The sequence below is a fragment of the Ziziphus jujuba genome, chromosome 10 (assembly GCF_031755915.1).
Source record: "Ziziphus jujuba cultivar Dongzao chromosome 10, ASM3175591v1".
Lineage (NCBI taxonomy): Eukaryota > Viridiplantae > Streptophyta > Magnoliopsida > Rosales > Rhamnaceae > Ziziphus > Ziziphus jujuba.
This window is the reverse complement of record NC_083388.1, coordinates 9,084,402-9,145,349: the sequence shown is the minus strand read 5'-3', so window position 1 is coordinate 9,145,349 and position 60,948 is coordinate 9,084,402. Positions and strand designations below refer to the sequence as shown.

The 60,948-nt window shown below is 34.1% G+C and overlaps 4 protein-coding genes and 1 long non-coding RNA gene across 7 annotated transcripts; all 5 read left to right on the top strand.

Moving 5' to 3' along the window:
* Window positions 1-3,552: 3,552 nt before the first annotated feature.
* LOC107411023 (telomere repeat-binding protein 5) lies at window positions 3,553-9,735 on the top strand. 3 transcript variants are annotated; one of them, XM_016018529.4, is made up of 11 exons: window positions 3,554-3,921; window positions 5,364-5,497; window positions 5,610-5,959; window positions 6,143-6,444; window positions 6,575-6,781; window positions 6,887-6,949; window positions 7,053-7,132; window positions 7,414-7,655; window positions 7,831-8,148; window positions 8,419-8,482; window positions 9,231-9,735. In XM_016018529.4, exons 2-11 carry the CDS (start codon window positions 5,417-5,419, stop codon window positions 9,399-9,401), a joined length of 1,878 nt encoding a protein of 625 aa, XP_015874015.2. In that variant the 5' UTR covers window positions 3,554-3,921; window positions 5,364-5,416; the 3' UTR covers window positions 9,402-9,735. The 3 variants fall into 3 exon arrangements, with proteins under 3 accessions (XP_015874014.2, XP_015874015.2, XP_015874013.2); XM_016018528.4 differs by having other exon boundaries at window positions 3,553-3,921; window positions 5,610-6,444; window positions 9,213-9,351; XM_016018527.4 differs by having other exon boundaries at window positions 5,610-6,444.
* Window positions 9,736-21,963: 12,228 nt separating this feature from the next.
* On the top strand, window positions 21,964-25,133 carry LOC107411021 (scarecrow-like protein 14). Its single transcript, XM_016018525.4, has one exon. The coding sequence runs from the start codon at window positions 22,445-22,447 to the stop codon at window positions 24,680-24,682; it is 2,238 nt and encodes a 745-aa protein (XP_015874011.2). The 5' UTR covers window positions 21,964-22,444; the 3' UTR covers window positions 24,683-25,133.
* Window positions 25,134-28,777: 3,644 nt separating this feature from the next.
* On the top strand, window positions 28,778-32,078 carry LOC107409602 (scarecrow-like protein 33). Its single transcript, XM_048468595.2, has 2 exons — window positions 28,778-31,555; window positions 31,735-32,078. Exon 1 carries the CDS (start codon window positions 29,079-29,081, stop codon window positions 31,476-31,478), a length of 2,400 nt encoding a protein of 799 aa, XP_048324552.2. The 5' UTR covers window positions 28,778-29,078; the 3' UTR covers window positions 31,479-31,555; window positions 31,735-32,078.
* A 3,367-nt stretch (window positions 32,079-35,445) lies between these two features.
* Window positions 35,446-37,335, top strand: LOC107410973 (scarecrow-like protein 33). The gene has a single exon (XM_016018474.3). It carries the CDS (start codon window positions 35,446-35,448, stop codon window positions 37,333-37,335), a length of 1,890 nt encoding a protein of 629 aa, XP_015873960.3.
* A 12,909-nt stretch (window positions 37,336-50,244) lies between these two features.
* LOC132799746 (uncharacterized) lies at window positions 50,245-51,319 on the top strand. Its single transcript, XR_009634530.1, has 3 exons — window positions 50,245-50,645; window positions 50,805-50,862; window positions 50,993-51,319. It is a non-coding gene; the product is annotated as an uncharacterized LOC132799746 (long non-coding RNA).
* The last annotated feature ends 9,629 nt before the right edge of the window (window positions 51,320-60,948 follow it).

Genomic DNA, 60,948 nt, shown 5'->3' with positions numbered 1-60,948 from the left:
CCAAAAAGTGAAAATAGAAACCTATAAGTTTGTCATTTGAAGTCAATGGAAGCCAATTTTAGCAGCACCATTTTGTTACCCTCCTAATTAATTGAAAAGTTTCTAGGTCATTCTTGCCATGTTGAACTACCTAGTTTATTAGGTTTCCTCTATGATTAAATATAGATTCTAACTTGAGAATTAAGGTTCTTAAAATAATCCATTCACACTGTTTTAACCCACCCTTTTTTCTGATAATTTATATATGAAAATGAATATACAATATTTAATTTGCTAAGGGTTTTACTTTCTCCTCAACCAAACACCAACCAAAACTTTGTAATGTTTGTAGTTCATTACATCAAACTGTTGTGTGGAAATTGGTTTTAATCGGATGGATATTACCCTATTCTTCATTTCATTAGTTTATTGCTTTATTATTTCCACCCAATGATCAAACCCCCATCAAATTCCATTTCCCTCACCTAAGATTCGCAATGGGCGGCTCATCTTTTTCTATTCCTATCCTTTGGGATTTATACTTTTCCCCCATTTGCCCTTCTTTGAATGTTCTCAACAATTTATATTATTTTCATTATGCATATCTAACACGTTTAGCACTCATCAATTGAAAAAAATTTAATTTAAAAACATTAGATTTCTTTCGTCTGAACATTAGAAAACACTAGATTTAATATTAGTAAAATGATTTCAGTTTTTTATACTATCTCATTTAATGAAAATATAAACAATTATTTCTCAGACTATTTTTCTCAAAAAAATCACTATCCTTTTATTTTATAGTGGTATAGGTACTAAATGGCTTTATCAATTATCTAGTCAATTGACAAATAAATATAGCTTAAATACAAATGAATGTATTCTTAAAGAGTTAAATATATCTCAAAACAAATTATAAGATAGTATTATATTATTTGGTAGACTATTTTGTGTCCTTAATATTAATTTATTTTATTTTAGTTATAATAAGGATGTCAATCTTAAATTTAAATCATCATCCCTAATATTATTGTCCTTTATTTTATTAATCCTTTACTATAATGCCAAAGATATTAACTTGTTTATCAATAAAATTTGATGTAATAGCGTTTATTTTACAAGTAATATTAGAAATACCAATCAGATGAGATAACATTATTTTATTAAATTTAAATTTAACTATATTTATTTCTTTAAATGTTTATTTATTTATTTTTATATTATATTTATTTTTAAACTAATAATATAAAAGCACATCATTTTAGCATGTTATTAGGATAAACATACTTACAAAGTTTTTGAAACCTCTATCATTATTTATATTTAATTGACTTCTATCCAATTTTTCTTATCCTTCTATATATCATCCATAAATTGGTATATCAATTAGTACAGGCAGTATTATCTAATTCTTTATTTACTTTATTATCCGTACATTTGTAATTATTATCAATTTTCTATCTAATTTTGATTAATTTATCTTCTAAATCAATACATTATCATATCAAAATAATTATATAATTTTATCCATACACACAGACATACACGTGTGAAGCGTGCTGAGCTTCCAGTTTCTATCCAAATCTAGGCAATAAATACTTCTGACCAGTAACCAACAGAAAGGGCTCTTCACCTAGTGTACGTAACAAACACCTGCTAAACAAACGGCGACGGAAAAGAAAACCTTGTGTAAGTGAGAATGATCCTAGCCATTCCCTAAGCGCCACGTGTTATGATAGTGCCCCGAATACCCCCACTCGTTGTTTTAGTATTTGGCAAGCCGCTCTTCTCGATGGACACGTGTCACACTTCGCACTTAGACGCCCACTTTGACACAAACCCCCACTTCCCCACTTTAACCGTCAAACTCCTCGCCTCTGGTCTGGTTTTCAATTTTGACAACTTCTTCTTCATTTTATTTTATTTTATTCAATTTTTGGTATATATTTATTTGTATTTTGTTTTTAAAGAAATATTTAATAGTAATCCACAACCTTAAATGGGGTCCACCACTCCCTTCGGTCCCACCACGAACCACATGCCTCTTATCCCCGAACTTAACGGCGTTTGTTATCATGGTTTCTCAACCAGACACGTTACCCACAGCGCACGTTATATTCTCTTTCAGATTCCCACTCACGTCGTCAACTTTAACGGTGCTTTCCTCCCTCCCACTCATTTTAAATTTTCATTTATCTTTTTTTTTTAAATTTTTTTTCCTTCAGGGATAATACGGACCAAAAAGCAACCAATAGGGACCTCCCCTTTTTCCACGTAGTATCGATATTCCACGTGGCATACCCTTCGAGACAATGAGAGACTAATTAACTGTTTCGTGTGGGCCAAAAACTCTCACAAAAATAAATTTTTGAAAAAATAAAAAGTGCGGAACATGCTTATCGGGATAACTGCTCGAATACAAATACGTCTACGTTGGTTCAAAATGACGAATGTACCCCTCGTGGATCTCGTGGACAAAACGAATTTAATTATTTATACCCTTTATATAATTATTTATTTTTTATTTTATTTTATTTTTATAGATCTAAGGGATCTTTGCCATACGATAAGAAGCAAAGCATATTAAAAGAAAAAAAAAAAAAAATGTCCTTAGATCTGTACCCCACGTGATATTACTCTCAACTGCTTCTAACTCTTTCTGTTGTGTTCGGTAATTTCATCTTTTCCTCAACCTCCGACGAATGTATTTTACCACGTTTTTTCTATTTCTTTTTAAAATTTTTACTGTAATTTTTTTTTAATTTTCTCAAGTATTTGGATATGCATGTAATAACCCACCAATTAGAGTTTTTTTTTTTAATTTTTAATTTTTATAAATGATTATTTTTTAAAAGTGTAACTTGTTTATTGAATTATTTGGAACATGGTTTTTCAATAGCTTTAGTAGTCTTTTAGTGCATCGTTTTATGTAACGCTTTAGTTACAAATTGATTATTTTTTAAGGGTTTTAGAAGGGCTTTAGTTACAAATTGATTATTTTCTAAGGGTTTTAGAAGGGTTCTATAATAATATTGAACATTTGTTATCAGCAATGGCCAAATTTGGATGGGTTTAAAATCGCCCCATTAAAAAGAAATTTAAGAGTTAAATTTAAGTTTTCAATTTCAATTTTTTTTTCTTGGTAACCAAACATTACCTATTCGGTTTAAATGTTAGGATGACCAAAAATACCCAATCCTTTGGAACCAAATTCAAATGGATGTCCTCCTTCCCTACCAAAATTTATGACCTCTAAAAAAATAAAAATAAAAATATATAATATAAAAAATAAAAAATAAAATTCACTCTCTTCGTGACCCAACGTTTTTCTCGATCATGCGGACCACAAGTAGCCGCAGGATTACCAAGCTTATCCACGCGTCAAAATCTGAATACACATGAAAATATTGGTGGGTCACCCGAATGCGAAGAACCGGTCTTTAGGTGGTTTTATTTATTTATTTTTTCTAATAACCTGCTATAGCAGGTAAGAGTGAAAGCAATTACCGATAGGTCCGGTACCCGGGGGGTGGGGGGGTCAATGGTATAAGTGCTGGGGGTTTAAGCAAAGTTTGGGTGGTTTTCAGAGGGTTTTGGCGATCAGAAAGAGAGAGAGAGAGAGAGAGAGAGAGAAGAAGAGGAAGAGAGCGATTGAATTGTTTGGAGAGAGAGAGAGAGAGGGAAAGAGAGAGAGAGAACGAGAAAAAAGAAAAAGGAATTTGCAGGAAATGGGTAGCGTTTGAAGCAAAACTTATTAGTTATTTTCCGGGAAAATATGGGACATATAAACTGAGAGAAGGTGTTTGGGGTTTGTGATGGAACATATTCTTCTTTGAATTATCTGACAATTCCCCGATCTTACATTCTCCTGAAAATTCTGAGAATTTCCGTTTTCTCGCTGTAAAGATTTTGAAAAGTTTGAACGAAAATCGTTGCGAAGAGGTGAGCATGTTCGTATTTTCGTGGATTTTCCTTCACGAATTATTGAAAAAAAAAAAAAAAAAAAGCTTGCTTTTTTTTTTTTTTTTTTTTTTGGTTTCGTTTTGAGGTTTTGTTCTCCTGATGAGGCTTTGTCCTGAAAACTGTTTTTTTTCGGTTTCTCGACAAATCGTCTTGAAAATTCGATTTTCCTGTGCAAATTGGCCTCAAAATTATGGTTGTTTTCCCTCTCAAATTCTGAGCAATCAGACTTTGCTTTTCCTTGTTGATTTGTTTTTTTGGCCCAAAATTCTGGAAACCATGGATTGGATCCGAGATTGTGGATAGTTCTTTTTAAATTTTGTTTATTTTTTAAAAATTTTTCCTTTAAATTTCGAGTGAATGATCGCTCTCTGTTCCGTTTTTCCTCTTTTTTAATTTTTTTACCTCACCTGAATGGAATTTTCTTCAAGTCCATTGGTGCCCAGGGTTTAGATCTCTGATATTTATTTTTTCGGATAATCTCTTAAATCCATATATATATTTTTTCCAATGTACCAATTTTGTGATTATCACGTAGATCTATTTCGTGAATTTCTCTGTAAACAAGGGTTTTGCTGTGGTTTAAGATTTTTAATTTTTTAATTTTTAATTTTATTTCTTTCTTGTTCTCTTACCCTGTTTGGAGATAGCAAATTTTGACATTCGTGTCTAGGACTTTTAGAAGCCTGTGTTTGTTTATCATGTATTATTTTCCTGTTATGTTGAATCTTTTGCTTCTTCTTTTTTTTTTTTTTTTAATAAATATTTTTTCTTAATAATTTAAATTGTTTCGGTTATTAGTTTAGTATAATTTATTGGTGAAAATTGAGCAATTGGTTTTCCCTTTTATCTGCTTTGCAAGAAAAATTGGCATGAATTGATACGTCGTCATGGGTTTTTGTGTTGATCACTTGGATCCAATAGCAATCATGGTTTTAGTATGTAATTTGTTCTGCAATTTTTGCCGGCTAGTTATATTTACATCAAGAAGGGTCTCAAAATCAGAGTCGGAGGCCTTTGTAAATTCAAAGCAATTTTGTTGAGATGCAAACTTGAAAGTGTGAAATTAAGCCTTAAGAATGTTTCAGATGATTTTTTGATAAATTTATTAAAAAAAAAAAAAAATGTTAGTTATTGCAATCTAAAGGCCATGGTTATTTGAGTTTCCTTGTTTCTATTGGTATGTCATTTTAGAAGCTAATAAGTGGTTGTAGGATTGGTTTTTTTATTTTGTACTTGTATACAAGTTTCACCTGGCTTATTGTATGTCATATCCTTTCTTTATGTTCTAGAAATGAAAGTTGTACCAATTACAGTCTATGGCATACTCACAAGAGTAATTGCTTTATATTAATATGTTGTCAGGGCTATTATTTTTGGAGTCTGTGATCAAGTGATCACTAATTCTTTTAAAATGTTAACAGGAATGCTGTTTCTTTGCGTTTGATGTAATTTCGCGTGGCATGATTTCCAAGATATGGTGTTGCAGAAGAGGTTAGATTATGGATTCAATGGCTATCAGGTACCTGCCACGCCTCGAGCTACCAGGTCAGCTAGGGTAAGTATATATTGTATTCTTACGTCATGCATCAATTTTTTTGTTGTTAGTACTTGTGTAGCCGTTGTTCCTAATGTAAGTGATCCGTACTGTTGATTTTCGTGTATTTTAGAGGAGGGGTACACCTAGAAAGCGAAGTGAAGAGAATCAAATGTGTGCATTTGACTTATTGGCCACCGTAGCTGGCAAGTTGTTGCTTGATCCAGAGAGTTCTCCCAGTTCTAGTAATACATCAAGTGACAAAGATCGGTGCACAGTTGTTAATCAAGATTGGCAGGATGGAAATAAGGCATTGAAGGTGGAACCTTGTAACCAAGGAAGTTGTGACAGGATCTTTATGGTTTCTGAGCAATTCCCACAGGTTCATGATGAAAATCACAGTTCAAAGGAGTCTTCACTTCCTCAAAATGATGACCAGTCAGGATTTACTTCTATGATAACAACTTCTAATTGTTCCGAGAGGTTAGGCTCTGATAAGATGGTCAATGGTGAAATTAAGAATGAAATGGGAAGTTTTATTAGCAAAATAGAGGTAGGCTCCTCTGCATGCAGGGAGTCTGACAATTGTAAATTAGATGGTGAAGCGAAAATATTAGTAAATGATACAGGAAAGGTGCTAATTGGCAATGTCAATGATGTATGCAGTTCAGAGGATCCAGTAGTTTGGGATGGGGAACCTCCTGCGATAGTCAGTTCAGACAGTAGTGCCAAGGTGCCTTTTTGTGGGGACCACAACCCTCAGAGTTCTTGTCCTGCATCGCGGGATGATATAAAAGTAGTTAGTAGAGATGATGACGAAAACTCCTCGGGGTGTACTCACCCCAACACTTCAACCAAGTACTTTAAGCGTGCTCCGCGCATTGGAGACCGAAGAATAAGAAAGATACTGGCTTCTAAACACTGGAAAGTATCTCCAAGGTTGAACGATGAGACATTTTCCCATCCTGGTAAGTGGTTGTTTCATATGATAAATGTGTGGATTTCTAATGTTCTGCTTCAATTCTTTTTGATTGTGCTGACTTTTAGTATTATGTTCTAACAGTAATTTTTTATTATCTTTTATTTTTAATCTTTCAGATGGGGATATCAAACCACTTTATCGCAGTAGGAAGGACTGTTATAAACGCCAAAGATCTCAAATGAATATTCCTTTCAAAAAGAGGAAACTTTTTGATCGTGGTTCAGGTGTGAAGTCTGATGGAGGTATTAATGGTGATGGATTTTTTCACTCTCCTGAGGAAGGAACTGGTGATGCGACTGGTTCATTTCCGAAGTTGAGGGGAGGTAATTTTTAAAACCACATGCTCTTCTTATTTGGATACAATATCTTAATTTTCGTGATTTACTGCTCGTAACTTTGCACCAAATAATCCATAATTTGCCATGCAGGGACAGGGAGGTCATGCTCAATGCCTGGACAACGTGCATCATTCCAGTCCAGGGATTCTCACGGTATGAGAACCTTCGGAATGATTAATATGTACTCTTTTGAATTGATTGGTGTCTTGACATTCAAAGAGGTTCTTATAAGAAGGTGTCTTTTCCTTTTACTCAGTGAAGCTAAGGATCAAGTCCTTTAGGGTGCCAGAGCTTTTCATTGAGATTCCAGAGACTGCAACTGTTGGTTCACTGAAGGTATGATGAAATATTTGTTTTGGGTATTATTTTGCTAGTAAGGAACCTGTAAAAATTTCATCTTTTAAGTGTTATAGTATTGATAAGTTAAATAATTAATATCCATACACACGTTTTTCACACTAATGTCTAGGAAACTCAGAAGCTTTTGATTACACATATATCTTTGTCATGTGATTCCTGTAATGAGCAGTAACAGTTGCAATTATGGCTAGTAGACCTTGGCTGCTCGTTTTGTTGTTCCCTGTTTTGTAAACTGATAATGTGTAACTGTTCTATAGAGGACGGTGATGGAGGCAGTGACAGAAATTCTAGGAGGGGGATTGCATATTGGTGTACTTGTTCAGGGAAAGAAAGTTAGGGATGATAGCAAAACTCTACTGCAGACTGGAATTTCTCATGATAATCAGCTAGATGCTTTGGGATTTACCCTGGAACCTAGTCGTTCACAAAGCCCCCCACCTTTATGCACCGGAGACTCCCCCCATTTGCTTCCTGCTGATGCACCTCAGCCTCTAGCGAGGTAATTCAAGTGTATTATGGCCTTTCAAAATGTTTAGTTTTGTTTCTCTCATTTTCAGCATAAAGAGTTTATAACATAAAGTCCATACAGGTCTACATATATATATTTTCTAGGATTAATTTTACACTTTTAAGACTGGTAAACTCAATTTATATTTTTAAGTCTCTTTTGCCAGGTATGCACCTAATCCAACCATAGATCATCAGGGAACTTCTGATGCTTCGCCAGAGCCTCATGAGACCAATTTAGGGAACTTTGTTGAGAGTGATCATGATTCAGCACCCTCTCCGACAGACATGTCAGCAAGTAAAAGCACAACAGATTCTAAAGCACTGGTTCCTGTGCCAGCTATGAGCGTAGAGGCCTTAGCTGTGGTTCCAGTGCACCGGAAATCAAAACGATCCGAGATTGCACAGCGTCGAATCCGTCGACCCTTTTCTGTTGCTGAAGTGGAAGCACTTGTTCAAGCAGTTGAGAAACTTGGAACCGGAAGGTATTTTATTCATGCAAAAAGAAGTATTTCCTAGAATTCGTTTATTCTTAACATGTTGATTTGGCATTTGATGATATGTTGAATACAACCTAAGATCAGACCTGCAATAGGGGAACAGTAAAGGAGCACATGCTATCAAAGTATATAATTCTGTGACCATTTTAAGGATGGAGAGGGTTATAGTTTTTTCTGTTCTTTTGAGATTTATTATCAATGCCCTATGATGCTGTCTGTAGCTTCTTTTCTTAATGGATTTTATCTAATTTGCAGGTGGCGTGATGTTAAATTAAGAGCTTTTGACAATGCAAAGCATCGAACTTATGTTGATTTGAAGGTGAGTGTATTTGCTGATATCAATATTGTTTTTTTTTGAATTTTTATCTTACTAGAATTTACCCGTTCTATTCATCAGTTTTTCAGATTGTCTCTTCCCAAATTGGATTTAAGTTGAATAATGACCCATGCATAATTTTAATTTAATATATCTCCACACCGTGATTTATAAGCATATATTTCTATTTATTTTGCAAACCTTTTATATATATATATATATAAAAACTAGATTTATTGTTTTTACTTTGATGAGACCCTTATATTGTTTCCTTCTGTTGTGACTTGCGTCTTTTAAATTTTAAAAGTCCACTTTATGACTGAGTTCTGCAAAAGCATATGCCTATCGAGTCCTTTGTGGCAAATAGTTACTTGTGTTGCGGGTAAATGATTAGATAGCTTTATAGCTTTATCAGGTCTGCGTAACTTTACCCATTAAAATACGACTATCCCAAGGAATCTTAGAAACGCTAGTTATACACGACTTCTCTTGTATGCTTTATGACTAAAATGCCCTCATCATCTTTTTGATTGGTCATAATACCCACTGATTATTCTATTATATTTAATTTGGATAATTGAATCTACTTTTTGACATTCATGATCTGGTCGGAAAGCAATATGGCAAGGACTTTTTTTAATTAATTAAATGAATTATTATTATAATTATTATTATTAATTAGCTTGCTTAAAAAATATACAAAGGCATGTGATCTGGTTTGTGTTTGTGATAGTAATTTGGTGGTTTCCAGGATAAGTGGAAAACACTGGTTCACACGGCAAGAATATCCCCTCAACAAAGGAGGGGAGAGCCTGTGCCTCAGGAGCTCTTGGACAGGGTCTTAACAGCCCATGCATACTGGTCCCAACAGCAAGCCAAACAGCAGCTCAAACAACAGCCAGAGACTTGCCTTCTCCTCTGAAAAGTCCGTGGATGTGGAAGGAAGAAGGATTGAAACACAATGGGGGGATTTATAGGGAAGATATGTCAAAATGGTCTAATGATTATTTTTTTTTTTTTTTGTACTTTTGTTAATGATGTAAAAAGTATGACAAGGGAAGAATAGAAATCTGAAGAAGTTTAATGTGTAATATTTCATCGCTCACGCCGCGGTTCTTTTCTTGCATGGAGAGGCGGGCACATTGTAAATTGGTTGACAGAATAAGAGCTTTGCTAACAGAATTCGTTTGACGCCAAAAGATGTTGTTGGTGTAACTATCTCTGATCATTTTCAAATCAATTTGTTTATGGTACTATTTTCTTGTGGTTGAAGATTCATGGTCCGGCGGTCGAGGTACTTAAAAAAGCATAGGAATTGAAAGCTGTTTAATTTTGTTGTGGAAGCGCAGTGGTTGTAATGTCGAATTAGTCCATTAGCATGGTGGTTACTATTCTTGTAACTTTTTTTTGGTTTTTCGGGTGGGGGGGAATTTTATGAGTGTTTAAATAGATGAAGAGCAGATTAATATTTTGTTGGTTCAAATTTGTCTATTCAAAAAATAAACCAAACAAGCTAAACAATGTGATGTAAAAGCATCCTTTTTTTTTATTTTACAAAAAAATTTAAAATGAAAAATTATTACATATGGGGCCTTTTGGAACAATATAGTGGCAAAAACAATATATAACCAAAATCATTGTTTTCTCCTTTACCTTCTGATTATTGGTATCCTAACCTTCTAACATGGAATATCCCTTGTTAAAGAACAAATTCAATATATCAGAGAATTGGAAGAGGTTTCTAGTACACAAAACGACAAACACAATTATCCACCAACCGGTTAGAGGTTGTTCAAGTTGGATTGGAGCCAGACCATTAGACATTAGAGCGGCACCTGCCTGCATGTGCGTGTCAGAGAAGAAGTAAGTAACGTGGATCCATATGGCTTTCCTATGTTTTAATATACTGGAACCTACTTCCGTATCCAAAACAATGATTAACGTTCTTATATTTTATTGGCACTTTACTTTTGATTTCTTGTCATTTTTATATTATTTAAATAATTTAGATAATTATTCGAAAATAAAATGTTTTAACAAAAAAAGAGATATATATATATATATATATATAAATTTTATGATTTGGATGTTCATATTTTTTTTAATTTTTTTATTATCGTATAAATGTTTTTAAAAAATTATGATTTTTTTTAAAAAAATTATAATAATATTAATGATAATTTTTTTAAAAAATTATCATTTTTAAACATCTATATAATAAAAAATATATATATAAACATTGAATCATAAAATAATATATATATTTATTTATATATTATATTCATATATATATATATGTAAAACTTTAGTCGTGTAAATATACATATCCTATAGTATTTTACTATGTGTTATTTTATAGTTTTGTTGTCCTATTGTATTTGGAAATAAAAGCTCTCAATCCGATGGTACTTATATAACAAAAATATAATCTCTTGCCATTAGTATCACAACAGAACAAATATATATATATATAGCCTACTTTATGGAGTGTGATAGTAATGTGGCAATAATAAATAGGAGCAAAAATGTAAAAGAAAACATAAATTTTGATTTTGTTTTTTTTACATTAAGTGGAATCTAAATATTATGTAGAAATTTAATTGGTTATGATTAAATGTTTCAATTTTTCATATTAGAATTTTTTTGTAAAAAGATTAAATAAAAATAAATACCGTAAATTAATATTGCTATCTATACTTTTCTATTCGACCTTTATCCATCATAAAATAGGATTTTTACCTATAAAAATAAAATAAATTATGTAGCGTACTACATCATATAACTTTATATATATATATATACATATGTAATTATCAATATTCTATTGGAAGCATTATTCTCACTATAAACATATTAATGTGTTAAGTATTGAAGATGACATACCAACTAACAATTTAAAACTAATATAGTAGCTGAACAAATAATAAGTCTGAACAATTATAGTATAACTAAATATTTAATATATGGTTAAATTCTTTAAGAGATAAAATATATATATATATATATATATAATTATAATGAAAAAAATAAAATATTTATACAAATTTTACATTAAAATTTAATTGGAATGCAAATTAAGCTGTAATTTTCTAATTTTATGTTTTTCTTAATCTTATTTAATTTTGATATCATAATTTTATAATTTTTACACTTGCTCAAAATTATAATTATTTATTAACTATTTAAATACCATAAATCCAGGAGATATCTATCTCACCTAAATTAGATAGATATTTAGATTCGCAGGTCCGAAAAAGATTTTGTTTTGGAAAAATGTATTCCCTAAAACATCGGGATTAGTCATGTCCAAAATACAAATGAATTTTCTGTCAACAAATAATTAGAATTTAGTAAAAAAAAAAAAAAAAAAGTTTTTGGGGCAATAAGAAAAATAAATAAAAAGTGATTGGAGTAGAAATTCCAAGTGGAAAGGAATCTTTTGGGATAATTGAGAAGAAAGAATATGCTGCTTTGAGTGGCATGTGAATAATTGAGGAAGTCATAGTCAAAGTCGCATTCACCTTGGAAACCACAATCTGACGTGTCACCCATTTATTGGTTAAACACAATGCGCTTTTTAGGTCCATATTCGTCTCTTTCACGCAAAGGTTATCCCTCAAAATTTCTTTTAATTCTAAAAACGTTAAAACATTGCATGTCCTTTCATTTAAGTATTTTATGAAGAGGAAAGAATATTGTGGTTTTTATTTTTTTAGTGATAAAAAATATTGTGGTTAGAAATTCATGGGCTGTGTCTTTTCATAATTTAAAACCAATAAACTAAAAAAAAGGATTATCCATTTATCCATACTATAAAAATAAATGGCTAAGGAAATTTGTCAGGACATATTTCATTTTCTTTTAAATTATTGAAATATTCGTTATTTTTAGTGGTGAATAAGTTTTCTTTTTCTTTTTTTTTTCCCTTTAATTTATTGTTTATTTGGGGGCGGTAATATTTTAGTTCGTACATATACAAAAATATTAATATTTTTGTGGTTGAAAATTCTGTAGCATATTTGTTGCAGGTTGGTAAAGAAATGAATATTATGAATAGTGAATTTGTTAATAAGTAAAAAAAAAAAAAAAGCATCAAAGCAGTGTCAATTTCTATCCTAATTACTTCTGATCAAATAAAATCAAAGCAATTAATTTGGTATTCCTCTAGCTTCTAAAAAACATCAATTTTAATTATGCTGGAAAAAAATTTAACTAATAGAAAAAAAAAAAATGCAGTTTAGTTTTGTGAGTTTCAAATTCTATATTTGATATATTTAACTGTGGTCCATGGGAATTGGTAAAATTTTAACTTTTTACTTTTAGGGCTCGGTATAGGTATATTTCTTTATTTTGGGCCAAAAGTTGGAAAATGGGCCAAATTTCAAATAAATAGCTACTTGTCCATTTTGTGAATAGCCTAAAACCCATGGGCTTCAGATGAAGCCTTGTGTCGGTTTCCTTTGGTGATCGTAGAGTCAGACAAGGAGAAGCTCTCTCTATCTAACGAATGGCTCATAATTAGGCAGCAACACGTTTTGAAATTTTTAATTTTTTTTCCCCTCCTTGAAACATCAACAAGTTTTGAATTAACCGTATGAAAATGCACATGTCGACTTCAATCTTTTAAATAATTAGAGTAGAGTACTAGGATATATATATATATATATATATAATAAAAAAATTTCATATAAAAAAGAATCATTTTGAATATATGTATATATATTTTTAATCTCTAAGCCACCTTTAAGTATGCTTACATCATCTCAAATTTGACAATGTTTTCTCTTACTAATTAATCACAATTTAATATAATCTAGTCTTATCATACATTTCAAACATGTCCTTAAGGCTTAAGTTAAGGACTTTTATATGTCAAAGTGTTTGATGAAGTTTCTATAGGTAACAAATTCTTATCATCCTCAAACCACTTTTTTCCTTTTCAAAAATATTGTTAGGCAGTCTCTAGCTTATCATGCATTTATACAGTATTACGTGATAACTAGTAATGTTAGATATAGTAAATGTCAAGGGTGTCATATAATACTTATTTATTTAACTTATAATTAATTATGAGAAGTTTAAATTGTACTACTAAACAAAATTATATCCAATTTCATTATAGATTTATATATATTTTTTTTTACTTCTATTTAGAATTACTATTAAAGATATCTATTGATTAAATGTATATGAATAACTTGCTCATGCAATCTCATTCTTTCTCCCAAAGTATACATAACATATAGTTCTCTTCATCTAACCCACACAACATCATAACCAAGGTAGCAAACACCATGGTACACAAATCATGGAAACTCAAAACATAAAATAATAAGTTGTATTTAGTATTATTATTTTTTTTTAAATTTTGCAATGATACATTTTATTTTTATTTTTATTTTTTAAATTTTGTGGTCATCTGAAACTATTTCATTGAATAGCATGTTCGACAATGGTTGATTGGTTAGTTAGGTCCTAACTACTTTAAAAATGTTTAAAAATATATGATTGAATATTTTTAAAATTTTATAAAAATTTAGGATCAAATAGTAAAAAAGGAAAAAAAATACATTTTTTAAAAGCGTCTATAGATATAGGACTAAATGAATTGGAATCTATTCAAAATTACACAAAGAACATATTCAAAGTTGGTTACAATTAGACAAACACTTAAGAAAAAGAAAAAAAAAATCAAAAACATTCTAACATACATGATGAACAACTTTATTGATATTCAAAAATTCACAATTAAACATTTTTAAAATTATTTAGAAGTATTTACTCCAAATAATATGTTTTTAAAAAACGAAAAATACCATCATGTATAACATTGAAAGGCCATTAGCTTTTATCTTTGTTTGTATTGAAAAAGATATAATTTTGGCTAAGTTTTAGGATTATATACTATGAATATTTTAAATATTAAAAATAATATATAAAATAATTTTATATTTTTATATATTTAAATAATAATAATAATATATAAAAATAGAACTGCATAATTTTTTTTAAAAAAAATTGTCAAACTTTTCTCAATTATTTTTAAAAATTTTCATCCATGTCATAGTTTGCCTTTATTAACTTCGGAAAATTTACGTGAGGAAGGGTTCACATCAAGCCTGCCCTCTTCCTAAATTTCAATCTTAAATTTGAAAGTTTATATAAAGACCCAGAAAAAAAAAATTGAAAATATATTTGTTTACATGTGGAAAAGATACCTGAAATCATGAAAAAGAAACTGAAGAAAAGGTCATAGGCAGATAGCAGGCACACCTTCATTTTCTTCATATGGGCAATAATATGTTGTTGTTCGAATCTGCCTTTTTATTATTATTTTTGGGGTTAAATTGCATTTCTTTTTATTATAAAATTTTGGTTTCACATTGCCACGACAAGCTACTAGTCTTTGCAAGTGTGAACGCAAAGTTCAAAAAATCAAACATGTGAAGGAAAAATTCAAAATTAAGGAGTGGAAAAATGAATTGGTCCAAATGTCCTGATAAATTAATAAATTAATGATTGATAGTGATAGCGTCTAAAACTAGATTATGTTCAATGTATTACAGGTCTTGGTCAGTAATGGGTCAATCTCATAAATAATGTGTCAAGAAATATCAAAGATAAGAGACAAAAAAAGACAAAGGGATTGGATCATGGGATATCTAGTTTGTTGCATGCATCCAATTTTCTACCATGATTTCGCATAAGTATTAAATTGTTCAGTAAGTAATCTGACAATTATTTAAAATATTTTTAAAAGTACAAAAATATATTATATGTTCATAAAATTTATTCACAATTATTAATATAATTTATATTTAAGTATAAAAGTATATAAAATATGATCATTAATTATATATATATATATATATAATTTCAATTTTGGCCCCGACCTCGATTCCTATATTGGATTTTTGTTTGTTCCATCTTGATTCCTAGTTTAATTTGAAATTTCCTGCCCTATTAAGGACTAATCCTTATATTGATCGGAAAATATGGAGCAAATTGCTATTCCTATAAAGATATTGTGTAATTATTTTATTAGTAAGTTCACTAAATTAAATATAGATAAATTAATCTTTAAGGAAAAAATAAAATTCAATAGGAAAATAATGTTTATCAAAAACATTTACAAAATAACATTTATTAATATATTATTTGTAAAATAACGTAAAGATAAGATTCTCATAGAAAAGTTATCTAACCAAATATCTCAAAAGAATAGAAAGATTGACTTAGATATTAAAAAAAAAAAATGGAAATTACAATTTTTATATTTATATAGTTTAAATATAGATAAATATGAATAAAAAATAAATTGATTAATTATTATCAGAGTTTTTTTCACACTATTAACTTGATAAATAAATTTATTTTACAATTTTATAATTCTAACATTATTAATAAAATAATAAAACATTATTTTAACATACATCTCTGTAACATTATTCTTACCCAAAATGTCACTTTGACTCAACAAATGTGGAGATAAAATAAGATCAATGGGGATTTGTGAGGGGCCAGGAATTTTATTTTTTATTTTTTCCAATTTTAATCTCTCAAAGCATGGCGTACTACGAAGTCTTAGGTCTCAATTATGGAAGTTTGAACAAGGGCTTTGATAGCAGTCTAGTAGTTGGGTTCGCAAGTCAAATCAGAACCTGAGAAGCAAACGTTTTTGCCGTGAGCCTAATACATTAGAATATGCGGTACTCTTCATCTTATAGGCTGAGCTCAAGACCCTATATTTTTATTTATTTATTTATTTGTTTATGCATGTGTGCCTTCTTCTGTCCTGGTTTAGTTAAAACAATGTACAATTTTGTTTTATAAAATAGTGTTGAAAGCTTAAAGTATACATAACTATGTCCTTTTTAAATGAATTATGAGGAATTACTTCTCTTCTAAGAAATGATCCTCAAAAACCACTAAATTAGCAATTCTTTCACAATAGGCAAATTGATTTTTCAAAAAAAAAATTACCTCTTTTTTTATTTTTTACAAATGCTGTAAAAAGTGATTTTAGCTTGGTTTATTATGGTTATACCCTCTAAAAAGATTAATTTTAGCTAAGCTAAAGAAAAATTAATTGTAAAAAGAATAATTGGTAAATAGATTGCTAAAATATTATTAATTGACATATTTATATAATTTAAATATAAATAATTTTTTTTAACAAAAGTTATAGAAAGTAATTTTGGCTTGCTTTTAGTATTGTTGTAGCTTCAAATCAATTTTAGCTGTGTTGAAAAAAAGAAAAAAAAAACCTATTGAAAGAATTAGTAATAAACATGTATTTTAAATATTTATTAAATAATATGTATTAATATATTATTAGTTGATATATTTACTATATCATTTATTATATTATTTAATAAATATTTTAATAACTCAAATATTATTGATTAATATCCTGGTGATAATCAATGGGAGAAACTAAATTCATAATTTAAGAAGCTAATTTCTGTTGCTTCTCAAATAAATTTTTAGAGCATTTAGATTCTCGAAAAATTAAATATTTTTATTTTTATTAAACACCTAAATGAGCTTATTATTCCATGATAAGTTTTAAGGCTTCAAAAACAATCCTAAAAGGGACCTTCCAGTTCCAATATGATAAAAGGCTCTTTGAAGTGCTTAGCTCTAGAAAGTCACTCTCAGCTGCAGAAAGACACTATGATAGAATTTTCCCCCAAAAAAATAAAATAAAAATAAATAAATAAAAAAGGGGGGGCAAAGAAAAAGTGCCAGACCTGTTTGAGTGAAAACAACCCAAAACCACGTGGTAAGTTCGACTCCATTAACTTTTTGTTCTGTTGCAGATAATTTTAACAAAAAAGAAAAGTTTGACTCCATTACTATGCGTAAGAATAATAAACGGCCTAGAGTCGACTAATTTATAAAGGAAAATACAAGAAACTTTTATACTTTTTTGATGAATAAGAAACTTGTATACTTGTTCATTAAGCATTCCAAGACAAAGACTGATTTGGTGGTACTCTTCAACGCGGTGTTTGAAATAATTAAATCCTTCGGTTGAGTAGAGACGGAGCCAGGCTTTTGAGGGTCAAGTTATAAATTTTATCTGGATGATCAAGTGTAATTTTTTTTTTCTGGCATAAATCAAGTTGTAATTTATGATACCATTTTTCTACTAAACTAAAATCCCTAAAAATTATTAATTCATTTTTACAAGTATATATATATATATTTTAAAAAGTCTAGATTAGTCTTTCAAAATAATCGTTAAAATAGAAGTAATAATATCAGAACATATTTTATCAAAAAATAATATTAGAAAATATATTTAGGGAAAAAATTTGATAACATATAAAAACTAAAATATTTGTTTAAAAATTATTAGAATCAAATAAAAATATAACTTAATATGTAAGATGCAATTAATAAGCTACACAACAACTAATGAGAAATGAAAATGTTACAAAATACTACCTAAAACAAATATTAAGCACAAAAGGAAATAACATTAATACTTTCCATTAAGACATAGCTATTCAATAAATAACAAAAATTTTCTTGCTTGACTAAATTTTCTAAAGTAATAACAAGGAAAAAAGTAAATTTTATAATTTGAGATACTAAATACTTTATATAGATATTATACTACAATTTAGGAGGCCAAATATAATACTTAAAGTAATTATATAACTAATATTCTAGAAAAATTCTATTAAGTATCTATTTTAAAAATAAAAATTGAAACTTAGGGTTGGGGGTGGAGATGGCCGCCTAGGCCATAGTGTGGTTCCGCCTTTGGGGTTGAAAATGCTACCATCAGTTAATTTCACATGCACTTTCTCTTATTTTCGGTTTTCTAGTACTCCAATTCCTTGTGACCGCTTGACAATTATTTGAAAGGGAATTTGAACTTAATTAACAAGTCAATTTTCTCATAACCAATATTACCTTAAGAAAATATTTTTTTTTTCTTTCTGTCCTTTCTTTTTCCCCGAGGACACTATAATTCTGATCACAACCCTTTTGAACCTTGCAAATTCATAAGCAACTCTATTTGTATTCGTAACAATTTTAATGATATAATTTTTTTTTTTTTTTAAAAACATTGAATTCGAGGTATGTTTTTAAATTTGAAATCGTTATGTGAGGAAATAATGATGTTGTTATTTAGCTATTTCCGCAGGATAACCTTAGTTTTAGTCACTGTGAATCTTATTGCTTTTATATACTATAAATTGATGATAGCTGGGCCCCTACAGCAATCCCCCAAGTTGTAATAATAATAATAATTAACTAATCTAAATTTTTTGGAGTAGTGTGGTTAATTGGATAGTTTTTTTGTTTAATTACTGTTAATTGGATGGTTTGGTTCTAGATTTGAGTATATGCATGATTTATAAATCTATATGCATTTTTAATTAATTTATATATATATATATATATTTATTTATTTTTTTTTTAATTTTTTTAAACCATAATTAGTTTATTGATTCGATATAAAATTTTCATTGATAGTAGAGTAAATGAAAATAAAACGTTAAGCAAAATGTTGATTCCATGTAGTGTAAAGAAAACGTTTCAAACTCCATCCTGTATGTTAATTATAATAGTTGATAAAATTTATGTAGCCCTTTTTTTAATATCGGGAATGGAATATAACCCTAATAATTACATATTAATATAGATGTGACATTGGTTTGTTCAATTTATTCATTTCCGAATTAAAATTATATTGATTTGCGATTAAAAAACATATTGTTTTGTGTATATATATATATATATATATATGTAATATTGTTTGATATTGAATGTGGGGACTATTATTGTATATACTGTAGTATTCATATTTGAACGACGATTTGTTTTTTAAGATTGACAAATAATTGAAATAATACTCTGAAAATTTAAGTTTCCAAAAAGATAGAGGAGAAAACAATTGACAAATCAACAGTTTTGAAAAGTTGGTTTTAGATAAATGAATTATATTCTGTGGACTCGTAAAAAAAAAAAAAAATAGTATCCGGAATGAAAAAGAGTTGCAGAAGTTGATATTCACACACAAAACCAGAGAAATAGTATGCCTGGTTGGTATTATTTTTAAGGGTATATTACATTGTATATTTTCGAAATTTTTTTTAATTACAACTATATATTTTTATGAAGTTATAAAAATATAAACACCAGAATATCCGGTTGTAATAAAAAATTTTTTTGAAAATGTGTAGTATAATATATCTTATTTTTAAAAAAGTCTTTTTGTTTTTTTGTTTTCAAAAACAGTTCAATCAAATAATATATTTTTTGTCAATAGGGAAAAAATACAATATTAAAGTGATCAATTTAGTTAAGTTTGGATAATAAGTGATGTGTCATTTTTAATTTATTTATTTTTAATGGTTTTGATTCCACCTATTTTTATATTTGAACTTTTTTTTTCTTATTTATTAACATTATTAGGGTGAGAGATTTGAACTAAGATTGTTGTTTTAAAAAATAATAACCTACTTGGATTGTCAATCTTTTTTATATGTTAATTCATCTATTTTTAAATAATTAAAAATTTATACATTAATTGATAATCAATATTTAACAAATAAGTTTTAAGACCTACAATAATATTTTCGTAAAGTTTCCCTTCTCTTTTAATGCCATTTGCTCATGTGATCTATAATTATTTATTTATTTTTGTTCTAAATGTCTCATCTCGACTGATCCCTTTTTTGAAGATTTATAATTTTGTTTTTCTCCATTATACCTTTTTGGGACCAATTCTGTGTATGAAAGTTTTTAACTAATATTTTTGACAAATAATCATGGTTATTAAAATGATGTAATTAAATGGTGTCAAAAAGTTCAAAAAGTTAAAAGTTAATTATGAATTTAAAATTATTAACTTTTCATTTTTTATCTGTTATTATATTAAATTATTTCAATGTCATGATTATTTGTCAGAAAACATGAGTTAAAAATCTTATTTTATCTACACTTTTTGCTTTCATATTTATTTTAGGATATGATCATATTTAAAGCCAATGACGGTTAACAAATTCCTCTATTAATAATAGGATAAATATACCATGTCATTTGGTATAGAATTTTAGTAAATTTTTGGTCCTATAGCATTGTTGTTAGCTTTATGTCAAAAAAAAAAAAAAAACCATTATGTTAGCCTTTTTGGATATTTGATTAGAGGATATCTCTATACTCAATTGGGTATGGATTTAATCCATATCCAAAGATTAAAGTACTAATAAAAGCATATCCAATAATTTTATGCATTGGAATTTATATGGCATATAGATTGAAAAATATTGATACTGATGTGGTATAATATTTGTTTAATAGATAGTGTTCATTTAAAATTAATCTCTAATAGATTTTATTTAAAATAATATAAAATAATGATGTGTAATTTTTTTTTTAGATTATACCGAATAAAAAAATATAACAAATAAAAGAAAAAAAAAAAAACAAAGAACAAGGAATGAACAGAAAACTTAATGGAGAGAAGACAAAGAACAAGGAATGAACAGAAAAACTTAATGGAGAGAAGACAAAACATACCAATTAAGGCAGAAGAAATTTCCCCACTGTGTATTCGATTAAATTTAATTATCTTATTTCAACGAAAACTCCATAGCTGTTCCAAAATTCGTTTTCATATTTAATTCTTTTGTTCTTTTTAAACCTAGTACTAATAAATCTATTTTGTTTTTTTATCTAGTCCAATGGTTTATCAGCTACTGTCAAAATGTGCTCTTATGTCTCTCCCACAAATTTTCCCAAAATCCAAAATAAGGATGGCCTCAAAAAACCAAGCCAAAGTTCAATTTTTGCATTCTAGTAAAAAGTTGACAAATTTTAAATTCTCTCTTAACAAAATTTCATAATTATTTGAAAAAAGTTGGAAGCTAAAAGTGAGTGAACTATTGCTTTAGTAAAAGGGGAGGAATAAAACAGAGAGAGAAGAATCAATGGCATTAATGAGGTTGAAGAAGGAAGATTCAATCTACATACGCGGCCACCATTCAAGACTGAACTGCTACTCTAAAAAAATAAATAAAAAAAAATTGACCAAGCAAGGAAAAAGAAGAAATCGAGCAGAGCAACAAAACAGAAAAAAAAAAAAAAGTTGAAAGTTACTTTTTTACATAAAAATTGATAAAATAAATAAAATACTGTGTCAATTGTCTAACAAAGCTTTTGAAGGTAAACGTTTTGCTTAATAAGTTCTATTTTCTTTGGTAGCATATCATTTAGAATAATCATTGTACAAAAGCATTGAAATTTTTAAAAAAAAAAAAAAAAAAAGGCATCTATCTCTTTGATATGATAATTTTTTTTTAAATAAATAAAATTAATAGACAAACCATTAGAGATTATAGATGCTCCTTTACAAATCATTAAAAAATATATATATATATATATATATATAAAACTTCGTGGTCAATACGTTCTAAAAATTCTATAGAAGAAGGAGACGGAAAAATTGCCAAAAAAAAAAAAAATCGAAAAGGAAGGGAAAGTTTCGACTGGCCACACGTGGCAGTGCACGAGTGGGTGATGATCTGAAAATCCGCGACAGCTGGAAAATCCAGAAAAATAAGGTACTAATGGTTTCGTCTTCATCTTTTTACCCAACGCCGTCTTTCTCTTTTTGACTAAGCGAACTCTCTCAAACTTTGATTCTGGGATTCTCGGATTCAATGGCCACCGATCATATCTCCAACTCCGTCTATCACTAGGGAAACCTCTCTCTTTCGCTTCTTCCAGCGCCGTCGATCAGAGCTCCGGTCGGCGGTTCCCCGATGGCACGAAGGAATTGGATTCGGGAACCGATTATTGTCTTCTTCATGCATAGCTTTTATTCTCCTTCCACATAATACGGGTAACATCTTCTCCTTTTGATTCTATTTCAGTTAATCGCAAGTTCTGGGGTTTGATTTTATTTTTGATTCCGTTTTTTGGGGGAAATTTTCGATCATAATGGATCAAAGTTTTACCCGATTGCTGAATTTCGATCTTCATCCGAATTCAGATCTGAACCCAAATATTGTAAACCTAACCCAATTGAATAACCCATCTCCGAACCTAAGCATGAGTTCCGAGTCTGACTCACCCTCAGACGACGGTGACTTTTCTGACAGCGTCCTCAAGTACATAAGCCAAATGCTAATGGAGGAGAACATGGAGAAAGAACTCTCTATGTTCCATGACCCTCTGGCTCTCCAAGCAGCTGAGAAATCTCTTTATGACGTTCTCGGTGAGAAATACCCACCTTCTCCAAATCAACACCCTCTTTATTATACTAGTGATCGGAATATAGAGAGTCCTGACGATCATTTTTGGCCAAGTCCTGGTGATTCTACAACTAGAACTAGCAATTCTGCTTCTACTTCTAGTTCCAATACTGGCAATTCCGTGCAGTCTAGTCGGACTTATGTTGATCCTTCAGAATACGAACCTTCCATATTGCAAACCCCAGTACCTGTTGATTTCGTTTTCCAGTCCACTTCAGTTTCCAGTTCACAAACAACGTCCAACTTGCAGGACAATATAACTGATAATGGTAATGGTAATGGTTTGGTGGGTTCTTCCTTGAATGAGCTTCTGGAACCGAATTCTTTTAGCGAGAGTGATTTGATGATGCAATTTAAGAGAGGGGTGGAGGAGGGTAATAAGTTCCTGCCGAAAAGTCCTCAACTCGTTATTGATCTGGACAACTACGAATTGCCTCCGGAGAGTAATAAAAATGTTTCCGATTCGTTGGTTAAGGTGGAAAAGGAGGAGAGGGATCATTCTCCTACTGAGTTGAGAGGGAGGAAGAATCATGAACGAGAGGAGACGGATTTGGAAGATGGAAGGAGTAACAAGCAGTCGGCTATTTACATGGAGGATGGTCAGGAGACTGAGCTTTCGGAGATGTTTGATAAGGTGCTGCTTTGCAATGGGGAAAAAGGAAGGGGTGGTCTAATTTGTGAAGATGGTGGGGGCATTGGCAATGGAGGAAAGAAGTTCTCCCAGCAGGATGAGAAATCCAATAAAAGTAGCAGCGGCAAGAGTCGTACCAAGATGCAGGAAAATAAGAAGGAAGTGGTTGACTTGAGGACTTTGCTTATTTTATGTGCACAAGCAGTATCTTCTTATGATGTTAGGACTGCTACTGAGCTATTAAAGCAGATTAGGCAGCACTCTTCTCCATATGGTGATGGATCTCAGAGGTTGGCTCATTATTTTTCAAATGGCCTTGAAGCACGATTGGCTGGTACTGGAACTGAGATATATGCATCTCTTGCTTCTAAAAGAACAGCCGCTGATATGTTGAAAGCTTATCAAGTTTATGTATCTGCTTGCCCGTTCAAGAAGATTGCAATTGTCTTTGCAAACAATATGATCTCAAAAGCAGCTGAAAAAGCGGCAAATCTTCATATCATAGATTTTGGTATCCTTTACGGCTTCCAGTGGCCTGCTCTCATTCAGTGCCTCTCACGAAGATCTGGTGGACCACCTAAGCTCCGTATTACAGGGATTGAATTTCCCCAACATGGTTTTAGACCAGCACAGCAAGTCCAGGAGACAGGGCGTCGCTTGGCGAGGTACTGTGAGCGCTTTAATGTGCCGTTTGAGTACAATGCCATAGCACAACAATGGGAAACTATCCAAATTGAAGACCTCAAGATTGTTATAGATGAGGTGGTTGCTGTGAATTGTCTATTCCGATTCAAGAATTTATTGGATGAGACAGTTGTGGTAGACAGTCCAAGGGATGCTGTTCTAAACTTAATTAGGACCATACGTCCTGATATTTTTGTCCATGCCATAGCTAATGGATCATACAATGCTCCTTTCTTTGTCACACGGTTCCGCGAGGCACTATTTCAGTTCTCCTCATGGTTTGATTTGTCTGATGCTACTTTAGATCGTGAAAATCCAATGAGGTTAATGTATGAGAAGGAGTTTCTGGGGCGGGAGATCATAAATATCGTTGCTTGTGAGGGTTCAGAAAGAGTTGAGAGGCCTGAGACATACAAGCAGTGGCAGGTTCGGACCAAGAGAGCGAGGTTCAGGCAGCTTCCATTGGACTTTGAACTCATGAAGAAATTGAAGTGCAGGGTGGAAGGAGGGTATGACAGTAATTTTATGGTTGATGAAGATGGCAACTGGATGCTGCAGGGTTGGAAGGGCAGGGTTATGTTTGCTTCCTCCTGTTGGATACCAGCATAGGACTTAAAATGCATTTTGTCGGAATTTACTTCCAAGAAGCTGGTTTAATACACTGGTAAATAGGCTTTCGTCTTTGTTGGTTCTTTGATATTATCGGTCGGTTCCAGTATCTTTGTCCCTTTCCTTTGGCTTAAAGATTGCAAATAATGAAGTTTGTGGGATATCTCTGACTTGACCTGCCCGATTGTATCATTTAAGTCACTGATTAGGTGACTGTCAACAGATTTAGTTCAGCTAGTTCTAGCACTTTTCACCTGGGCTTACCTAGATTCTGAATTTTATGCAAGTATAATAGATTGTAATTTCCAATTATTTTTGCTTTTTAGATGGTTCCCAGATAGATAGTGAAAGCTTCTATTATATGGTATTATGGAACATATAATCCAGATAGATGGTGAAAGCTTGTATTGTATGGATTATGGAGTATATAAAAGTGGTACCTTTTTCTCTACCATTTTTGTACGTGGAAAACTAGTCAACTGGGTCTTGATCGATTGCTAATCTCATAAATATGAATCATGAATGAGCACAACATCTGGTACGGCTTACTAGTGTACTAGAAAGGAACCAAAGAAGATAAAAATAAATAAATAAATTAAAAATAAAAAAATGAAGAAGGAAGGTTAGGCCCGACAATTGATTGTCAAATAAGATCGTAGCATGTGCTCCGTATACTGTGCAGGCGTTATAAAGTGAGAAATCAGAGAGACCAGAAATGTGGAATCCCCTGATGAACCTTCCAAGAAACTTGCTTTGTATTTAAAATATTTAACTATCACTTAAGGCTTTTCAATGTTCAATGCATCTCAATTAGTGGGGGACATTTACTGATAGTTTTGTATTGTCATATAATCCAATCAAAGCTAATGGCTGCTTTGTTAAACTAAAGGTATAATAGAAATGATTGCTTTGAATTATAAAAAAAAGGTTTTTTATTTTTTATTTTTTTTATATTTTTGGGTGATGACAGCTGCGTTAGCACAAAAAGGAGCCATTGAAATATAAAAAGGGTCGGTCAAGAGGTCTGAACGCCGGCGAAAGTCATACAAGATTCGGGTATCTTCCTGTTTGTTGTTGGTATATCTCATATAAGCAGCATTATATAATATAATAGTTTATAAGAATCGAGAAATCCCCACCCACTGTATTTGTCTACGGAATCTTAGTCAAACATTTTTTAATCCATGGTGATAAATTCATGATTAAGTAAACTTATTCCATCCTTTCTAAATAAATTAAATGAACAAAGCAAACTTTTATTTTTTATATTTTTTTATTTTCCATAAAACAGTAGTCACTTTAGAAAACATTTTGCATTATGTTGTGAATCTGTGGGTGGGAGTGGCAATGGAGATTTTCAAATATTGTTATTCAACTATTGAAATCAAAGAAAATAGGTGATCTTGTAAGCTAGTCGTTTTTAACCATGGTTGCCGATAGGCAACATGGATTGAAGTTTTGCCTCATTCACATGAATGGTATGTATATATATATATATATTCTTTAAAAACAAACTTGAATGACATATGAAAGGCGGCATTTTCTTCATTTACGTAATTCTTTTATTTTTTTAATAAATTCATATACATAATTCATTAAGAAAAGGAGGCTGCTTAATATAATAACATAATATGATATCATATAATAGATTTATTTTCCACATACATCTGACAAAAAACAATTAGATTTTGGATATACAATAAAAAATAGTAAAATAAAAGAAGAAAACCTAATACAAGTTGACTTTGACCAATTAATTTAAAAAAGTTTATTAGATTATATACCATCATCATATCCAGACATGCATGACATGTCTTCTGGGCACTTTTGGTCCTCCATGTTCTTAAAAATTTAATAGTTTCGATTCTCTGCTTCTGACTTTACTTCTCCTGATTTAGCAAAAAACAGAAAAAGAGAGAGAGAGAGAGAGAGAGAGAGAGAGAGAGAGTACTTCTCCTAGTTCTGTATTAGAGAGAGAGAAAAAAAAAAAAATCATGAAGTCAGCATTTATTTTTTATTTTTTATTTTAGTTTAAAGTTTTCGAGGACCAAGCAGGATTCATGGCAACTTGAAAAGGTTAGGTGTTGACCGCAAAGAAAAAAATAAATAAAGCGGACAAAATGCATGCTTATCCAAAGAATTCGTATTTATATTATGGTTGATAAGTTCTGTATATAGATATATGTGTGTATATGTCTATAAAATTATAGAGGGTGTAAATTATTTTATTAAAATTTTGATATTTATGATTTGATAATTTTTAAATAATTTATTTATTTTTATATATATAAATTAATATCGATTTAATATTATTAAAAATTTATTATAAAATTTATTATCAAAATTTTGATTAAAAAATTTGATATCTATGTTATTGTCCTCTCTCTCTCTCTCTCTCTCTCTCTCTCTCTCTCTCTCTCTCTCGCTATATATATGTACATTATGGTTGATGTTTAAACCTGCAATTTTTGTATTTCACTATCATAAAACCTCGGATTTGATTAATTTTGCTTTTGTTGAAAATCGAATTTAATCTATATTTGATTTTGATAACAAAGAAAAAACAAAAACAAACTGTGGAAGCTTGGTCCTCAAGGATTTTATATTTTATTATTATTATTTTTTATGGAAAAGAAGTTTGGCTTGGTTGCCAAGCAATTCCCAAAATGCAGTCAGCCACCCGTGCGGTTTTTTTAAGTTATCCGGTGGCAACTTTGACCATGTCGTGTAATCCCAAAAACGAATCTCTTTGACTTGTAAGCCACAGGTGTCCTCCTCTGCTTACTACATCTTGTAGGGTCCACCACAGATCGATTAAACATTTTTTGTTTTTTTAGGGGCTTCTAGAGGTTTATCCATAGTTACCATGATTATCCTTAAAGAAAAATCTCAATTAAAATATTTAATAATATATTTGTTATTGAGTTTGGACCTGAATTGCCCTAAACTGAAAATCAAGTCAAAGTTTTTTTTTTTTTTTTTTTTTTTTTTTTTGGGTTCAGATGAGTAGGGTTATTTGTAAAAGAACATGTGAATTCAATTTGAAAGTCTTTTCTTTTTTAGCTCCATTTGATTAATTTACAACTTTGATCAAGTCAAAATGACATTTGTTTTAAGTTTTATATGATCTCCACAGAAAATTAGAAAATTATAAGCTTTTTCTTTTTTCGACACAACTAAACTCATTAGAAAAGTAAATTTCTTCATGTAAAAATGTATTATTTTAAATATTTTATTAATGATAATAAATAGCACGTGATTTATTAATTAACTGTCAATCATACTAATATAAAGTTTTAAACAATATTTACCTGAGAATCATCAAATTTAGTTTTTTTTAATCTAATTTAATTCTTACTAGTACAACATATTTTTTGGGGACATAATACTAAAATTGATATTTGAAAAGAAATTCTTAACATTTAAAGGAAATTAACAAATTTGACATTGTGAAAACAAATTCATAACATGGGAATTTTGTAAAATGGGAAAGACATTAAATTTGCTTTTTAAGGAAATTCAAATGGAATAGAATAAAAGAAATACGGAAAAAAAGGTCCTAAATTGTTCAAATCAAAGGCCCCCCCGCCCCCCCGCCCCACAAAAAAAAAAAAAAGAAAAAAAAACCCTAAAAATCCTAAAATAATATTGGTATGTAACCGGCAAGAAAATCCAAATAAATATATACAACCATTTAATGAGTCAAAGATTTGACAATGGGGACGACCCAGATCGCATCACAGACCAATTGAAGCTAATAGGCCATGGCGGACTGCTATTGATGGTCACACAGATACTCTCTCTCTCTCTCTCTCTCTCTCTCTCTCTCTTTTCCGAGAAACTTCCCGACGATGAAATCATAAAATTCTCTCTCTCTCTCTCTTCTGCTTGTATTCTATATATGAGAGAATCTCGCCGAGTTTCCGTTTCGTCAGCGCTTCTCTTTCACTTCCGTAACGCTCTTCACACAACTTCCTTAATCTTCTTCTTTCTTCCATATATGTCTGACCCTTTTTAGCTGCTGCTACAACTTTGATTCAGCTCCCTTTGATTCGTTCGACTATAACTGAGATGGGTTTCTAAGGTTCTTCAATTCCTTAGTTCTCTCTTTTTTTTTTTTTTTTTTTTTTTTTTCCTTCTTTGATTTCGTTCCTCTGTTTCTCTGTTATTCTGTGTTGTATTCTTTGATTTTGTTCTTTGATATGATTAAGTAGTAATTTTTGTAGGCTGTAAAGGGTTTAGAGTTTTTCCCAGATTAAGGTTCTTGATGTTCTTGTTGTTTTCTGTAGACTTTTTAGTTAGAATCGAGAAATTCAGCTTTAAAAAACAGATAGATAGTTGAGCTTTTCAGGGGTTGACTATTCTAACTGGTTTAAACCAGTTTTTATTAGTATAGATGATTATGGATCCAAGTTTCACTGAATTCTCAGATTTCACAAATGGTTTCGTAATTGATAAGCAGACTGTTGTTTTACCCGATTCCAATCAGTTTCCAAATCTCTTAGACGAGTATAAATTTGATCAACCATCCCCAGATCTTAATTTCATGGACGACTATCTTTTTTTCCCACCTCATCCAGACTCTGGTAATTTCATTCCTTCCATGACTGTGAGTTCAGAGGTAGGATCAAGTATTCCTTCTGTTAGTCCTATTCCTGATGGAAGCTCTTCTGGACCGAATTCGAGTGTTAGTCCTCGGGGAGATAGTTCCCCAGATGAGAGTGAATTCTCAGAATCTGTTATCAAATATATAAGCCAGATTCTTATGGAGGAGAAGATAGAGGAGAAACCATGCATGTTTTTCGACCCACTGGGTCTTCAAATCACTGAGAAATCGTTCTACGATGTTCTTGTGGGTGAGAAGAATCCCAACTCGTCCAATCAGAACCCTGTTTATGTAGATCAAACGGTTGAAACCCATTCTCCCAATCAGCACCCTCTTCATTTTGATCAAACAGTTGTGGGCCCTGATGATAACTTTTCAAGCCTCAGCAGTGACAATGGCGGTAGTAGTACTATTAGTAATGGTCCCCACTGGCTTGGTGATATAGGGGATTACAAGCCCTCTATATCCCCGACTCCTCTTCCGAATGACCATAATTTCCGGTATAATTCGAATCACATTTCGGATTTTTCTGTTCCTACACACAGTCTTGGTGATGGGCTGTCTAGTTCTTCTTTGAATGAACTGGCTCAGAACATATTCACGGACAGTGATTCTATCTCTCAGTTTAATAGAGGGTTAGAAGAAGCTAGTAAGTTCCTTCCTAAAGGTAATCAGCTAATCATTGATCTGGAAAGCAGCACATTCTCACCAGAGTTGAAGGGAGAGTCTCCAAAGGTGGTTGTCAAGGAAGAAAAGAGTGACAGAGAGACCTCGCCTAATGGTTTGAGAGGAAGGAAGAATCATGAAAGGGAAAACATTGATCTAGAAGAAGAGAGGAGTGCTAAGCAGTCTGCAGTTTATGTGGATGAGAGTGACATATCTGATATGTTTGATAGGGTGTTGCTTTGTACTGATGGAAATAACCATTGTGCTGGAAGTGAAGTTGTGATTAGTGGAACGAGCAAATCCTTGCAGCCAAATGAACAGCCACAAGGACCTCATGGCAATGGTGGGAGAGCCCGTTCAAAGAAACAGGGAAAGAAAAGGGAAACCGTGGATTTGAGGACTCTCCTGATTTTATGTGCACAAGCTGTGTCAGCTAATGATATAAGGACTGCTCATGAACTATTAAAGCAGATTAGGCAGCATTCTTCCCCTTCTGGTGATGGGTGTCAAAGGTTGGCTCATTTTTTCGCTAATGGCCTCGAGGCACGAATTGCTGGGACTGGAGTCCAAACATTTTATTCTTCCCTAGCTTCCAAGAGGACATCAGCTGTTGATATTTTGAAATGTTACCAAGTTCATCTTTCAGCCTTCCCTTTTCAGAAGATGTCTATGTTCTTTGCAAACAAGATGATTCTTAAGATGGCTGAGAAAGCAACAAAACTCCACATTGTAGATTTTGGAATCTTGTATGGTTTCCAGTGGCCAATCCTCATCCAGCATCTCTCATCCAGAAGTGGTGGACCTCCCAAGCTGCGAATTACAGGGATAGAGATTCCCCAGCCTGGATTCCGTCCATCGGAAAGAATTGAAGAGACTGGGCGTCGCTTGGCAAAGTATTGTGAGCGCTTTGGTGTCCCTTTTGAGTATAATGCCATAGCATCACAGACTTGGGAAACTATTCAAGTTGAGGAACTCAAGATTGACAAAGATGAGGTGCTTGCTGTGAATTCTTTCTTTCGGTTTAAAAACTTACTCGATGAAACAGTTGAAGTGAACTGTCCAAGGAATGCTGTTTTAAACCTAATAAGGAAGATGAATCCAAATATTTTTGTCAACAATGTTGTTAACGGGTCGTTCAACGCCCCTTTTTTTGTCCCACGCTTCCGTGAAGCTCTCTTCCACTACTCTGCCTTGTTTGATATGTTTGATATTAACTTGTCCCGTGAAAGTGAAGAGAGATCAATGTTCGAGAGAGAATTCTATGGGCGGGAGGCTATGAATGTTATAGCATGTGAGGGTTTAGAGAGAGTTGAGAGGCCTGAGACACACAAGCAATGGCAGGTTCGGACTACAAGGGCAGGTTTCCGGCCACTCCCTCCAGATCGAGAGCTCATGGACAGATTAAGAGCTAAATTGAAGGCATGGTACCATAAAGATTTTGTAATTGATGAAGACAGCCACTGGATGCTTCAGGGGTGGAAAGGCAGGATTGTCTATGCTTCTTCCTGTTGGGTTCCGGCATAGGATCTTGCTCATGATGTTTATTCAAACTCATTAGTGAGAATATGGCTGGAATTTACGTCTACTAAATTTTGACAAAGGTACTATTTTACTGTAGTGGCCTCTTTTTTGTCTCTCTGTCATGCAGAGACTTATGCATATATGTAGGAGTGTTTGTATGAATATATATTATATGTTTGTTAATTCTATTATGTAAGCTTAGTCCTCATTAGGTTATGAAATTTTGCCAAATCTAACTTTGTAGGTTCAATATTTTCAGATCCTTTTGCTGTACTGCCTTCTTGAAGAGCTTAGCGAGGAGACTGGCTGATTGATTGAAATGACAGGTTCAAGGCTCGTTGGTGTCTTAACTCGTTGGTCATTGGGTTTCATGCTGGAGATTATATAGTTGTCTAGGTATAGTAGATTATATAACCATGAACAAAATAACTACTTAAAATAAAGGGGCAGAACATACGGCAAATGATGGAACGACGCCTATATTTTTCCAAGATCTGTAATCATGTTTTTTGGGTTAACTTATTGGATGTAGCAGTAAGATGAAGTTTTGGAAATGCATTATATTCATATATATGATAGTGTTTTATTAAATTATATTTTTCCTATACTTTTTTGTGGTTTATCTTATGCATGGATCAGTACATTGAAGTAGAAGGCTTTTTGTTTGTTTTTCTGCGTGAGTCAGAGATAGAGTAGACCCGGTTTAATTACAAAGAAGTTTTCCCAGGTTAAAAGCCAGTCCAATTTTTCTGTTAAATCAGTGGAAATTTTGCACTGGAAGTGGAATTTCCTTGAACCAAAATTGCTAATAGAATTCTCAAACTTCTTTTGGAACCCAAATTGCTAATAGAAATATCAAATTGCTTTTGACAATCTCTGGTGTTTTCCATCTATTGGAATCTGTTCAATTGTTTATAGCTAAAATAAAGGAAAGCACCAACTGGATAGAAAAGACAGAGACAAAGAAATGGTGCATGGGTGCATGAAAGTAGATTTCTATTTCTTTGTGAATGATTTTTGTCTTTAAGTAATATAATAGCTACCGATGAATGATTGGCAGCATTAGGCAGTACAACTTTGGACCAAAAACGTTGCAGCCTGCAGGGGAAGAATCTCATGGAAGGGTGGCTAGAAAAAAGTTTGGCCTATTATTGTCATATAGTATGCAAATAAGAAAAAAAGTACATATGTTGAGGACTACTCACGGAGAAGCAAGTTTCCTGAAAGGGAATGTGGTTGGTCAAAGTATGGGGGTTATTTATAATTGCTTCAAAACCCACCAATATTGGCTATAATGTGTTCATCGATAGTGCTCATTTTTTTAATTTTTTAATTTGTTAAAAAAAAAAAAAAAAGGTTGTAATGTTAGAGATTGACTTACCATGCAACTGAACGGTGGATTCATGCCTCCCATCTAGCACTATTGTTACTAAAACCTCTACCTTTTCAATCTGAATTCAAACACTTTATCAACTCATCTGTTAGCACTTAAATAAGAGATTTTGAAAAACAATTATAGAGTTTAGAATTTATTTGATAAAGGTAAACTGTAAACAAAACCTATCGAAAAATGTGTTGCAGAACTAAAATATGTCTTTGATTTAGAGGTTAAACTATTACTTCTTCCAATAAAATTGAGAGTTCAAATCTTTCAACTCCGTTATAGAAAAGAAAAAAAAAAAAAAAAGCAAAAAAAACAGAAAACACAAGAAAAGAAAAGCTTCTATACTCTGCAACTTCTTATCCCTCAGCTATAGCTAGTGGTTATTATGCACGCTTCTAAAATACAAGAAAGAGAAGAACATTTTATTAAGAAAATTTCAATCTTTAAATATATATATATATATATATATATTTTTTTTTTTTCTACCTGCTTAACGACACGGCTAATAGTAGTAAATTTGTTGGTATTGTTTTACCATAATTGTGGTGGCAATTGCAATATTATCGAAAAAGGCAGTTAGTATTCTTAGATTTGTAAAGTTCGAGCCTCGAATTCAGTACATATAAGAATTCGAATCAAGATGAAAAAAAAAAAAAAAAAAAAAAAAAAAACAAAACAGAATGATTTATTTTTTTGGAGATAAAACATAATGCAAATTACAATTTGCATGTGGTCATGTACTCATGTCTCGAGCACTTTAATCGTCGTCCTAGACTCCTGGCTAGAATTATATATTGTCCAGAATCTTTTCACGTGGATGGCACTCAATTAGTAGTTGTTTCTTTTGGCCTTAATGCAATTTTCAAAAAAAATCTTATAAAATCTTTACATTATCTGTTTTACATTAAAATGAATAGATGGTTTTATTATTAATATTTTTTTATTAGCCTTTAAATTTTTAAAAGCTAAAATTAGAAAAATTCATCAATGATTTTTAGATTTGTATATGGTTTAATCCAAATAAAATTTGAATATTAATTCATTAAATATTAATACATTTTTAAATTTTTGCAACTTAAAAATTAATCGCTAATTTTTCTGTGAAACTTGGAAGTGTAGCTAATTTTTCATTTTTTAGAAAATTGTAATTTTTTCAATTTAATCTATTAAGTTATTTTATTTTATTTTTGTTGTTTTTCCAGTTTTTTCAGGATGTGAATACCCTTTTAATATGGATTGGGTACGGAATTTTAATTTAACCTTGTCCATGTGAAAGGAACCTAAACCTAATTCCAAGATGAGAGAATATATATATATATATATATGCAAAGCCACATCATCATCATCATCATCATCATCATCAGCATCATCAAGTCAATATTAATATTGAAATGTTAATGAGCGGAAAGCTTCTAGACAGGAGTGAGCCGGCGTTGAAAAAGTGGGGAAGTACATTCATATATGGATATTAAATGTACATTTGAATTTAATTTTGTTTTCCTCAAATATTTATGCATTATGCAATTGCACTTACCAATCAGGGGTTACTTGTATATATATATATAATACATAATAAATTGTTGGTCAAAATGACCAGATCACTTGTCATGACTATATGAACTTATAGGCATATAGCTAGTTTCAGAAAAATTGTAGAATATATATATATTATTAAATATATGAACGTGCGGTTTAAGCTATCTTTCAACATATTTTTGTGAAAAATTTGTAGAATCAAATAAGGTTTTTAATTTCAACACGCTGAAATCAGAAAACAAGGAAATTGCCAATCAAACTAAAGGCTATATGAACTATTATGTGTATGACTGAAAATGAAATGCACGTAGCTGTAAACTTCTATGGGGGTAATCGCCAATTTTTTCCTAAAAAATAAAAGAAGCTACCAAAGTGTTCAAACCCTCTACTGCAGGTTCTGTTTTCTGCTTACATTTCCTCCATTTTTGGCTCTGCCAGTGCGTCAAGCAGTTGTAAGTGCTTAGTACGTATGAAATTCTCCACATCTTCATTACTTAAGTTCATATCTGGATCTCTTAAACTAATTAAGGTTCTTAATCCTATGGTAACCATTGCCAAGTTTAGCTATATATTTTATTTTGATAAGCTTAGCCTTGCTTTCTGCCCAAGTTTGGATGTTTTTTAATTTCTTGAAATTTCAATATAGTAGCCTTGCTTTCTAACAAGTTATATATATATATATATATATATATGAGTATTATATATGATTTTAGTCCAAAAAGCTTACCACTTCTAATGGTTATTTATTTATTTTTTTACTTTATTATACTGAAATGATGGTCTTCTTTTTTTTGGTTACATAGTTTGATTAAGATATCAGATTATAGCATGTCTCAGCAGTTTAATTAATTACTATATATACATTTATTTTCTTCTGTGTTTTGTTTTAGATTGTTAAAAATCAAATAAATTGTCATTAATTTCAGAAATCCAAAATTTCTTTGATCAGTTTGTAATACCTTAATCTCTTGAAATTTCTTAGGCTCGATATTAAATTGATGTGCATCTAGCAGGGTCCAGGTGACATACATGAACTGGAATATAAAAAAGATGAGCAACCGTAGGGAAGAAGAAATCATTTTGAACTCCATAAGCCAGATTCTTCTCGAAGAAGACCTGGAAGATGAGACCACCACCGACATGTTTTCAAATGCGAAACTTGAAGCTGCTGAAAGATCCTTCTATGATGTTCTTGCTCAGAAATTTCGCTCACCGTCATCAACTTCCAATATCGCTCCACTTATTATTAATTCTTTGAACAGCCAAATAGATGATCGTCAATATTACACTAGTATCTATTCCAATAATGATGCCATGGTCAGTGATCTTCATCATAATTCATCTTATAATAATATTCCAGCTCTAGTTCTGCCTAATTTCTACTCCAATAGTTCAGAGTCTTTTTGTTCTTCGGCTACTAGTAAACCTCCACGCACAGGTTTCATTGAGAAGAATAACACGTTGATCCCTGATCTGGAACTCAACCGAACTTCGTCTACTATTTCTTTTCATCATCTGTCTAGTGCACTAAGGAAAAGGAAAAATCACCACCAACCCACTGAGAGTCACGAGTCAGAAAGAGAGAGGAATAATAATTATAAGCATTTAGCACTTTATCCTGAACATCAATCAGACAAATTCATAGACTTGTTTGATAAGGTGTTGCTTTCCAATGGAGAAGATTCTAGCTCTTTAGAATTATCCACTAATCATCAAATAAACATCGGACAGTCAAAAGGGTGTGTAATTGGTGGATCAGTCCGAAGGAAGAAACAGGTAAACATTGAAGATTTGGTAGATTTAAGAGCTCTCCTCACAAACTGTGCAGAAGCCGTAGCAGTGAACGATCGAGAAAGTGCAAATGAACTACTTACGCAGATCAGGCAACACTCTTCTTGCTTTGGCAACTCCACACAGAGATTAGCTTACGCCTTTGCTAATGCTCTCGATGCACGGTTATCAGGTACAGGAAGCGAAGTTTACAGAGCTCTAAATGCTAAAAAATTGTCCATGGTCGATAAGCTAAAAGCCTGCAGATTGTTTCTCTCAGCAAGCCCTTTTATCAAAACCTCCAATTTCCTTACCAATCAGACCATACTAGAGTTAGCTGAGAAAGCAAACACAATCCACATAATCCATTTCGGTATTGGTAATGGTTTTCAATGGCCGAGTCTTATCCAGCGCCTTTCGAAAAGACAGGGAGGACCTCCTCTTCTTCGAATTACGGGAATAGACCTTCCCTCACCTGGTTTCCGACCGGAAGCACGAGTGGAAGAAACTGGAAAATATTTAGCAAAGTACTGCAAGAGATTCAATGTCCCTTTTGAGTATAATTCCCTTATTGCAGAGAGATGGGAGACCATCTTATGTGAAAACCTCAAGATTAATCAAAGAAGAGATGAGGTAACCGTGGTTAACTGCTTATACCGCTTTCGACATCTACTCGATGAGACCGTAACTTCAAATAATCCGAGAGATGGTGTTCTGAACTTAATAAGCAGGATAAACCCTGATATTTTTGTTCATGGTGTTATTAGTGGAAGCTATGATGCTCCATTCTTCATGTCACGGTTCAAGGAGGCACTCCACCATTTCTCAGCGGAGTTTGATATGATGGAGGCAAGTTCGGATAGCCAAGAAGACAAGGATAGGATAGTGTTCGAGCAGGAAGTGTATGGGATGGAGATATTAAATGTGATAGCCTGTGAAGGAATTGAAAGGATTGAGAGGCCGGAGATGTACAAACAATGGCAGTTTAGGCATCAAAGAGCTGGGCTTAGGCAACTTCCATTAAATAGAGAGGTGATGAAGAAAGTGAAAGAGCAAGTGATGTCGAATTACCATAAGGATTTCGTGGTGGATGAAGATGGTGAGTGGATGTTACAGGGATGGAAAGGAAGAATCCTCTATGCTCTCTCTTGTTGGAAACCTGCCTATTAGGAATAGAAGTTGATTAGAAAGAAATAATCATGTATCTACATACTTCTTTTTTCCTTTGTTTCTTTCTTTTTTTTTTTTTGTTTTTTTTTGAAGAATTCGTTTGTGATATATTTTATTATATAATTATTTAATTAATATGCTATAATGAGGGTCATGCAACTTATGCTGGATCTTTGATGCTTGATTACATGTAATTCAGATAATATTTCCTATAAGTACATGTTACAAAATAATGGGGTAGGAAAAATTATATAGAAAAACACTTTCGTTGGTAAAACAGAAGGAAAGAAAAGGAAAATTGAATGACATTGAATTCATGAAAAAGTGTCTCTTTAAATAGGGATTACAGAAACTGAAAATACAAAAAAACCAGCAAACATGAACTACAAAGTAGGAATTGACAACTTGCCTAAAACATAATCCTAATGACTTGTTAAAACTTGGTAAAACCAGTTTCCCATTTACAGCATACATAATATTTGGTCTAGCTTCTTTTTAGTACATGAAACTTCCCATAATTTGCTTGTAAAGTGCGCTGTCAACCTTACCTCCTGTAGGATCTTTCTTTAGCTTTGAACCCAATTCAACCTTACCTCCTGTAATTTGCTTGTTCAAAACTTCTTGCACATATTTCTTTTGAGAAATATAAATGCCATCTATAGATTGAATAACCTTGACACCAAGAAAGTAATGCATCTTTCCAAGATCATACATATCAAACTAGCTCATTCATCATAGATTGTTTAAACTTTTCTAACATGGCTGGATCATCCTCAGTATAGATTAGATCATCCACATATAAACATACAAAAGGTATATTTCCATCTTCTCCTACTTTTGTAAAAAGTGTGTTTATATGGACATTTTTGAAAGCTTACCTTTAAAAATAAGTAGTTATACGACTATAATAAGCTTGTGGAACTTGTTTTAGTCCATATAATGCCCTTTTTAATTTATAAGTTTTATGTTCTTTTCCCAACTACATATTACTAGGAGGTTGATCAATTAACACCTCTTCTTGAAAATCTCCATACGAAAATGCTGATTTTACATCGAGTTGGAAAATAGATTATTCATTTTGAACTGCTAAAGCCACCCCCAATGTTAGGACTCACCTAGGAGTCCCTACCAAAATCCTAGACTAGTCCCAACTAGAGAAAACCCACCAAATATTCTTACAAAAAATCCGCCAGTAACTTTCCTAAAAGTTGGACTTATCCCAAAATTCCCTACATAGAAAAACATGCTTAAATAATGCATCACCTTATTTTTTCTACATTACTACAAATTTTTTTCACAAGGGATAGCACTTTAATAACAAAATAACACAGGGAACAAGCATAGAAAGAAATAAGTAACAATAATCCAACAATAGTAGTAATTAGAGCATATTCAAGTTTAATTTAATGACAAAATTAATACAAATAAAGAGGGAACTATAAAAGAAATATTACAGAAAAGAAAAGAAGAGAAGAATGCTTCTCTCTTAACACAGTAGCGGGAAATGGTGAGTTCACACTCAGATGATTAATGCCTACTAAATACCTAGGCCTAAGAAAACAGGTTTAAAATAAAAAAAATAAAGAAATACTTATTATTCCAGAGAGTGGCACCCAACTACGAAATAAAAATATAATATTAGAAAATAGGGACAATTAATAAGAAATAACTAAATGAATAAATAAATAAATAAAAATTAAGGATTTTCTTTTAAAACCTTCACTATTTTACTCAGTTTGAAAAATGTCCTCTTTAAAATTAGTTTCACAAAATCCATAATTTTTATATTCCAAAAAAATCAAATTAGTAAATAAAAACATAATTAAAATAAAGTAAAATTAAAATATTATATAGCAATTTGACATAAAATAAAATAAAATAAAATAAAATCGTAATAAAATAAGTTAAGTTAAATAAGTTAAGTTAAATAAATAATATAGTGTGGTAAAATTTAAATCCAACAATTTAAATAAGTTATAAAATACTCATTTGAATAATTTAAAAAAAAATTCAAATAAATAATTAAAATAAGATAAAATATATTTTACAACATTTTCTTTTAAAATTTGTATTAAAAATTAATTTGATGCATCACACTATATACCAAGTGGTGTCAGACAATATTCGCGTGCCAAGTACCACTCTGAAGGGGAGGTTAAGAGAGATACATGCAATTGAACACCTTGACATTCCACAGCGCCGGTGCTAATAACATGCTATCCTGTGACCAAAGAAGGAACGACTGATGCTCACTGTATAAAATACCAACCAATCCTCTGGCCCATAGCTCTCATATGATTACTAATAAATATCTACGCATTAATTAACATATACAGTACAGAACACTAGTACTATATAGTGCATCTAAAATAACTATATAGTGCATCTAAAACAAATAAAATTGGTAATACAATGAACATCAAATTTTTATAAAATAACACATGGTTTAATACATTTTTCTAAACCCATAAAATTCTATATTTTTGTTTAAACCATATCTTAAATCCAACAATTTTTATAAACTCAAAATTTTCCACAATAAATATAAATTCACATATATTCACACACACACACACACACACACACACACACACACACACACACTCACATATATTCACACACACACACATACACACAAACACAGATATATATATATATATATATATATATATATTTGTATGCATAATAAAACTATTACGATTATATTCTTCAAAGCCATAAAATCAATGTAAAAATTATATATAAAACCACATAAATTTACACAACATAATTTAATAACAATTTTCTTTAATTTAAAACATACCACAAAATTTACAAGAATTTAACTAATCACATAACATAATTTAATCAGCTTGAAAATGAATTATAGAAAAATGGACCACTCACCTGAAATATGCAGATCACTAAGGATCCTCCACAAGGCCGGTCTCTCGATTCACACGGGTACCTAAGATATCAATAGTATACAACACCGATTAAAATAATATTTTAGTCGGGTATATTATACACAGTCTACCCCGAGGGAGTTAATACAAACTTTATCCTAAATAGACAATAAATATACTAAAATGAAGTTTACAATGAAAGGATCATACATTGGGTCTTACCTCTAGGAGATTGAATTGGCAGTGGTCAATTTGTGACTGAGAAGTTTGGAAGTTGTTTGATCTCCCAATCAAGCAAGAATTGAACGAAACATACCTTAAATTTAAACTTAGGGAGGCCAAAATAGGTGGAAAAAGGTGACCACGTCTAAATGTACCAAAAAAAGACCTGCATGGATGATAAATTATGCAGTAATTAAAACCAATCAAAATGGTGCATATTGCTTTGTTTTTACATTGTGATTCATTATCATTTAAAAATGATGTCAAAGATGTAAAATGGCGAGAAGTAATGATAATGAGATTGCAGCCATTAAAAGGATTGACACATGGGAGTTGATTGATCTTCCTAAAGGGAAAAAATCAGTTAGTGTCAAGTGGGTTTACAAGACTAAATTTAAAGAAGCTCAACAAGTTGACAAATGCAAGGTGTGACTAGTAGCTAAAGGCTACAACCAAGAATTCGGCATTGACTACAAAGAAGGATTTTCGTTCGGCATTGCCTACAAAGAAGTTTTTGCTTAAGATACTACAATTGATACAATCAAATTGGTTGTAACACTTCATCTCGAAGTATATCGGAAATTTTCACACCTTGATTAAGTTGACAAGGATTGACCGAGTGGGCTCCATGATTGACTTTTTGTTATTGATAAAATTTTGAATTGACCGAGGCACCGTGGTAAAATACGCATTGATATGAGTTTGTGGACTAGTAGTGCGTCAAAAACAGAGCTGTGGTTTGAAAGTTATGGATGAAACAATTTGCGATCCGAACTATTTGAGCGTTGTTGAGTTTGACTTATATATTGTTGTAAAATACTCGTTGATTTGATATGAGTTCATAGACTAGCGGCATGTTTACTTTGGATTTTTGGTTGAAAAGTTACAGACCTGCAAAGTTTGATTAATTTTTCCGAGACTGATTTTACTGGGTGTAATTCTGGCGTACATGAAAAACAGGTGCAAAATACCACATTGACACTGTGCCGTGTGTCAGCTTCATACCCAATCCGTGAGTGCATAGTGGCACCACAAGAGGTCTTTATTGGTGGGAGAGAAAGAGAGAGAGGAGAGAGAGAAAATCTGGCCTGTTGTCATTCGCTGTTCTCTGGTCACTGGTAGTGTGCACAATCTGGCCCAAAGTGTAGCCCTCCTCATGATCAGTCGGCTGATCAAAACCCATGGCGAACAAGCCGACCATACGCCAAGATTGGTCTAATTTTCAGCGATGTGTCATTTTCTTCACCAATTGATTTCTCTCAATCCAACCACCCCCAAACCTCACTGCCCATAACATTGAGAGGCCCACTCACCGTCCATCCATTCCACCAAGTTTGATGGCCAGTGGCCACTGAATGAGTTGGCACAGGGGAAATATTTTGGTGACAGTTGCGGCTCATCGTTTTTTTGGATTTCGGTGAGTTTTTAATGAGTTCACCTTGTTTACTAACAACACATTCTTCACATATATGTTGAGGATGTTCAAAAGGATGGAGGACTTGATATATACCATATTTTTTATTTTAATGTTCTTAATCCTTCAAAATTTGAATTCTCATAATGAAAGTACCATAATTAAGCTGTATTCTTCAAATTAGCAAACAAGCAAGAATGACTACTATTAGAAAGATAGAGAGTAAACATACAATTTGATGTCATGCTAACTTGAGTAATGAAATCGCCTTTTGGATTTGAAATTTGGCAAATCCTCCTTTGATGGTGATCTCATACCCTGTTTCTTAAAGCTATCCCACACTAAGTAAGTTAGTCTTTAAATCTATCACAAACAACACATAGGAAATAATTTAAAATGTATTTCCTTTGGTTCAAATTTTCACATTTCCTCGACCTATCACAGTAATTGTACAGTTATCTCCAAACATTACATTATTGTAAATTGATTCATCCAAATTAGAAAACATAGATCTATCTCCATTCATATGATTAATACATTTTATGTTTGAATACCACATATTTTGATGAGGTGCTTCATTAGAATGGATAGCATAGCTCAATCTCAATCAGCTCAGTCACTGACAAATCACAGCAAAACAAAAGCAATAAAGGAAACAACGGTTAGTTAGAAAGAAATTGATGAAGAGATTAATAGCGTCAACTAACAAACATTGAAGGGATTGATGGATTCAAAGACAAATAACAGCAAAGCAAAAGCTACAAAGGCAACAACGACTATAGTAAGGAAGAAATTGATGAAGGGATTAATGGAGTTAACTAACAAATATGGAAGGAATTGATAGGAGTCAATTAATGGACATGGAAAGGCAACGGCTGGGAAGGAATATGCTCACTATGGAAACAAAACAAATACAGGAGGAAATAATCTCACTTACCTTCCTAGCTTCTTTGTATTAGGAAAATCAATCAATTGCTTTCCATATATCAATTCTAGCTTGTACTTTATATAGGCTTGCTTCTTGTAAATCATTAACCGATTGAATAATATCAATATTCATTAACTTCAATATGGTATTAGAGCATGTTTCTGTGCATAACGATATCTCCATGGAATCCCAAAACAGGAACTCTTCTCAAACACAAGATAAGCCAAGAATGCCTGTAGTCCATCAAACAGAACCCATTCTCACAATTCAATCCTTTCATCAATGCACTAGCCTAGTTTCTATAAAGCTAAGTGCATCCAACTTTTTGCTTTGTCGATCTCAAATATTACCACTGGTTCGAAGCCTTGGAATAAGCCACCACCTTACCAATACTAGACCACCAGATGAATTTCTACAAGATGAAGAGGAGATCATTGTGATTAATCCGAATTACAGTACACGGGTTAGCAATGATGAACTACTCACTACGTGGCTACTAAGTGTCATGACCAACGAAATTTTAAGTTTGAATGTAGGGATAGACAATGCTTATTCTCTTTGGAAATCCATTGAAGAAGAGCTGCTACCTTCCATAAAAGAGCAAGAACACCTTCTAAAGGACAAACTTGCATCACTTAGAAAGGAATCATCATCCATTAAAGAATATACATAAAAATTCAAGCAGATTTGTCATAATCTTGCTACTATAAATGTACCTACTTTCCAACATTGATAAGATATTTTCCTTTGCGCGAGGACTTGGTCCAGATTACAAAGAATTCAAAATAGCCATGTTTTCAAAACCTCCATATCTTTTCATCAGTTTTCCTTAGCTCTTTAGAATCATGAGCAATTAATAGGAACCGAGGAACAAAAGTTTGAATTTGATCACAATCAAGCCTTCATTAGTCAACGTGGATGTAGACGAGGAGGCAGAGGTAGTCATGTCAGCTTAAGAGAAAAGGTTTACTCCCGCTGGTAAGATTAATGAAGCTGTTGGAGAGAAACAAACTGAACACGAACCATGTCAATCTGCTGTAGACCAAGAAAAATAGCAAAAGTTACAGACTGAAGGAAAACTCATATGTCATATTTGTGAAAAGCAAAATCATAGTACAATAGATTGTTGGCATAGGTTTGATTATTCCTATACTAACAAGGAAATTCCAGAGGCATCTGCTGCATTAAATATAGCTGAAAATTTAAATTCAAATTTCTATGCTGACTCAGGTGCAACATCACATATGACCAATAATATAGGTAAGGTCTCTAATTTGATTCCTTATAATGGTAATGATGGAACTCTTGTCGGTGATGGAACTTGTTTAAAAATCTCACATACAAGTAATGCAAAAATTAAAATAGAAAATGGATCTCGTAAATTAAATAATATTTTGGTAGTTCCTAAATTGAAAAAGAACTTGTTATTTGTAAGTTAAATGACTCAAGATAACAAGTGCACTTTTGAATTCTCATATTCTATTTTTTTGCAATTAAGGATTGCAACCAAAGAATACTAGCAATGGGCCAATAAAAGAGAAAATTACACGTGTTGAATGAAAGAAGCCATCAAGCTTTGAATGCAAGTAAAGCTTCTTCAGAACTTTGGCAACAACGAATGTGGCATCCAAACTCCAACATCTTGAAGACTTTACATTGAAAAAATAATATTAATATTGATGTTTGGACAAATAAATTTCATGTTTGTGACAGTTGACAAATGGGAAAGAATTGCAAACTTTCCTTTCGAGTTTCAAAAATTGTTTTCTACTATGCCTTTACATCAAATGCATTGTGATTTATGGGGACCAGCCCCTATTATGTCTACCCAACAAATTCTGTTTTATGCTATTTTTATTGATGAATTTTCTAGATTTACTTGGTTATATCCTCTACATAAAAAATCAGATTTTTATGATGTTTTACCAAGTTTCAAAGAATGATGGAAAAACAGTTTGATCACCATATTAAAATCTTTCAAAATGATGGAGGTGGTGAATTTGCTTCAATAAAATTCAAAAGTTACTTAAATTTACAAGGAATTGTCCATAAAATCTAATGTCCAGGTACACCAGAGCAAAATGGATTGGGGAGAGAAAGCATAGACATTAGTTGAGATGGGACTTCCCATGATTTTTCATGCTAATGTACCATTAAAACTATGGGTTGAAGCTTTCCAAACAGCTATGTATCTCATCAATCGCCTATTATCAATCCCTCTACAAAATGATACTATATTGATACAATCTGCAGTAATAATATTCTAGAATCTCATCAGACCAATAATAGAGCAGTTGTTACAGAAATAACAAGAAGGAGCAATGAGGCTGATGAAACCGAAAGCACAAGCAGTAAACATGAAGAATGGAATGAACCAAGAAGCATTCCTTCAACCACTAATTCATTGGAAACCAGCATATCAAATCAACAAGAAGATGATGACACCGCTACATCCAACACTGAACAAAATAGTACCACAACCATAGCAAAAACAGACAAGCCAATGTGAAAGTCTCAATACTCATCCAATGATCACACGAAGAAAACTTCAAAATAATCTAAGCCTTGCATCTCAAATGGCTCTCGTATCTGTTGACCAAAAACCTTTCGAAAAGCCCTTCAAGATCCATCTTGGTTTCATGCTATGCAAGAAGAAGTTACTGCTATTCATAACAACAACACCTGTATACTAGTCCTAAAACCTCAAAATACAAATATTATTGGATTGAAATGGGTGTAAAAGATAAAATATAAAGAAGATGGTGCAATGGATCGACTAAAAGCATGACTGGTGGCACAAGAATATACATAGGTCGAAGGGATTGATTTTGACGAAACCTTCAGTCCGGTTGTTAAGCATACAATTGTCAAATTAGTTATCTCAATTGCTGTTATACCAAAATGGACAATCCAATAGCTTAATATGAAAAATTTTTTTTACATGGATATTTGAAAGAAACAATCTATATGGAATAACCTTCAGGTTTTATCTCTTCAACTTATCCTAATCATATTTGTTTGTTAAAAAGATCACTCTATGGATTTAAACGAGCTCCTAGAGCAGGGGTCGACCATTTGTCTCAATTTTTACTTTGTCTTGGCTTTAAATGTAGCAAACCTGACTTTTCTTTTTTTGTTTTCCAACAAAATAATATAACTATATTATTATTGATTTATGTGGATGACTTATTATTGATAGGGAATAATTTCACTATGATCAACAATCTAATAAACAAATTGGGAGCAGAATTTGCTACAAAGGATTTAAGGAAGTGACATTATTTTTTGGGAGTTGAAGCACGGTACTTTCAAAGGGGTATTTTCTTATCTTAAGAAAAATACACCAAAGATATTCTAACCCTAGCAAAGATGCTAGAAGCTACTAAAATAAAGACTCCAATGACCATAAAAGCGACACCTCAAGATAATGATCATCAACCTATCAATTAAGACTGGGCAAACCCGACTCGGACCGACCAACCCGCCCGAACCGAACTATTTGGGTCGGTTTGGGTTGGTTTTTAAGTGTTAATCGGGTCGGTTCGGTTACATATGGATTGAACCCGTGGTTTTCGGTTCGGATTACGGGTGGGTAGAAAATTTATCCAACCCAAACCGAACCGACCCATACGTCTCTCGCCTTTCGTCTCTTTCATTTCCACCTCTCCAGGAATTTGCTTGAAAATTAAAAAAGAAAACCAGTCGAAATCTCTTGCTCTCTGCCAGTCGAAGTCGAAATCTCTTGCTCTCTGCCAGTCGAAATCTCTTGCTCTCTGCCAGTCGAAGTCGAAATCTCTTGCTCTCTGCCAGTCGAAATCTCTTGCTCTCTGCCAGTCGAAATCTCTGCCTTCAGGAAATCTCTTGCTCTTTGCCAGTCTGCCTTCGTCTCTCCTCTCTTTCCACCTCTCCAGGACAGCTTGTATTTTCTAAGGTTAGCCATTTCTCATCTCAGATTGTATTATTGCTTCTCTCTCTCTCTCTCTGTGGCACTGTCGGGCATCAACAACTAATCGGATAGCTTCTTTGTTTCTCTCTCTTTCTCGCAGATCTAGCCAGTGGTATTTGAAGAGAAGGGTACCATTTGAGCTTCAATGTGAGTTTGTAAAGTAGGCATTCGGTGATTTTGTGAGTTTCTTTCTCTCTCTCTTTCTCTAAAAACCCTTAATTTTATTTCTTTTTATGAAGCATTTGTATTGCAAAATCAAAATTTTTTTCTTCAGTTTGTAAAGTAGGCATTCGGTGATTTTGTTTTTCAATCTTTGTGTGTTTTGTAATAAAAATGCGAGATTCTGGAAATGGAAATGTGCGGTTATGAGTCTTGTGACTGTTTGGTTGCTTAGAATTTCGGATGATGAAAAGAAATAGCTTTTTTTTTATTTTTTATTTTTATATATATTAGGATTTTTCTGCCCCTGATTATTTCCCAGTCATACAATTACCAAATATTTGTTTTTCTTGTGCCTTAGTCTAGTCTGGGGTGATTTGATTTCTTAGATTAAGCATATTATGTTTCTTTAACCTTAAGATATTGGACTTCCATGTAGAACGTTGTTTCCTTAACTTATGGGCATCATGCAGTTGTTGTTTCCTCAACTTTGTTTCCGAAAGTTTTCCTATTGCAATGCATTTCGAGTGCAATTATATGTTGGCCTAATATAAACCATAGCATCTAGTGCATAAATTTTGTATTAATGTCTCGCAAATCAATTAAATTGGCATACTTTCTAGCTGATTTTCTGTTAACCTGTATGAGCACTGTTCGATTAATGAGTCTTATGTATCATTTCAATTTCAATTTTGGGCAAACTGGTTATATGACACCTGCCTACACAATCAATCCGTGGACGTCCAGACTCCATACAGTTCAACAAATCATTAAACATTTGTTTAGATTATATGTATATATATGCTGTTTTCTATTTAGTAGGGAAAGAAAAGACATAAAAAGTTTTATATTTCTTTCTTTTAAAGTAAATATGTAAGGGAAATTCAGATCTAAAATGGTTTGCACATGTTTTTTGCAGAGAGGAACAACTTCATTGATTTTGGTGGTTGAGAAATTCAGATACAACTTCAAGAAGGATAGGATTCCAAGTTCCGTTTGATTTTGGTGGTTGAGAAATTTGGAGGTAAGTTATTAGACTTTTTTCTCATTATTTTTGCATCAATTTGTGAAATTTGAAGTTCATTAGAAGTGGGAAGGTGAAAATTAGTTTTGGAAAGTGTAGTGAAGCTTAGGTTGTGAAATTGTTTGCTGTGAAGTTTGGAGATTGTGAAGTGAAATTTGTGTTATTTGATTTCTATGAAGTTATTATGAACAATATTTGAATCTCATATTGATTGCATCCACAAAATCAAAACATCAAACCATTAAATGTGTCATCGGATATGCATCTAAAAACCCTTCACATTTTTCTTCTATTTGATATGGACTTTACTCCTAAATCTTTTAAAACTGATCCTAAATTTATTTTTCATTTTTTCTGTTTTTTTCGATTGAAGGATTTGATTCTAATGTGTCAACATATATTTTTTTTCTTTTTTTTTTTTCCTTTTTTGAGTAAACCGATAACAAAAAAAAAACAAAAAAACAGCAAGCACCTTAATGTAGTAAATTAAGTAAAACTAATTCTGTTCACATGGATGTGCATGAAATCTTATTATACTTTTTGTTTTCTTGTTTCTTTTTATATGTTTTTCAATAGATTTTTTTGTTTTTAATAGGTTATAGATGGATGAGGACCACAATGATTTGTATGATATTAATGAATTGGAAAAATATCTAAATGAATAAGAGAAAGCTGAGTCTCAACCTTCAAAATCGGATAAATCTTATAAGACACAAAAGAGAAAACCTTCTAGGGCTCCATCTTGGGTTTGGGAACATTTTGAAAAAATTCCAGATAGTGATCCAAGTAATCCTAGATGCAAATGTAAATATTGTGGGGTAGATTATGCATGTGATACTAAGAGGTGTGGAACTAGTACGTTACGAAATCATTTGATGAACCAATGCAAGAAATACCCTAATAGGACAGTGGAGAAAAGCCAACAAGTTCTTTCTTTCGATAGTAGTAGTAGTAATTTGGTGTCTGCAAGTACAACATTTAGTAAAGAGGCATGTAGGCTTGCATGTGCTCAAATGATCATCATAGACGAGTTGCCATTTAGCCATGTTGAAGGGGAAGGGTTTAGAAAGTTTTGTAATACTTTGAACCCTAAGTATGAACCTCCATCTCGTAGAACAATTTCTAGAGATGTGTTTCAATTGTACTTAGATGAGAAAAAAATTTTGAAAAGTGTGTTTTCATTGAGGAAGCAAAGGGTTTGTCTTACGACGGATACATGGACTTCCATTCAAAATAACAATTATATGACTCTTACCGCTCATTTCATTGATGATGATTGGAAGTTGCATAAGAGAATTATAAATTTTTGTATTGTCCAAAATCACAAGGGTGAGACAATTGGTAAGGTTATAGAAAATTGTTTAATTGAATGGGGTATTGAAAGGGTTTTCACAATAACGGTTGATAATGCTTCTTCAAATGATGTGGCTATTAATTTTGTGAACAAAAGATTAGATTATTGGAAAGGAAATGTTTTGGATGGTAAGTTTTTGCATGTTCGTTGTGCTGCACATATTGTAAATTTGATTGTGACATTTGGATTAAGGGAAATTCATGATAGTATTGCTGGAATTCGTAATGCTATTAGATATGTTCGATCATCGCCTTCAAGGTTATCCAAATTTAAAGAATGTGTAGAAAAGGAGAAGATGGAATTTAGAGAAACCGTGGTTTTGGATGTGTCTACTAGGTGGAATTCTACCTATTTGATGTTGAATTCGGCTTTGAAGTATCAAAAAGCTTTTGATAGGATGGTAGATGATGATGGTTTTTTTCTTGGATATTTTGAGGAGGATGAAGTTGGAAGGAAGAAAGCTGGGCCACCTCAAAGTAAAGACTGGGATAGTGCAAGGGTTTTTGTGAAATTTCTTGCTACTTTTTATGAGGTTACCTTAAAATTTAGTGCCTCTTTGACTGTTACTTCTAATATATGTTTTCATGAATTGAGTTTGATGTATAATGCACTTGTTGAATGGAGTAATAGTCAAAACTATTTGATGGCCGATATGGTAAAGAAAATGTTGACAAAGTTCGAGAAATATTGGGGTTCACTTGGAAATGTCAACAAGTTGTTACTTATTGCTGTTGTGCTTGATCCACGATATAAGCTAGAATATGTATCATATCTTTTTGAGATGCTTATGAAAATGGTATGGTTGAATCTTTGACTAAGGATGTGAAAGATACTTTATATAATCTTTATGACTTTTATAAAGAAGTTGATTCTATGGATGAGAGTTCTAAAGTGTCTAATTCTAATGATAATCAATCAATACAAGCACAACAAAGTGGGATGATGGTGGATTCAATGGATGATGGAAGTATAGATGATCGTCGGCGTTTGAAAGAATCATAATTTAAAAAAAGAAAAATGGAGAAAAATGTATTGGAAATAAAGAATGAGGTTGATAGATTTTTGTTTGATCCATGTGAGGATGTGGAGAGTGAGAAATTTGATATTTTGGCTTGGTGGAAAAATAATTGCACAAAATATCAAATTTTATCTCAAATTGCAAGAGATGTATATGCCATTCCAGTTTCTACAGTAGCATCTGAATCTGCATTTAGTACCGGAGGACGTATTCTTGATGCATTTCGAAGTTCATTGGGTCCAAAGATGGTGGAGGCTTTGATTTGTTCACAAAATTGGTTGAAATCAAATCCTATGAGATATGATTATAGAGTTGAAGTACCAATTGAGGATGTTGCATATTATGATTCTATTGAATCAGGTATGATTTTTTTTTAATTATTTGTAATTTTATTTTTATCATGTTTTTTAGAGCTTTTTAAATGTTTTTAGTAATATTTTTTTAAATGTTTTTAGTAATATTTACAACGTCTTTTTAGTATTTATTGATTAATTTAATATTATATTTTAATTTGTTTAGGAGCATCTTGTGTTACAAAACAAAATCTACCTCCATCTAATTGATCTATGATTGCTTGGTAAGTTTGTTGTTAATTCCAATTATTTTTTAAATTAGATAATATTTTAGTAATATACTAAATTGCACTTAAGTTTATTGATTGCTAGTTACATTTAATATTTAATGTGTAATTTTAATGCTTGTTGAAGGATGAATGGAATATGGCTTTGCATGGCATATTGTGATAATGGGATTGTGGTTGATGGTGGTTGCTCATGGAATGAAGTGTGTGGAAGAAGACTATTTAAAATAATTTTTATTTTTATGTATTGTTAGTTTATTAAATTCTAAGTTAATTTTGAAGTTTAAGATATCAAATATGGTTGTATTCTATTTTATAACTAATATTGGTTGTAAACTTGTTGGAGAATTTATTTGTTGTTGTATGATGTATTTGTATAATTAGGTGATAGCTATAAACTTGTATTGTAGTTGTATAGTTTTATGTTGTATTATTTCACATGTTTGATGCTTAATAGTTAGTTTATTTAGTATTTTTACTTAGGTGAATGTATGTCAGGACCCGTCCAAAGTTCCCCACCGGAACCCTAGACAAGCCCTGATCCCAGGGAAACCCTACCGGACCCTTCTGTGGAAGATCCGGCAGAACCTCCCCTAAGGGATGGACTTACCACAAAATTTCCTGCACTGAAAACACACTTCTATAATTGTTCCCTTATTCCTCCCACAGTACGACGATCTGGTTCCACAAATTTCAGCACTCCAAAATAAAAATACAGTAATCCAGTGCAATACAAATACATAAGTGTCCCATACAGTATACAGAGCTTTATGAAGTACTACAAAATACAGAATACAGCAAAAGTGAACGAAATATTACAACTGCAGTAAAAGAAGAACAAGGTACTGCGCGAACAAATACAGCGAGGAAGATCAAGTCCGCTCCGAGTGAACACCGACAACCTGGTACCTAGAGGAACGGAATTTAAGAGTGTGAGATGCTAATCATCTCAGTGAGCGACCCTACTACTCTACACTATCATACCACGGTAATAGGTATATAAATAATAATTATTTGGAAATAATAATTTCTCTCAAAGCCCTTACAATTCTCTCAGTTGGAAAGGTTCCCCTTTTAAAACATTTTCACAAAACCCTTTATTCATATTTCCCGAAAACCAAGACATCAATTAAATACCAGAAGCGGTAACAATTATATTTTTAATTCTAATTCAGTTTCCAAACATTTTATTTTTAAAACACAGTTCTGAAAATCATTTGATGCACCCACTATATACCAGTGGCGCCAACAGTACCCAGCGTCCCAAGGTACCGCCAGACAGGAGGTTATAGAAAGAAACCGGCATACGGTCGCGTGGCGTCCCACAGCGCCGCTGCTAACCTGGTGTCCCGGCCAAAGGGGGGTGGCCGCCCTCTCCGATGGCATCCACAGGACACCCTCATAATATCAACCGCGCGCTACTCACACCCACCTGCGCGCTAATCACAACCGTGTGCACACTAACCATATTACATAATCAGAACACCAGTACGTGCACGGTGCATCTAAAAATTATAAAATCCATAAATTTAAATCATAAAACAAATTTCACATTTTTCATAAGCATAGCGGGCATAATCCATCCGCTTGAACCGGGAAATTCTCCACAATTTCCTTATAATCCATACCATAAATTCCATGATTTTCAAATCCACCAACTTCCAAATCCATCAATTCAAATATCCACATTTTCCCAATAGCATAAATAATTTCTCGAAATATCATAATCAAATCTCATAATATTCCATGGGCATATTTTATAAAAATTGAAATCACCAATATAACCAAATATTTTCTTTGAAATATTTGAAAATCAAATCGTGCCCAATTTACCATTAAAACCACACCAATTTCAAAATCCTCAAAACCATAAAATAATTCCACACGGCATAAATTTGTAGAATTCGCATTTTCTTAAATCCAATAAGTTCATAAATACTTCTACAATAAATCCAATAAATATTTGGCACATAGAAATTAAATTCCAAATATTTAATTCACACATAATATATTCATCAATTAAATTCTCCAAAATTAATTTGAAGGTGGGTCACTCACCTTGTGCACGTATCTCAATCAAGATCCTCCGCAGGATCGACTCCGCTACTTGCACGTGCACCTAAAACATCCACAGTACCAAAACCACAAATATTAATATTTTATTCGGGTAATCCCCAAATGGGTACCCGAGGAGCGAACACCAAATGATAACTAAAATTTACGAATGATATACCGAATCGAAGCTCGAGTGATGCTAATCACAGATCCGGTCTTAATTTCCGATGATCGTACCCGACGGGGTCGGAATTTTATCGGGAAGCTTTTCGGGTTTCGGCTCCGCAATTCTCCCAAACCGTCGCGAATTGGTGGAAACGGAAGTCGGATTTGGGTTCAGGAGGTCGAACACTGCGGACTGGAGCTGGCCGGAATTTTCGGGGTACTCGCCGGAACAGTACTTTCCGGCGGGCCGCCACGTCACCGGCAACCGTCGCCGGAACAGTAATTTCCGACGGTGGCCGTTTGCTGTGAAATTTTGCAGATTTGTAGATCGTGAGGAGAGCAATCCAACGGAACCGACGGTGAGCAAAACGGAGGTCGGACGGCGGAGAAATCACCGTTTGAAGATTTTCGACCCCTCGCCGGAAAACGCTCCGATCCCGGCGCGTCGGTGGTCCGATGGCCGTGATTTTTGGTGGGTAGGCCGGACTTGAGGAGAGGATCAAGGCTGTCAGGCGCGTGTACTGTTTATCGGCCGGAATAGTGCCGATTCGCGGTGGCCGGCGGTGGAGGGGAAAAATCGCCGCCAAACTTCGGACGTCCGATCCGGGCGCGTCCGGCGGCCGTTCGCCGTGAAATTTGGAGGTTTTGCCGGAAATGAGGTGGGCAATCTGGCTGGCCGGCGCGTGTACAGTAACTAGGCCGGAAAAACGTGAAAATGGCCGGCGGCCGGCGGGTCCTCTTTCTCTCTTTCTCTCTCCTCTCTCTCTTTCTCTCTCTTCTCTCTCTTTCTCTCTCTTCCCCGAGAGTTTTTCAAAATTAAAACCCTGTGTGACACTGTTCATGCCACGTGGACCACTCAGAAGCTGACACGTGGCATTTCACTGTTCACGACCCAAAAACATTAAAATAATACGGTATCCGGTAAACTTCAAACGTCCATAACTTTTTAACCGGATGTCCGATTTAAGCGTGCCGCTAGTCTATGAACTCGTATCGACGAGTACTTTACAACCATACAAGAGTCAACTCACAATTACATCACAAGAAAAAGTCAACTCCCGGCACCTTTTAGACAGTTTACACTTCAACTTGTTTTGCCCATAACTTTCAAACCGTAGCTCCGTTTTCGACGTGCTACTAGTCTACGAACTCAGGGCGTCATGCACTTCGCCACGGTACCCTGGTCAACTCGAAATTCCCACCGAGTCAAAAAGTCAACTTTTGACCCCTTCGGTCAACGGTCAACCTCGGTCAACGTGCACGAATTCCGGTGCGATTCGGGACGGGGTGTTACAGCCTTCCCCCCTTACAAAAATTTCGTCCTCGAAATTTCCGCACGTCACTGGAACAGATACGGGTACTGCTCACGCATCTGTGCTTCGGGTTCCCACGTTGCTTCCTCGACCAAGTGGTTCCGCCATAAGACCTTAACTAGAGGAATAGTCTTGTTGCGTAGCGTGCGTTCCTCGCGATCCAAAATCTGTACTGGCTGCTCCACATACGAAAGATCTTCCCTTATCTCTATATCCGGACTCTCGAGTACGTGCGAAGGGTCTGCAATATACTTCCGTAGCATCGACACATGAAACACGTTGTGTACTCGAGCTAGCTCTTCCGGTAACGCCAACCTATACGCCACCGGGCCAATCCTCTCCGTAACCTCGTAAGGCCCAATATAACGAGGACCTAACTTACCTCGTCGTCCAAAACGTACTACTCCTTTCCATGGAGATAGTTTTAGGAATACCCAATCTCCTACCTCGAATTCCAAATCCTTTCTACGCACATCGGCGTAACTCTTCTGTCTATCTTGGGCAACCTTCAATCGATCCCTAATGATCTTCACCTTGTCCAAGGTCATCCTTAAATACTCAGATCCGACCGCATTAGTTGTTGCAAGGAGCCTCTCTTCTCCTACCTCACTCCAACACAAAGGTGTCCGACATTGCCTCCCATATAAAGCTTCATACGGGGACATTCCAGTACTCGCTTGATAACTATTGTTGTAGACAAACTCTATCAGTGGCAGTTGTTCATCCCAGCTACCGCTAAATTGCATAATGCAAGACCTTAGCATGTCTTCTAATGTCTGGATTGTGCGCTCTGCTTGTCCATCAGATTGTGGGTGAAAAGCGGTGCTGTAGTTAAGTCTTGCTCCTAGTGCATCAGCCAACTTCCGCCATAGTCGTGAAGTAAAGCGCGGATCTCGATCGGAGACGATGGCTAACGGTACTCCATGAAGACTTACAATGCGTTGCACGAACAACTGGGCTAACTTCTCGGGCGAAAAACGTTCTCGTACCGGTAGGAAGTGTGCCGACTTGGTGAGACGATCAATGATTACCCAAATGCCGTCGTACCTTCTAGGTGTGGAAGGAAGCTTGAATACGAAGTCCATGTTGAGTTCTTCCCACTTCCACACGGGAATCGGTAAAGGTTGGAGTAGTCCCGAAGGCTTCTGTCTTTCTGCTTTCACTTGTTGACAAATCAAACACTTTGATACAAAGTCTGCCACTTCTCTCTTCATACCAATCCACCAATAATACTTAACAAGCGTCCGATACATCTTGGTACTCCCAGGATGCATCGCATACATCGAGCTATGCGCCTCCTCCAAAATCTCCTTCTTGAGTCCTGGGATATCCGGAACGCAAAGTCGTCCTTTATACACGAGGGCTCCATCCCTCCTTATGGAAAATTCCGGATCAAGACCTTCTTGTACCTTGCCCTTAATTGTCCTCAACTTAGGATCTTCCATTTGGGTCTCTACTATACGATCCACCAACACCGGTCGTACCTGGAAGCTAGCCATGAGAACTCCTGAAGGATGCATATGCATTAACACCCCCATCTTCTTCAACTCCACCATGAGAGGTAGTTGGATGACTTGGATGTGAGCAAGGGATCCAGTAGCCTTCCTACTCAAAGCATCTGCCACTACATTCGCCTTACCCGGGTGATAGTCAATCACACAGTCGTAATCCTTTAACAACTCCATCCATCGCCTTTGCCTCATATTTAACTCCTTCTGAGTGAAAATATACTTGAGGCTCTTGTGGTCGGTATAGATTTGGCACGTGGCCCCATACAAGTAGTGCCTCCACTTCTTTAGAGCAAAGACTACCGCCGCCAATTCTAAGTCGTGTGTAGGGTAATTCTGTTCGTGCTGCTTCAATTGCCGAGATGCATACGCTACCACCCTTTGATTCTGCATTAGCACGCAACCCAACCCTTGATGGGATGCATCACAATAAACCTCAAAACCTTCATTCCCATCAGGTAAAGTTAAAACAGGTGCGGATGTCAACTTTTGCTTCAACTCCTGAAAACTCTGTTCACACCTGTCCGTCCAACTAAATTCAACATTCTTTCGGGTCAATCTATGAAGCGGCCCGGCAATCCTTGAAAACCCTTCAATAAAACGACGGTAGTAACCCGCTAATCCAAGAAAACTTCGTACCTCCCTCACAGTGGTAGGGCGCTCCCAACTCAACACTGCCTTTACCTTATCAGGGTCCACATAGATACCTTCTGCCGACACGATATGTCCGAGAAAACCCACTTGATTCAACCAGAATTCACACTTGTCGAATTTAGCATATAGCTGATGCTGCCTTAGAGTTTGGAGCACTCTCTTCAAATGCCTCACGTGCTCTTCTTGGCTCCTTGAATAGATCAGAATGTCATCGATAAATACAATGACAAAATGATCCAAGTACGGACGAAACACCCTATTCATCAAGTCCATGAAAGCTGCTGGGGCATTGGTGAGTCCGAACGACATCACTAGGAATTCATAATGTCCGTACCTCGTCCTAAAGGCAGTCTTAGGAATGTCCGACTCTCGGATCCTTAACTGATGGTATCCCGACCTCAAGTCGATCTTGGAGAACACCTTGGCACCTTGGAGTTGGTCGAATAGATCATCTATCCTTGGCAACGGATAGCGATTAGGAATGGTGACCTTATTAAGTTGTCGGTAGTCTATACACAGCCTTAGACTACCATCCTTTTTCTTTACAAACAAAACTGGGGCTCCCCACGGCGATATACTTGGTCTAATAAACCCCTTATCTACCAAATCTTGCAACTGGACCTTTAGCTCCCTTAACTCCGCTGGAGCCATCCGATACGGTGGTAGAGAAATAGGCACGGTGCCTGGAATCAATTCAATGGGAAAGTCAACTTCCCTTTCCGGAGGCAATCCTGGTAACTCCTCAGGAAACACGTCCGGGAAATCCCTCACAACGGGCATGTCTTCCAACCTGACCCCACTTACTCGGGTATCTATCACATGAGCCAAATACCCCTGGCAACCTTTATTCAGTAGCTTCTTGGCGGTAAGGGTAGATATCAACCTCGGTAAGGGCCTTCCAACTCCTCCACGGAATACTACTTCTGGCAACCCTGGCCTCCTGAATGTAACTTCCTTGCTGAAACAGTCTACAGATGCATGGTTCCTTGCCAACCAATCCATGCCCAAAATTACATCAAGTCCGGACAGATCCAACAGGATCAAGTCCGCCTCCATCACTTGATCTTCGATGCAGAAGAAACATTCCTTGATTAACTGGCTAGGCCACAAGGATTCTCCTGCAGGAGTGGCTATCTCTACTAGACATTCTAAAGGAGTAGGGGTCATACCGACCCGAGTGACGAATTCCTTGGAGATAAATGAATGTGTTGCTCCCGGGTCTATAAGTACTAATGCATCATTACCAAGTATATTCAACGTACCTGCCACGACGTCCGGTGTAGCTAGGGCCTCCTGCTGCGTCATCGCAAACACTCGACCCTGCCCTGTCTGCTGGGGCCTCCGTCCTCTACCCCTGCTCGGTCCAACAGGCTGTGGGACTGATCCCGATGAACCTCCTACTGCATAACTCCCTCGGGAACTCTGACCCCGCGATCCACTGGCCTGATGTGATGGTGGGCTCGCCCCTAACACTCCCGCCTCTCCATAAGGGCAATTTCTCTTAATATGTCCCGCCTGTCCACACTGAAAGCACACACCCTCAAACTGGCAAATCCCATGGTGTGCTCTATTGCAACGTCTGCAGAATGGCTTGGGGCTAAACCCAGAGTGCTGATATGAGCTCGTGCCGCCGCTGATGGAATGGCGCGCTGGTTGGGGCATACGATAGCCGCCTCTCCTCTGAAATCTGCCTCGAGGGCTGAACCCACCACTGTCTGAGCCTGAACTATGACTCTTCTTAGATGCCCCCTGTCGAGGTACCCCGCTGTACGAACCTTCGAACGGTCTGCGCCTCGAGGGTCTGTGTATCTCCGCCTGTCTCTCTAGCTCGAGCGCTGCATCCCTGGCGGACTGATAGGTGGGGTGTCCCAGAAAGGGTGTAGCCGATGCTCTCGTTCAACCCGTCTATGAACCTCACCTTCTTCGCGTGATCGTCGGGAATCAAGTGCATGCAGAACTCTGACAGCTCCCGGAACCTCCTCTCGTACTCTGTCACCGTCATGTTTCCCTGGCGCAGTCCCTCGAACTCTCTCCTTCTCGCCTCACGGTAGGCAGGAGGACAGAACTCAGTAGAGAAGGCAATCTTGAACTGGTCCCACGTATGCCTTCTGCGGGTCTTCTCCATTTGCCACCACTTCCGGGCGTCTCCCTCTAACATGAACCCAGAAATCCTCACCATATCCTCATCGGGGCACTGCATCCCCTCTTCCAAGATTTTCTCCATGCTGGATAGCCACTTCAAGGCTGCAGCTGGACCTTGGCTTCCGTCGAACTCCACGGCTCCTAAACGTCGAGCCTGATCCACGGATCGGTTACTAGAGCTTGAACCTCCTAAGGCTCTAGTTAGCTGAGAGACCAGATCTCTAAGGCTTGATCGACTCCCGGAACTCTCAGCCGAGCGTTCCCGAGTTCTACGTGTGTCCCGCCGACTCATCGTAGTCGATTACTGAAGAAACAAACAAGAGTTTAGAAACAGGGACACTTAAGCACGATTACAAAAGGAAGGAATTTACGGATGGGCTGTACAGCAATGCACAGTCCCTAAGGATTACAAGAACCTATGCTCTGATACCAACTGTCAGGACCCGTCCAAAGTTCCCCACCGGAACCCTAGACAAGCCCTGATCCCAGGGAAACCCTACCGGACCCTTCTGTGGAAGATCCGGCAGAACCTCCCCTAAGGGATGGACTTACCACAAAATTTCCTGCACTGAAAACACACTTCTATAATTGTTCCCTTATTCCTCCCACAGTACGACGATCTGGTTCCACAAATTTCAGCACTCCAAAATAAAAATACAGTAATCCAGTGCAATACAAATACATAAGTGTCCCATACAGTATACAGAGCTTTATGAAGTACTACAAAATACAGAATACAGCAAAAGTGAACGAAATATTACAACTGCAGTAAAAGAAGAACAAGGTACTGCGCGAACAAATACAGCGAGGAAGATCAAGTCCGCTCCGAGTGAACACCGACAACCTGGTACCTAGAGGAACGGAATTTAAGAGTGTGAGATGCTAATCATCTCAGTGAGCGACCCTACTACTCTACACTATCATACCACGGTAATAGGTATATAAATAATAATTATTTGGAAATAATAATTTCTCTCAAAGCCCTTACAATTCTCTCAGTTGGAAAGGTTCCCCTTTTAAAACATTTTCACAAAACCCTTTATTCATATTTCCCGAAAACCAAGACATCAATTAAATACCAGAAGCGGTAACAATTATATTTTTAATTCTAATTCAGTTTCCAAACATTTTATTTTTAAAACACAGTTCTGAAAATCATTTGATGCACCCACTATATACCAGTGGCGCCAACAGTACCCAGCGTCCCAAGGTACCGCCAGACAGGAGGTTATAGAAAGAAACCGGCATACGGTCGCGTGGCGTCCCACAGCGCCGCTGCTAACCTGGTGTCCCGGCCAAAGGGGGGTGGCCGCCCTCTCCGATGGCATCCACAGGACACCCTCATAATATCAACCGCGCGCTACTCACACCCACCTGCGCGCTAATCACAACCGTGTGCACACTAACCATATTACATAATCAGAACACCAGTACGTGCACGGTGCATCTAAAAATTATAAAATCCATAAATTTAAATCATAAAACAAATTTCACATTTTTCATAAGCATAGCGGGCATAATCCATCCGCTTGAACCGGGAAATTCTCCACAATTTCCTTATAATCCATACCATAAATTCCATGATTTTCAAATCCACCAACTTCCAAATCCATCAATTCAAATATCCACATTTTCCCAATAGCATAAATAATTTCTCGAAATATCATAATCAAATCTCATAATATTCCATGGGCATATTTTATAAAAATTGAAATCACCAATATAACCAAATATTTTCTTTGAAATATTTGAAAATCAAATCGTGCCCAATTTACCATTAAAACCACACCAATTTCAAAATCCTCAAAACCATAAAATAATTCCACACGGCATAAATTTGTAGAATTCGCATTTTCTTAAATCCAATAAGTTCATAAATACTTCTACAATAAATCCAATAAATATTTGGCACATAGAAATTAAATTCCAAATATTTAATTCACACATAATATATTCATCAATTAAATTCTCCAAAATTAATTTGAAGGTGGGTCACTCACCTTGTGCACGTATCTCAATCAAGATCCTCCGCAGGATCGACTCCGCTACTTGCACGTGCACCTAAAACATCCACAGTACCAAAACCACAAATATTAATATTTTATTCGGGTAATCCCCAAATGGGTACCCGAGGAGCGAACACCAAATGATAACTAAAATTTACGAATGATATACCGAATCGAAGCTCGAGTGATGCTAATCACAGATCCGGTCTTAATTTCCGATGATCGTACCCGACGGGGTCG

Bases quoted from the DNA above. Each gene is read 5' to 3' on its own strand.
- LOC107411021 (XM_016018525.4), top strand. From the start codon at position 22,445: ATGGATCAAAGTTTTACCCGATTGCTGAATTTCGATCTTCATCCGAAT.
- LOC107410973 (XM_016018474.3), top strand. From the start codon at position 35,446: ATGAGCAACCGTAGGGAAGAAGAAATCATTTTGAACTCCATAAGCCAG.
- LOC107409602 (XM_048468595.2), top strand. From the start codon at position 29,079: ATGATTATGGATCCAAGTTTCACTGAATTCTCAGATTTCACAAATGGT.
- LOC107411023 (XM_016018527.4), top strand. From the start codon at position 5,417: ATGGTGTTGCAGAAGAGGTTAGATTATGGATTCAATGGCTATCAGGTA. The intron at 5,498-5,609 runs GTAAGTATATAT...CGTGTATTTTAG, and splicing joins GAGCTACCAGGTCAGCTAGG to AGGAGGGGTACACCTAGAAA. The intron at 7,133-7,413 runs GTATGATGAAAT...ACTGTTCTATAG, and splicing joins CAACTGTTGGTTCACTGAAG to AGGACGGTGATGGAGGCAGT.